We start from the raw sequence: 60,948 nt of genomic DNA, 5'->3' as shown, positions 1-60,948 counted from the left end.
TTCATATCCCACTTTTACAATGTTTAAGATTCTATGCTTCTATTTGCCACAAGATGGCAGCATTTACTGTGTTCAAGGAAAGAAAAGTTTTCAGGCATCAGGCCAGAAGGTGATGCATTTACCTTTTCAGGAAGCAAGAGGAAGAACTTAACCTTGTCTGGGGTAAAGTTGGAGACATAAATATTGAGTTTTGACTAAATATATGAAGTGAAGGTCCACTGACAAGCTTTTCCTATTTAATAAGTGACCCTTAACCATGTATCTTTGTCTGGCCAAGGTAAATAGTGGAGATACAAGACTAAGCTCAGGCTGGGGCATGCATAAAACAAAACACACATTCCTGTTACGCTGCATACCACCAACACGCAGAAGACCAACACATAACAATGTGTGCAGATGTCAACATGTCAGTATGCACTGCAGCTCTTTACTACTACTCTTTTGTTACGACTTCACTTGCATTACCAGGTCAAAAACAGTCCCAACGTCCTAATTTGTTAATGTTCTCATGAAGATGTTATTAAATCACACATATTTGATTCTCCATTTATAAAATTTGAGAATTAATTTAATCAGCAACAAGTAATTTTGCAAATTATCCAGTATTGTGTAAAAACCATTTAATTGACAGGCATCCTGAAAAGCAAAAGCCATATAGTGTTTTAACATAACACACATTTCTGCAAGGATAGAAAAAAAAAACCAGGAAGAGTTTTGTGTTATTAGTTGTGCCACATGCCTGGACTGAATCTGAGACATTGTCTCAAAGGTTCCACTGGCCACGCAGACCAGATATCTCCACCTGCTCCCGTTTCCATGTGGTTTGTCTTGTTCACTCAATGTTGTTTAAAGTGTTGCTATAGGGACCACTGGCTTGGTTGCAGTGTGCCATGTTACTCCTGGGAGAAAGCCCACTTACTGAGTATATATGGCTTTTTAGGCCCACAGTTGCTAGGAGATGATCCAGCGAGCTGGAAGTGGTAAACACCCGGACACATGCAACCCTTATTATGCACACACAGCAGGATTTCAGGTGCAGTTGGAGAGATTTTGTTAATGCTGGCATGTAAGAAGACATGAACTCTATTCAGTTATAAGACACTAAATGTGCTCATGGTCAAACTTCTTTACAGGTATATTTCTGTTCTCTTGTCACATGATCATTTTGAGATCATTTTGTTTTGTGAGGCATGAGTCTTACTTTTAAGAGCCAAGTTTAAATTCCACAGTCAAAATAAATGCTGTTAAAAAACAGTGCTCTCCTTGACAGACACTATTAAAAAATGTTTGACTCCCAGTCTGAGAACTGAGAAAAATAAATAGAGTAATGACGACAAAGTCATAATGTAAAGGGTAAGCAAACAAGAACTTCCATAAATTATGCACATTTGAGTGCTTATAAGAAGCCATATAAAACTTCATATATCAGATAACCAGATCTCTGATGGAATGTGAGGTCAGATAACTCAAGAGGAAATGCCAGAGGACTGGACTTTTTCCAGAGACGTGTTTGAATGTTTTAAAACACTAATTTATAATGTTGATATGACAGGGTATAGTAGCCCACAAATGCAATGAAATTACCTTAAAATGTAATTTTATGAGACGGGTAATCGAGGAGAAAAGGGTGTCCCCTCTAACACAAAAGACTAAGAAATGCAGGTTCAATATTTCATGTTTTGTACAATTAAAAATTGAAATGGGATTACACTTTAGGCAACTTACAAAAATGCCTGATAAATAGATCACCATCTGCTTAAGCCACTTGCTACAGTCTGGTTCATATGTATCAATTATTACTACCCACTTTGCATTTGTTACATAATGCTGCTCATATTTAGTTGCATATAATCATTGTTACATAATTAAAATGTATTAACATAATGATCACACATAACAACACACATTTACAGTAGACCAAAACATGTCCAAATACAAAACCTTTAATACCATGACCCAATAAACATGCAAACTTGGATTTAAAGCAATGCATAAGAATCATACTGTATAAATGTTGAAATGTTGAGTGGATGTCCGCACAGGTGGAATTTAAAGTATATCTTCTCTCACTTGAGCTGGCTTCTGTTTCCTAGGTCAGTTTGATTGGATGGTATTTTTGCAATGTAGGTTTTCAGCCACCAAGGAAATCTCATTCAGTATCTTTGCAGCTGATCTCAATGAAATCAGCATCTCTTTATTTTCTGAATCAAAGCAGCAGCAGGCACACAATGTAATGTAGTAAATATAAACTTTGGAGCAGAGAAGTTCAATTGCACTGAGGTACATCTACATCCAGTTCAGTGAACAAGTCTGTTTAATAGTTCTATTTGTTTAACCTCAGCTCTGTAATATTAAATATGAGCAAAACTGTCCTGCCGTCTTTTAATTTGACAGCTTAAATCAGCATAATACATGAGAAACTAAGTAGTTTGTTGAAAATAAGACAATGCACTACACACAGGAAAAGCAAATGTATGTAGAATATAGGATTCCTGCATGCTGACCTATTTTTATTCAGGCCATGCATACTCGTCTCTTAGTAGATAAACTTTACCCACTGTGTTATGTGAAGCAAATATTGAGCCGCAGTCACTGCCAGGACACATGTGACACATCTGCTGTGATTTCAGAAGCAATTGTGGAATAACTCCCAGTATAGGAAAACTGTCTTATTAAATACATAGAAGTGGAATAACCTTCCAATAGACTGGATGTAAAGAAAAAAATCTACCGTCTGAACTCTGAATGTTTTCTGCGATCTTTACTTTTATTGTGTTAAATGCTGACATGTCTTTGTGAATATGTGTTAAAAAACAAACTTGGTTGCTGGTTTCATCTTTCCAGCAACTGCGTGTATTTAAGAATTATGGGTCATTTGAGACACATATGGGTGCAGACCTATGACCATGGACCACAGAATTATTTTTCATTTATAGTGTATCGTTAATCAGTCCATCTCTTTGCCTGCAGTGAACCTGAGGTTGGTTCCTGGGGCCCAGGTACAGTTTCCCACTTTTTCTAACTGAGCCTGGGGCAATTCTCCTGCCTATTGTTACATCTTTTAAAGGGAAATGCTTGTTTAAGCAAAATATAAATGGGAACCCAGCAATTTAGTATTGGACTTCCATGAAATTGGGAGATTTTGAACAAGCATGGTTAAAATCAAAGCAATGCCAACATATAAAGTTTAAAGCTAATGCAATCCAAATAGCAACTTTTATTAGAGCCCTTTTGCCCCCTCACTGTCAATGTCTTTCAAACCGTACACTTTCAGTCCCAAGTCAAAGCCAAATAGACATCAACACGTCTCCATTCAGAGCCAAAACATTATACAACCTCTTAATTTTTTACAGGCTGAGCAGTAGGCCTACTTTCCCTGACAAGCAAACTGAACATGTATAAAATCAGTGTAGCATGCTTTTAGTGCTAAGATACATCAGCTCAGTGAAAACATTGCAAAGGCTTATGGAAATGTGGTAAGGTAAACCCCCTTTTTCCATGTCAACTGGAAACACTTTACAGCAGTGGGTTGTAGGCCTACAGCATTGGAGTAGTAGAAGACTGCTGGGTTGTTTGTGTAGCCTAGGTGTGGTGGACTTTTGCCTGTGCAGAGGTCTAGGTGAGCTCTAATGTACAGTGAGCTCGCTCTTTTCCCACGCCTTTGTCCTACTACAGCTCCTTGTGTCTCAGCAGCAGCAATGTGCAGTGGAGAAAGAAAGGGGAGGAGGGAATGGAGTGGTGGGTTACACTCCTGGAATGTGCGCGCGCTCCCGACTCTCTGTGTTCGCGTCAGTCGGGAGCGCGCCGCACCGAATACTGACTTTGAGTGCGCGCGCAGCCCCGCGACAGGTCTGGAAGTAGAAGGAGGAGGCAGGAAAGCGCTGCTGCTGGAGCGGGGGGAATGATGGCGGTGAGCTAGAAGAAGGGACTGTACTGTAAAAACCGGGACGTTGTTGTGGGCGAGGGGGGCGAGCTTTCGGCGCCTACACACGATGAAGCAAGTACGAGGTGAGTTGTTTACAAAGTTGTTTACCTTTGCCCCGGTGTTGCGTGTTGGACTACTGTTCACATTCCCAACGGCTCGTAACTGAAATGCCACAATGAATTCGGACGGAGGCTCCAACGTTCGGGCTGTTGGCTCGCAGAGTTCAACTTTGTCTGGTCTGTTTAGTCTGGGCTGTAGCGTCAACAACACACTATTCACCCGGTCTAACTCAGTGCAGCAAGTTCATAGCAAGTTAAAGTTAACTTTCCGTGTTAATAGTTTTCTCCCAGCTAAAGGCCAGAAGTCAGATAAGCATCGAAATGCATACAAACGGCTGCACGCGCTAACCTTCCAACTTTTACAGTTAACGTTGACTCAGCATAACTGACGTTTTTATTTGAATTTTGAGAGAGGGATTCAATTATAAACCGGTTTCAAATGACTGTCTTCAGGGGGAATAAGATAATGATGTCCGCTAAGAGTTAATAGTTCTTTGCTGTGTGCTTTCTCTGTGTAGGCGATTTGGCTGTGGCTGCTTAGTTGAGACAACAGCGCTCCACAGAAGCTCCGTCGGACCATGGCACCGCTTGCGTAAAGTGGAGGGATAAAAGTTTCTGTCTCTCACCGAAACCGACTTCTTCTTCTCTAATCGGGCTGCACTCATAATCAAGAAAAATGATCAAAGCGGAGGGCAAAGGAGGCGAGAGGAACCTGAGGAGCGCGTCGCCTCACAGAAACGCATACAAGTCTGACTTCCACGCCATTAAATGCTCCTTTGATGGGCCGAAATCCGAAGGTGCTGCCAGATCATACACAAATGGCTCCAGTGACACCCGGGAAGACTCGAGGGGTAGGCCTTTTGGGACAAGGGTCAACAAGATCAAGAACATATTCCTTCAAATGGATGGTCAACAGCAGGAGTGCCAAGAACCAAAATTGACTGTAAAGGCTGAAGCGCCCCAGGTGTCCCCACCAAAGCCGCAGTTCCCAGTCAACACACACAGAGCTAACTCGAACACGGCCACCAGCCCCGACTCACTCACTTTAGATAAAACACCCAAGGGAGAAGATGTTGAGATTGACAAAGTGGCTTTGGCTGAGAAGTTTTCTGTGACCAGAAAGCTCTTTGAACGGGGCATCAAAGAGCAGCCTGCAGCTGAAAAGCAGTCTCCAAACCGAGTAGTGAACCGTTTGTCTCTAGGAAGTTCTTCTGACGAGGGGAAAAGCACAAGGAGGGTATCTGGATCCTCTGAAACCACTATTAATTCAGAGCAAACTCCTACAGCTAAATGTAGAACAGACGAGAAGCCTGACGGTGAGAAAAAGCATGCGTCTAGAGTTTCACTGAATGCAGGACCCATTTCTAGGAGGTTGGAGAATTACATGGCTGACAATGACTCAGAAGACAACAACACGGCTGCTGCAAAGGGGGATGTGATGTCTGCTAAACATCACAGTGCCACTGACCACCTATTGCCTACCTCTCCAACAAGGGACGTCGTACACAAACCTACTTCTCCTGTCAAAGAAGCCACTAACTCTTCGCCTTTTACAAACACCACTCATAAAAATGCATCCCAGGCAGCTTGTTTAATCAACAAATCGCCATCCTCTGGGTCTAATGTGGGACTCAAACCAACAACCCCGGTTACTAATGCAGCTTGCAAGTCTGTTTCTCCAGCTGATGCCACTCACAAACCCATTTCACCAGAGCAAACAAGCCCAATTAGCCATGACTACAAGCGTTCCTCGTCATCTGGTGATGGATTTAGCAGGACATCTGTTGGCGGGGATGAGGGCAAGCCACATAGTCCCCCCCCAAGGGACGTAAAGCAGCCTTTTCCATCAGCTGGCACCTCTCAGAACACCAACAGGGCCAAATACCCTGAAAAAGCCAAGAGTAATGACAACAATGTGGTTCACAGTCCTACCAGGGATAAGCCACCCAGCCAGACCTCATCAGTGGACCCCAGAGGGGTGAGCATGGTCCGGGCAGAACTGGTAGTTGTTCAGAATGAATCTTCGGAGAGTGAGGAGAACGAAGATGAAAGTGTCGCTGATGATGTGTTTAAGGAGGAGAAGGTGCAAAGGTCAAAAGACCCAGCAACAGACCTGAAAAGAACTGTTCCAGAAGAGAAGCAAAACTGTAACACTTCTCCGCTCAAAGTTACAGACGGTGCAACAAAAGAGACACAAAAGTTAGTAGAGACAGCAGGCGAAGGTAGGATCCTCGATGACACAGAGCAGTTTAAGTTGAAAGAGCAGAAACGTCAGGACAGTTTAGTTGCGAGTCAAGATGGTGATGAGAATCATGAGGAAGATGAAGAGGTATTAGAGGAGGAGGCCGAAGTGGAGGAACAGTTAGGTCACAACATCCTGGATCGAGCCTCCCCTGTGGTGTATGGTATTGAAAACGCAGCCTTTGTGGATGACAGGGATGTAGACCAGGTCCTTAGGGAAGAGGAGGAAGAAGAAGAAGAAGAGGAGGAGGAGGAGGAGGAGGAGGAGGATCAAATGTATGGGGATTATGATGAGTGTTATGAAGTCGATGGTCTGTCGGATGAGGAGACGCCTCCCCCAAGGAGGAAAATCCAGTTCTCTACGGATCCAATTCTGGTGAGTATTATGTGTTGCGTTGTTTACATCTCAACTACTGGTGCTCACCTTAAAAACACACGTTACAGGCCTGTCATTTCAATCCCTGTGTCATTGACTCAGCAGTGGTGTGTGTGTGTATGTGTGTGTGAGCTAGGTGTTTCCTCGCAGACATGAGACAAATTAGTGTGGGCTGTAACCAGTGCACAGTTTGCACTGTATCATCTGACAAGCTCTGAAACGGTTAAGAAAATCTAATCTGTGGTTTATTTAATCTTTGTGACCAAGGAGGTGGGTAGACAACCTTATTTACTCAGTGTTGCAGAAGATCAGCAGAGATTGGAGAAGATTTTTTGGGGGGATGTAGGTAGCAGAGTCATTTGGGATATTTTTGGAAATATTGTTGACTTGGCATAAAGGCATGTGAGAGCGGGGCGGCTGGGGCCACAGCTGAACGAGGGCAGGAGGGAGACGGAGACATGTGAAACATAAGACTGTAGAGTTAGAAGTAAGAAATCGTGGTCACCCTTGAGTCATTGCACTGCATTGGTATTTTTACTTGTTCAGAGTGGTTCCTCTCTGTTCATGAATCATGTCTTGCACCAATGGGGGACTTTTTCTTTATGTCTATAACGTGGGTATGAGGAATTCAGGGGTTTTATCCATCCATATGATTTCTTATGCAGACCGTGGAGAAGTTATCTCATTAACACCGTAGGAGTTCCTGACTTTTATTATCCATTAATTTATGAAGAGTATAAATCTTAAATGAAAAACAGAGAGGCACATTCTGTATTTTTCCTTTTCTCTGAATTTCCTCATGCTGGTCATTGAGTGGTTTAGTATGTCTTTACACAGAATAGATATTGTGTTTGTAGAGGTAAGTGAAACAAAATATTACAATAGTTTTGATTTATCATAACCAGCAATATACCAATATGATGATTAATTTTACCTTCCCAGAATAATTGGCTGAGTTTGAAGAAATATGCAACAGTTAAGTCTGTGGAAGATGGCGTTACACTGCAGATTTTACAGCTGCTGTATCTCTTTTGGTATTGCCACACATCCTACGCAGTAAACATTGCCAGTGGGTATTTATGGGGTGTGTTGGAAGTGCCGGTAGTATCTTCCACCATGTACTCCACAATCACCATATCTAATCAACATAGCAGGGGAAAACAAATCACTCCAGTGCATTCCACAATGCTTGTGAACAGCTCAGTGTTTATCCAGGCATTAAAATGTGCTGTTATCTCAGGGTGTGGATCCCCCTCCCCATCCCAGTCATCCTGGCAGGGGGTCCTGGGAGAGGGGACCAGAAGCTGACCTGTAGTGGAGGGGCCACAAACAACAGTGTGCTTCCTCCACCCTAAATGGAGCTGTGACAGAGATAGCCACAGTTGTTTAGTTCACAACAATATGCTAGACTGCTCTCTGTATCAGCTCACACATGCTTTATAATGCACATGCAAAGAAATTAGTGAAGCAAAGGTGTTGATATTTATGCATGTGTTGGTGTACGTCCTCACAATTGATCGCTGGGAGCCTTAGTGATTGACTGACCTAGTGTTTTGATCATAGATGCCCCATGGGTCAGGTTTTTATGTGTTAATCTGATTGACGTCCAAATGTCACAAAACCCTTATCTTACCTTTTATAACCAGCTGGCCTGGTCAGTATTTTATTTACAGTATTTATTTTTTTTGGAGAGGTGATGAATGTAATCTACGGTACGTAAAATTCAAATCAATAGTGAATTGTCTGAACTAAAAGTACCGTATGTAGTATTGAGTAAATTTGTAACATTTTTTTTTTTTTTTTCTAAGTATGTACAATGTTAAAAAGAATTTAGACACAGTTTTAGGTCCTTATCTCTGTGCTTTATGATCCTCCGCAGAGAAATGGTGATAGATGTGAAAAGGGAGCGAAAAACAAGTCCAAAATGCACACTCATTCTTTTCAGTTCGCTGTTATATGATGTGCTATGATTAGGCCATGTGGTCAAAGTTACGCTGAATTGTGTATTAGCCAATTAAGCCACACAAATGTCCCTCAGCCCCACATTTCTACCTGTGGCCTGGCTGATAAAAGCCTCCCGCTAGCACCGGAGGATTCTTCAGTCTGCCAGTCTGAGCTGGCATTGTGATCGAGCGCACTTGAGTCATGGCTAACTAGACGAGAGAGGAAGTGCTTTGTGTTTCTGGCTCACTGCGGGATTAGGTCCCCAGTCCCCTACGTAACCTGAGTCTTCAGAACAGAGGAGCTGTCCTGTGTGGAAGAAAGGTCCTTTTTATGAAGGAGATGAGATGTCCAGCTTCAGCACACATCACCCTTATCATGGTTGAAAGAGAAACTTGGATGAAGGAGGGCTTCTTAGGCCGTCAGGACTGAAGCACACTGCTGCTCACTGATTTAATAATTTCTAAAAGTTAAGAATTTGTCTCAAGCCAGATCTGGGACAATATTTGCTGATTGACTGCTGTTGAATACTTATTGTAGCATGATGTATGCACTGTTGGGAGTAAAATGTAACTGCATAGATTAATGGGGAGAAAAAACATTGATTGTTCTATACCTTGTGTTTTGAGAAAATATTCCTCTGCATAAGAGAGTCACACTTTAGTAGGATATTGAAATGCTGCATTCCCATTGCTGCTGCATTGGTTAGTTGTTACACTCTCTGGCTGTATGAACAGTATGAATATTTCACCACCGCTTTACATAATATATTTCATCCTTTACAATGGAGGTGGTTTCCTCTGTAACGGCAAATAAAAACTGGGCCTGTAACATTTGATTTGTGACTCGAGGCATGAGAAAATGTTCAACCTTAGATCATTTATGGTTAACAGTATACAGATCTGTTGCAATTCAAATGCACTCTGAAGTAAAGCAAATGGCAGAGTTATTGAGTGAATAATGATCTCAGCTGGAGGTGTGTTGTGTGTTATCTTAAAGTCTCAGGGTAGTTATCTGGGATCTTTTCTTTGTTTTGCGTGTCATGTACGAACGTTCAGTCAGACAGGTAACCAAACTGAAAACAATGTGTGAAAGCATGACCTGCACCTGTTGCTTTGCCCCACCCCCACTGAGCCACAGGAAGTAACACTGGCAGTTACTGGTCAAGTGAACAACACTTTGTCCCTTCTTGTACACAGGGTGTGGTGAAGATTTTACAAGTCATTGTAAGTGACAGAATCCAACATTTCTTTCTTTCTTTGCATTATGGATAGTGTACTGTCCACACAAGTCCTTAGGTCACTATCCAAGCATGCACACTCTTATCACTTTGGTGATAGCCTGCAGTAACACTCGTGGTCTTTGTCCAGTATCTGTAGACTTTTCACCAGGTGTCAGAGAGGCAGTGTCGTACACATGAATGGGAACCAAATAAGCATGTCATGTCATGTGTTCCTACTTCCTAGTGGTGTTGTGGTGTTGTGGTGTTGAGAAATTCAGAAAGTTCAGTGTTTCCCACAGAATTGGATTCTATTTCTGGAGGCAGCTGACTGTGAGAGGAGAGGGAGGGGTGGGGGGGCAGTGAAGAGACAAAGAGTGACAGTTTTGTTTCTTCATATTCACCAGTCATTGATGTGGTGGGATTTTTCCAGGTGTTCTTGATGCCCAGTCTGTGTATGACTGTGGGTTCATAGACGATGTGAAAATGGAGGGACAAGGTCAATCAACATGCTGTCCACTGTAGACGGTGGACTACATTTGAAAGAGACCAGACAATAGAAAATAAATATGTGAATAATATGTGGGAGCGAGTGTTGATTTTGTGGCAGGCTACCACAAATAAATAAAGGTATTAGTTTGGCAACTGGATATTTAATCTGTGTTTTATGTGATTAGCGAAAAGTGAAATGGGCATACTCCATGTTTGGACTGAGGCCTATTTGGCCAGCCCATCCCATAGTGTTATGCTTTCCACTTCCTATCTGAAATGTGTCTTCTGCTCGCCAGAGGAATGTGTCTGGCAAGACTCCACCCTCATCCAACCAGCAGAGAGGGCCTCCCCTTGTCGGGATCCCAGTTCCCTCCAGCCACCTGGGCTGGCGGGTGACTAGATGGGTCTGAATACTAATGCTGTCCGCTCAATGCTGTTCATTAAACAGCTTGGCTTGGGATGAGTCTTGGGCTGATTGTGATTGCCTTTAAAAAGGTTCATTATGTGATTACAGACAGACACATTTGCGAGTGCTGTGTGTTTTTCATTGAAAGTTGACAGTAATTGTGTGTCAAACTTTTCAGCAGCTCTTGCAGGACAAACGTAGCTTTTGTGAGCGATTTATAAACAAACCTGTTCAACCTGTTTATATTTGCTCCTTTTGGATATCTGATTCCATTATCGCGCTCTGCTGCTCTCAGGTCCCACCTCCTCCTGCTGTCAGTCGCACATAAACACTTTGAAGATCTAAACTAAGCTAAACATAAACATAGTTGTTTCAGTTTGAGTCAATCAATGATCACTCTACAAAGTGTTAATAAGTCAGAGGGCATGCTTACAGGAAGTACTAGGTGTATATTTTATTCTTTTTCCTGGTGTGTTTACACAGGATCTAAAAACCGGGCCCCATGCCTTCTTTCCTAATTACTCTATGATGTGCGCCAGGCCAACACCCCTGCCCCAACTCACTCTCACAGCATGTTTTGATTTGTTGTCTTTTTGTAGGCCTGCTTACATGAAGAGCCCCCCAATTCAGTGGTCAGCCCTCATTTTGCACTGGCAAGAGATTTCTCTGGTTTGCTTTTCCTCACAGCTGCTGACTCATTTCCCACATTGGTATTCTGTTGTGGGGAGGGGAATGTGGGAAAGATGGAAAGGGTTTCAGTTTGGGTGTGGGTGTGTGGGCATGTGTGCATCTGTGTGTGTGCGAGCCGAGCAGCACACATAGGAGAAGGCAGACTAGTGCAGTTGTGGAAGATGGATGAAAAGACCACACATACTGCTGAAGGCTAGTGCTTTGGATCAAAAATTTAAATATGCCATAACAGTCTGATCCACAACACAACCCCACAGACCAAAACAATAATTTAAAGGAAGACATTGGCATAAAAACACACTAAATGCCTTGTTCTGTATTAAAGATAATATTTCCCTTTGGTCTTAATAATAATTGTACGTCTAAAGAATTGTTAGAGTCGGCCTGATCAACAGTTGTTTGTGTGTTTTGGTTTCAGCCAATTGCTGCACCATACATTTACTGAAAAAGTTGTAGCTATGACCTTTAAAGAAAATGTGTGTTTAGTCTGATAACTGGAGACGGTAAGAATTAGGCTTTTTTTGTGAGGGAAAGGTTAATAAAAAGATGGATGTCTGTCTTTCTCGTGAAGAAGACAGTGGTTGAGTGATTAGGTTTCAGCAACCAAACATTGTTTGAAATAGACCCGGGAGTCCATGGCAACAGAGGAGTCAGACATTTGGGATGAGGGGGAGCTGCTGCTGCACTTCTACTGCTCAGCTAATGCCGGGGCTCAGGATGCGATGCAGTGGTGCTCCCTATATTCCATTAACCTACATTTTCATCCCTTAATTACTAAAGTCTCCAAAGTCTAAACTAAGAGGCATCTTTCATCCTTAATGAATTTTCTGCCTGCTCTAGTTCTGTGAATCCATTTTAACTGTCTAAATTAGAAGTTGATAAGCTTTGTCAGTCCTATTTTTAGAAGTGCTTTCAAGCTTGTTGTTGAGAGACATGCAAAATTGGTTTTAAGATGAAAGCAAGACAAAAACCTAGCGTGTTGGATATTTGGAATTTTTAATCACCTCTGTGATGGAGTTAAAATCCATTAACCATTGGAGGAAAAGTACAATATGAGTCATAGAGTATAAACATATGCCAGCATCAGAAAGAAGGAGGAGGATCCTGACGGTGGATTCACTTGGGTTGATGGAGATGTGAGGCTCCATCATGAATAGCTTTCATGCCTATACTACAGTTCCTCAGCAGTGTGAACAATCGGCCAGTTTCTATCTTTCATTTGGTTTGAGAGGCACAGAAGGAGGATACCTGCAGGGGTATCAGATCAGTACACTGTTGTCCATGTGCTGATTTGATACAATTTGCACATAGGGATAACATTATGACTGTTGGTATGATGTTGTGAAACAAGACTACATAATTCACAAAATAAATTGAAAGAGTTTACTTTAGCCAGCATAGTGAGTCTGTAGTGGAAACCTGCCATTACACTGTTTTGGACTTCATCCAAAGGTAGTGAGGAGACAGAAAGAGAGGGGGATAGGGAGATTACCTTGTGGTTGACTCCTCCTGTCTTGACATGCTACAGGAACTAGACCTCAGAGTCTGTTGCCTGAAGTGAAAATGTCTATTTGATGACATCATACATCCTCATACCAAATGCCATGATTAGTCAAGTCATTCTATTGTGCAGACTGTCTCAACCCTCACATATGACTTTGTTGAGCCTGGTTTGTTCGCATCAAATCCTGGTTCCTGCTCTTGAAAGAAATGCTTTGTACAAGCTCACTCTCCAAGTTATCTAGATGACTTCATCCACAGAAAATAATGTCTTTGAAATAAATGAAATCGAACCCTAAACTTCTGTTCCCAGAAAAACATTTAAAAAGAATTTTTACTAACAAAATGTGCTCAGAGTGAAAACACTCCTTCAGGCACTAAGTTGTAGTTGACAAAGAGTTCATGCTCTATTTTTTTGCCACTGTGAGCACTTAAAGCAGTCTTATGTATGTATTTCTGTTTAAAGAAAAAAGAAAAGAAAATGAAGCTCAGCAAAAGTTCAATATAAAGACGTGTACACTTTCTCTCTCTTTGTCTATATTCTACCTGCAGCTCATGTACTTCCTCTCTAGTTACTTTCCCCACTTTCCTCTGTTTTATTTCATCTAATCAGCAAGTTTATTCAGTAAAATTACCATCCCCCTCTTATGCACAGTGAAACCACATTATCAGTTTGATCATGATCAATTTAGTCGGCTACAACTTTTGATATTCACTCCACCCAGATTACAAGTCACCAACTCATAATCAGACATTAGACCCTGAAGGAATCTGCTGAATTAATCTTCTTTCTTTTTTTTAAACCAACAATCAATTTTATTCTCAATATTATGGTTCTCACTTTAACTTCACCCTGGAGTGTTCTAAAGGCTGGAAGATGAATACAATCCCTTCTTGATGCTATCAGTGGTATTCAAGGTGACTTGCAGTCTTGCACAGAATGCAGCTCTATGCAGTAACCCTTAAGGCTGGAATTAATCACTTGGTAGTGCTTGTTGACTGAAGGTTAAGGGATTCATTATTTTGTAACATTCTTATTTTTATAACTTTACCGGGCCGAAGACATCACTTGTCTCGTCCAAACATTGATCTTTGCTACATCCACTGCTTAGTTCTTCCCAGCTGTGTCCTACTTTCCACGCTGCTCATGTTCTGCCGTATTGCGTGTGTGCACTTTATAATTCCAACCAGAAAACAGTCTCTGGGACACATCCAGTGCTTTGTGAGGCCTGCTTGCAAAGTTCACAGAGCCTTAAAACTCATAAAGTCTTCTGGAGTGTGTCTTGGAAATACATCTTCTGCTTCGTATCACTGACATTTGATTTTTGCCCCGTTTTCAAAATATGATGTAGTTATTAAATTAATAAGGTATTATTTCGTTAATAAGTTCAAGCATTAGGCTGTAAGGGGTGAGAATTATCAACAAAAAGGCTAAGCTGTCCTTAAGCAGCTTTTGATTTGTACAGTGGTGTAAGCAGAGATTTACAGAGTAGTGTAATTCTCCCTGTTCATGCAATTTCTGCCAACCAAGGAATGTGTCCTTGTTAATTTTGCCTAGATAAAAAAGTGAAAAAGATACAACTGTATCTGTGCAGTTACTGCAAACACCCATGAACATAATTCTGATGCCTTTACCTCTTGCTAAGGATATAGAAAGTTGCAGTGTATTGAAGCCATGCCCTTGATGTTCCAGGTCTTCAGCACCTTCTCCAATGGGGATTATGATCGTCGAAATGATGATGTGGACCCAGTGGCAGCATCTGCAGAGTATGAGCTGGAGAAGAGAGTGGAGAAGATGGATGTGTTCCCTGTGGAGATTGAGAAAGGTGAGTTTAGTTAGGCTGACAATTAATTCCTATTAATTTGTGTTAATAAATGTCTTAAAAACTATGGTGTTTCCACCAAGGTGCCTGAAGGGCAAACAGTAGTGACTTGGTGTATTTTAACAATTTAAGATATGACTGTCAGTCAGTGATATCAAATGATGTGGTCTGTATTCATTAGATTCACATGACGTCACTGTGTTTCTGCGCCGCCATATTTGTGTCCGAATCAGGGCAATCTGGGCACAGATCACAGCATGTTACGTTACCAGAACAAGTGGAGTAGTAGGAGGAAATCAGCAAGAGACCGAAAATTGACGTTATTTGAAAGATGCCAGGATTATATTGTGCTGTTGGCTGTGATAGCAGTCGCCAAAAAAAACCCCGGACTGCAGTTTTATTCCATCCCAAAAGACGTAAATTTATAGGCGGAATAAATAGGAGTTGACTGCAGGCATCTATCAGTGGCAGCGTGGGCTGTGACAAGTCTCACAAAAAGGGGATTCACTTTTTTTAACCTAACTTCTAACCTAACATGGATATATTGAATTCTGCATTTTGATTACTTTCTTATTAATTCTGCATTTAGGGTCTTTTATTTCTGTATAACAGACCGTTGCTAAGTAAAACGGGCCGTTGCTAGGGACGCCGCTCTGATCAGCGGAGCAGGGCAGAAGAACTATCAAGGATTTTTACCTTGTGTTTCATTTTTACCAGCTTCAGACTAATTGTGATGTTAGAAAAATGACTTGTAGCTGGTTAGAGGGAGAGTGGAGGCTCTCTGCCTCCCTCACCTCTGCTGGAACCAAACCTGCGATCAGAGCGGACAGAGGGGACGGGCCAGCGCCATAAATGTCCACATCGTAACATTTACATGATAATTCATCAATCTACTGATTGATTATCAAAAGCTCGTTGAAAACAACTACACACGAGTCGACCGAGAGGAGGGTGAGGAGCAAACAGCGGGGAAGTGACCGGACTAAGGACTTTGATCAACATTACGTCTCAAATTAATTAATTAATTCATAAACTGTGTAATAAGTGGGATAATATAGAGTTTGTCTGTTGTTATAGAGATATAAACCCAGACAGGATGTATGAAACCCTGTCATTTTGTCAAGAAACTGTCATTTCCATCCTGCGGTTTGCATGCTGTCATATGAGGAGACCTGTCAAATCGGACACAAATATGGCGGCGGTCCCTTCGACGTGACGTCACTGCAACCCATGAATTAACATGAAGGTTCTTTCACAGATGGTGATCTTCATCTAGTTATTTTGCAGTTGCTCACAGTATTAAATGTGTGAAATTTAACCAACCCGTTATAATCTCCACAATTTCCCCTTATTTAGGAGACAATGGGCTTGGCATCAGTATCATAGGAATGGGAGTGGGAGCTGACCAGGGTCTGGAAAAGCTTGGTATTTTTGTGAAAACTATCACAGAGCGAGGAGCAGCTGAGAAAGATGGACGGTGAGTTACAGTAAAAGCCCCCCCACCCATCCCTTTTTTTTTTTTTGCTTAACCCTACACTTACATTTTGTTACAAGAGTCACTCTCTAGTCATTTTTGTGTATAACCAGAAACATGACACACTCTCTCTGCACACTGCACCACAACGATTTTTAATGTTACGTGGTATGAATTCCTCCTCCCACAAAAGACAAATAATCACATTTATTTATAACCTCATTAGGAATCTATAGACAATGGTGTCTCTACTGTTTCCCAGGCATCCCAGCTGCATTGAGGCTGCTGTATGTTTAGGGGCCTTTGGGGTCACCTACCTACCTAGGGGTCACCTACTTGAAGATCTATTTCAGCTATACTTTGTTGCTGATGGTGGTGCATAACTCTCAGCTGGAAATGCTTCAGAATATATCATTTTAATCTCTGTCTTCTGTCTTTCTAGCATACAGGTGAACGACCAGATAGTGGAGGTGGATGGCATCAGTCTGGTGGGTGTCACCCAACTGTTTGCTGCTACAGTCCTGAAGAACACAAAAGGCACCGTCAGGTCAGCTCAAATTCCATCTCCTCCATGATCTAGAAAAAAAAAACAGATTTCACTGTTGACGCAAACGATACACTGTTGTGTCACAGTGACTGGTAAACAGTTGAGTCTGTTTGTTTCCTGATAATCCAGAGGCAACAAATGAATAGTCTGTTTTTAGTCTTTCAGGTGAAAGATAATTTAAACAAACCCAAAGTTTGGCGGCATGTTAATGTTTTTTTCATAGGCAAATGAAATGTACACACACGTGACGCGGTCGGGCTTAAACTGCATCCTAAAATTTGCATTATTCAGTGGTGTGAGTAAAACATGACAGAAGCTGCTGTGTGGCATTTCCTGGTAACATGTAAAGTATTCTATTAAACTGGGCACTAACATGTTGCACTCTGTAAAAAAAACAAAAAAACAAAGGTTCCTGATTGGACGAGAGAAGCCAGGGACACAAAGTGAGGTGGCTCGCCTCATTAGCGAAACACTGGAACAGGAAAAGAACCAGCAGGAGCAACAACACATGGACGATCCCTACGAACACTCCACAGAGGAGGTGAGTTCACTGGACAGTTTCTGCTCGGCTCTAACACATACATGTTAAATGGGATGGGTGGAGGAGATGGTTGTGATTTCCTTGTGCATGACTTACAGAGCTGGTTACGACTATTAACCTTTAATCAATTAACTTTTTGTGATGATCAGGCACATCCTGATGATTAAGTCGGACTATCTTTTCAGAGATAATTACCACTACTGCTGGATAATCGAATGCCATTTACGATTATCCAGCAGTAGCCTTTTTGCTGTGCCCAGTCCAATCCCACCTGGGACAATCAGGAAATGAGCAGCAGGATGTGAGTAAGTCATGTGTCACCATGTGCCACCTTTTGCCTTTTTAAAAGGTGCTCACTTAACTGCTGCCTGTGTACCAGAGTTGTGAAATGTTTGCTTTCTGAAGTCCAAGCAGCCACAAGCCTTCATCATTATGATAGAGAGACTGAGCAGAGTGATATACTGTACGTATATGTGAGTCACTGGAGCAAACTAATATGAAAAGTTGAAACCCTTTAGTGAGGAAGTGGACACCGTTTCTGCTGGTAGTGTGGTGCTATTATTAGAAAAATGCCTATGTTTGCACTGCAGGTGTGTTGTACTTGTTAGTGTGTGTCTGTGACTCAGACATGGTACAGACAGGTATTGCCAAATTAGTGCAGAGGCTCACCAGAAGCCAGCCCATGGTTATTTGCTTATGATGTAACTTAAATGTTCCCTCCAGAGGGTGGTGGACTGTGCCACTGGGCTTGTTGTTGGGTGTGTTCATGTTTGCAGTAGGTGATGCCATGTGCGGTATCCTATTTCAGGAGGAGCACTACGAGGACCAGGATGACGAGAGGATTCTGGGCTCCAACTTCTCTCCAGGGCGAAATGTCGAGGTGTTTGAGCTGCCTGACTCGGAGGCCTTCTTCCTGCCTTCCAACATGGACAACTCTCAGATGGCCTTCAAGTTCAAAGAGGTATCAAACGCCCCATGACTTCTTATTTGATTTCAAGTAGAAATCAAAATTTTAGTATTTTGTTCATACAAGTTTTATTTTTTGGTTATACAAGATTCAATAACATACTGGGTGTGACCAAATGTATTTATTTTTCCTGTTTTCAGCTGCAGCTCAAACACGGCATTGCCACATCTGAGATAAATCAACTAAATGAGAAGGTATGATGGAAATTGACTCATTTTTTTCATTGTCAGGATATTCAGTACATGTTAGAAGTGTAGAGTATTTTTCCCCACTGTTTTTTGCTTGAATACATGTGTTTTAATAGCCTTTTGGCAGGTAGTACACTTGATAAGAAGATATGAAATTTTGACACTATTAGCTGTTAAAAAAATATGGACAATGCTCCACAGCCTTGAATAACTGCCTGCAAAAAAATCTGTTTAACATGTTACTGAACATGTGAACCATCTCCTTACAGCTAAAGGCATCAGAGGAGGACAAATCATTATGGGAAGCCAGGGAGTCTGCACTGGAGCAAAAGATTGAAGATAGCAATGATAAAATCCTGAAGTTGGAGAATTACTGGCTGGAGGCCCAGGCTCTGTGCAAGGCTGTGAATGAACAATTAGCTGAGACTCAGGCCCAGTATGAGACCCTGGACAAGAAGTACAACAAGGCCAAGAAGCTGCTCAAGGACTACCAGCAGAAGTGAGTCTGTCCGGAGTTACACAACACTTTCCTGTTGCTATTGAATTTAGTGGTTTTAGCAAATTTGTGATATTGAGAGGGATGGTGGTTATAAATTATGCGCTGGTATTAAATCATCTGGTGCTTTAGAAGCATTGAGAAGTAGGCAAAAGGAAAGTTAGTGCAACATTTTTTCATATGTTCATTTATGTGTAATTATTCATGTCTATGGGGAATTTGGGGAAATAAATGAAAAATATATTTTGCTCTCCCTGTTTTCACACTTTACCAGTATACCATGTGTTTTCATCTATAGTTCCTTTCAAAGCACAAATGTATATTAAACCGATGTTAAACTCTGGTAATTTAGTTAGGAGGATATGTGCCAGTGGGATTGTGTACTATGAAATAGTTTGGTGATTATCACATTAAATGGAGCATGTTTACAAGTTACAGTACTGATGGGAAACCACATTTCCTTGTTTCCTCCCCAGAGAGATAGACTTTGTGAAGAAAGAGGAGGAGCTGAAGAAAACTTTAGATGAAAAAGACAAGTGGTACAAGGAGCAGCTGGACAGCCTACAGAACAGGGTAAGACTCCGGCTAAGGGGGAAAAAGTGCTTATACTGTGCACAGCAGACTTACTAGAGACACTGAAATGAGCCTTGGTGTTTGTTTATCCACAGATAGCTGTTCTGGAGTCCAGAGGAGACTCCGGTGCTCAACACCAGAGCACTCAAGACTCTGCTGCAGAGGAGAGACTGAGCAGCCCTGGCCCAGCCACCAACACACAGTCTGATGACTCACTGCTGGATACAAAGGGTTATTTGTTTTAAATTAACTTCACACTGGAAGTACACGTCACATTTTTATTGTGTGATCTGTAAAACATTCACAAATGCACATGATTAACTCCATTGAGTCCAGCCAGGTGAATGATTGAAGCTGTAATAATGTAACTTTCTACTTGGTGGGGATTTGTTTTCTCTTTTTTTTCTCTGCTGTAGACCAAACCTGGATCGAGTTAGTCCCTGAGACTGAGCGATTGGACACCAGTGCTCATAAAGAGAAAGGCTTGCTGGCACAGAAAGCCAAACGTCAACCTCCATCTCGGACTAAACTCAAGGAGAGCCTCACTGTAGCTTCGAGTCACTCTCAGGTCAGCCAAGAGCAGCTGATTCTGTTACATTACTTAATCTACATACACAAGCTGATACCCACAGCTGTTCTAACTTACAACAGGGAACATCCTTGAATGCCTTTTAGTGTTGCAGAACAACAACGTACCTTTGAAATGAAACAAAATTATATGATATATTAAATGTATTTATATGGTAATAATATAATGTTGTTCTTTCATTTCCAGCCTAATTTTGGTGTTCAATGTAGTATGTGAATATATAGCTCAGCTAATTAGAATTGAACAGCAGGGCTTTCTGTTATATAAATATCTTTTATCCCTTCTTCCGTGCATTGTCCTTGTAAATAATTAGCTTTGTCTCCACAGGAAACTGAAGACGAGGATGAGCAGGAGGAGCAAGAATCTCCCAGAAGGAGGAGGTCCATTCAGGAGAGCCTGGCCCTCCCAGTGTCTGTCTGCTATCCTGGGAATGGGCAGAAAGATAATCCAGGTGAAGCCAGAGACGTATCCAGGAGTAGGCAGGAGCTCTGCAGCAGCCCGTCTCTGTCACCGTCTCAGGGAGACAGCGTCGAAAGCATCGGAAGTCCTTCTCTGTCTCCTCTCAGAGACAGTTCCTCACCGCAGTCCCCCTCGGGATTGATGCGCAATGTCAAGAAGAGAGAGTCCAAAGGCAAGAACAAAGAGCTCAAAGGTACGCAACACTCACATTTAATGGTTGCAATAGCAAGGTTTTCCCTTACGTTGCTACTGAGACTGATAATTATGGTTTCATTCCAGAGGAGTTAAATGAGTCTTCATCAGGAGGAAAAACTAAAAGACGATTTCCAGACTTTGGGTAGGTCTCTACAGAATGAAGTATGTAGTAGTTTGTCTGGAGGTTCTCGCCAACTGATACTAACTGAACAAATGTTACCAATGATCAAAACAGTGGCCTCCGGAAGTCAGGTGGCAAAGGGAAAAAACATGACAAGGAGGCAATGAGAGCATCTTTGGACAGCAGGTACAGTATTACTAATATCAGATATAACTATTATTTATAAATATATACATTTGGTGATTTGTATTTGAAAGATTTTTTGGCTTTGTTGTGGACATTTTTCCAACTTAAAAAAAAAAAAAGACTTGTTGGATTTGATATTACGTTTTCACATATGTCAGATGTGCTTCTGTATCTTCTGTATCTTTTTTTCCGTAATTGCAGGGGGTCGGCAGAGTTACTGGAGGAGTCTGGAGGGAACCTGTCTCCCGCAGACTCAATGACCTCCATCCCTACCTGTATGCCCTTCACCTGGTTTGGAGACAAGGAGAGGGACAGGGACAGAGACAGGGAGCCCTCCTCCTCCAGCAGCAGCCTGCCGTACGCTACGACTGAGACCAGCAGTGAGCAAAGTCACGAACGCAAGAATAAGGTACGTAACCTTCTCTTAATTTAGTGTGAAAGTAAGTGTCCGGCACAGAGTTCAAGTGTTAACTACGTAGTGTTTTGCTCTTTATGAGTGAGATGTAACATCAGTCGGGTAATGAGCTTGATGCCTCTATTGCCTATCCTTCATAATCGCAGTGTATTTTTGGCTACACTGAAAGGGTAAAACTGGTTGACACATAACGGGAGGCAGTTTACAGATGTCTGTCGTCAAAAATAAGCAACGCCATGCAGAGGCTAAAATAACCGGATCCATATGTTCGCCATCAGACAGAGCGAGCAGGGGAAGGATCCAGTGGCTTTTCAATAAGTTTGCAAATAGTGACACATCAAATGCATCTACTGAAATGCTTGGCGAACTGTCATGCAGGCTGCGGTCGGGCCGATGTTCCCATGAATCTGCTTTAATGAGTTCAAGACATGAGGTGAACCAAAGAGAAATTATGACCAAGAGAATGGCTTTGGTTCTTTTGCTGTTTACATTATGGCTATTTTGTCAGTGCTCTGCTGCCCTGGACGTTTATCTCACTGAACCGTGTTTCCTTTAAACAGACAAATCTCTCCTGGTCTTCTTTATTCAGTCGCTCATTAGATTTGGTACAGTATACACACTTTTGTTTTTACCTTTTGATCCTAGATGACACATTAGAGCATCACTAACAAATGCAGAGCTGTGATTTATAATTTCTCACCTCGCTGCATCCAATCAATCACTCACTGTTGCTTTTGTAGTGGGTATGTGGTAGTGTCACAGGAAACTGATATGGTCTAATTTTCCCTTTATTTACATTAAGAAAGCCTTGTGGCTTGTATTAGAGGAAGCTTACAAAGCCAAAAATAAGTGGTTTCTAGGCCTTGTTGCATCAGCTAATCGATGTTTGAACCGAGGTTTGTGTCTCTAACTGCTCTGGTGTAACTAACTTTTTTTTTTCTTTGTGCAGTCTCTGTTTTTATAGTCTGATTCTCACAATGTGTTGAAATTAAACTGCACATAGCTGGTGCAACAGCCTGTAGATCTTACTCCAAATTAAACCCACATTGGTCTGGAAAAACAAGCCATGATTTAACTCTAAGACTCTTGTTACATTTAAAACATTTCACTCACCAAATCAATCAATCAATCTATTACAATCGACTTACTTGACTAAATTAAAAACATTACCCCATACCTGAAGTGTGTATTATGTGTGTGTTCTTTTTATTAGAAGTAGTGTTAGTTGTAGTAGTTTTTAGAAGATGACGGGGCAGTTGGTGGTGGATTGGCTTGAGTTTTATTCACCTTCATAGTAGATACTCGATCTTCTCCCTTCCTTCCACATGTCGAAGATCCACGGTCACAGATTGCACTAAATCAGTGACCTGGATTACTGCCACTGTAATCAGTTTAATTCATTTATCATAGTGTGAGTCCCTATTAAGAAACACAACTCCCCCTCCCCACAGCTGAAGTGTGATATCTGTTTGCCTCTCTTAGCAAAGAACTGTTGTTTGGTCTTGTGTGACTTTAGTAAATGCGTTCCTTGTTTCCACTTGTTCCAGAGTTTTTCAGTCATAGATGATTCTAACGCTGCCAGTCCCAGTTCAGACATCTCTGGGTTAGTTGCTGAACCCAATCTGTCTGGGCGCTCACACACTTTAATCTTCTCTTCCAGCGAGGTGAGTGCTCTCGTTGTTGCACAGTCACAAAAGCTGTGTGGGACGCCTTGATGCAGCTGAAAGGGGACATTCTCAAGCATGCTCTTTGAGCCTCCCCCCCTTTCATAGCTGAGATTAAACCGTGAATGGAGAGCGACTAGAAGAGAGCTGCATGTGTTAGAGCTGTTTTGTTTTGTCTCACAAGTCTTGTGGCTTAGCTTCTCTTAAGTCAGCTGTGATGTTAATAGTTTGTACTTTTGCCTCTGTTAGAGCTGTCAACCAGCGCTTCATGTTCTTTACAAGCTTTGACAGACCACAGAACAATGTCGACTGCTCTGCTGCCTGCTCAGTGGTGTTTTTGTTCATTTATTGATTTACTTTCTATATTAAGTCATTTCTTTTCAGTCTCTCAGTGAAACATTTGAAGACATAGATTGACATATATTTGGGAATGTTGATGTTTTTGCTGTTATTGCACGTTTGTTTTCTCAGCACTAGCTTGGTGAATTTGTGCACTGCACGCAGGTTTGCTCATCAGCTCTATACATCTTTTTTGTTTTGTTAGAGAGATACACTATGTTTTATTTTTGCCTTCCAGCTTCCATTTTTTTGACTGAACTGGAAAACATGTGTTGTAACATGTTAGTTATTGGTTATAGGTAACCACCATATTTATTTTGCCTTTGTAGTCTTTATGATGTATTTTTCATGCACTAGACAGCAGTAGTGCTCTTTGTCTTTTACTGTACAACATACAACACACAATAAAAACCACAAGGTGGGTTTCAGAGTCTTGAACATACTTTTAACAAAATCCTCTCCCTAAAGCAACGGTGTACTCACTTTTATACTGTTGTGTTGTGTGTTTGTATTATCTCTGTCCTGTGTAGACGTTGGACGATGAGCCAGTGGCCACAGGGAAAGAGTATCAGTGGCAGAACCGCCCTGTCTCTGAATGGACCAATCAACAGGTGTGTCACTGGTTGATGGGCATGAACATGGACCAATACACACCTGAATTCACGGCTAAAGGAGTCGACGGCCAGCAGCTCTTGCACCTGGATAGTGACAAACTGAAGGTAAGTTGTAATGTAGTCAGGCGTTGTTGGACTGTGACTGCCCCCTAATGGCCAGAAGCAGACATATCATAGTTATCATCATAGTCATTGTTATTTAATGCTTCACACTTTTGATCAACTGTATTTGCTCCAACCTATAACCTATGTGAATATTCCCCACTGACAAGAAAACTGAAAATACAGAAAAATAAGTCATGAAAAACATTAGCCTCAGCCTTACTTTACCTCCTACTTACCTACTTTTCCTAAATGTGTGCACTTCCTTCAGGCACTTGGTGTGTCGAGTCAGAGCGACCGTTCAACGATCAAGAAAAAGCTGAAGGACATGCGCAAGGCCCAGGAGAAACTGGAGAAGCAGAGAGAGAAGAAGGAGAAGGAGGTCCGACGCAGTGGGAAGCTGCCACTCAACAGCGACTCGGTGTGCTGAGGTCGCAGCTCTGTACGCTGAAACTATGTAGCATAAAGTTCATCATCATCACAGAACTCTGAAACCTTTTTTATACTGACAGTGCAACGCTCTTCATGTCACATGGTGTTAACGCCAACAACCACTGAATGTGACCTCGAGGGAATCGATGCTGACTGAGGTGCCAATCATGATCTATTTTCAAACTGTACATCCCATTTCTTTTTCTTTTTTTTGTTCCTCACTAATTTCTCCCAAACATGTTAACAAACTTCAGCTTAAACCTTTTTAACTGAATGATGAGGAATGTCAAACAAACCAACCACAAGCTGGGTATGTGACCAAAAAGGTTTCCTAACATTTTCTACCACTAAAAAGCAAGAAGCTATAATTATATAAATATAAAAAAAAAAAAGAAGTCTGATATCAAATGATTTGTAGCTGGTTAGTTGTTGCAGACCATGCACATATTTACCTAAGTCAAATGTATAGTGCTTTTTCAGCATTTTATATTTTTACTAGTATAACTTGCCTGTTTCCATGTACAACTATTTTGCAGGAATGATTATTGTACAGTTCAGATAAAAGCACTATATTTGTCTTTTAAGCTTCAGTGGGCGACAAGGTTTTAAATGTATAAATAAGTTTTATACATGTGCCTATTAACTGCATATCTTTTTTTTTTTTTTTTTACTTAAAACGTTTGTTCATTTTATACTATCAAAATTTTCTACTAAGTAGAATAGCCAGGCAGTCGTCTTTTTGTTGTTGTTGAATGGAAAGCAACAAAAAATCAAGTAGGGACAAAGGTGAATGCTGCTTCTGCTGCTCCTGACTCTGACTGTGTGTTGCTGGTACCAGGATGCTCCATGTAAATACACACAGGCTGCAGGTCTGCTACACACACACACACACAAACACACACACACCTCTGCTCCATCGGATGGTTTAAGAGGAGCCTATGACAAGGACTTGTGTGAGTCGGGACCACAGCGTCTTGTATGAATGTGAGGCTGAACGACGAGTGTTGGCAGCCGAGCTGAAGTGCTTCCTCTCTTCTTAAGCATGACTCCATGTTCTGTAGGATACAACATGATGAACTGCAAGAAAATTATATTTTCCACCTACTTCTGAATCAGAGAAACGTTTCTTGGTACATAAAGCATCAATAAACTAATTTTCACTTCACGTCATGTGTTTTTCTTGGCGTCCTGGCAGCTTCTTCATGACGTGAGTTGTTTTGGTTTTACGGGGAGTAACAGGTAACCACAGGGTGTGTTTGTTGCAGGATTACCCTGTAATACATTGTTTACATTGCACAGGTGGCTGTTCTCAGGTTGCTCAATGTAATCTACACTGGATCAGACCAGGCTGCTGTCAGCTGCAGTTCCACAAAATACATTTTCCATCAGATAAGAACCAACATTTTTTTTCCTTAGCCCTGGAGTCATTCTGCGCAAATGTCCACTTCTGGAAAAGCAACATGTCTTAAATATTTTTCCTTAAGATTTAAACTAGGAATACACATAAATAACAAGTTAAATTCTTTTCTATTTTTCATGTATTGTACTTTTACTGTCACTGGTGTTCCTTTACTCCTTTGGCAAGAAATATTTCTACTACAGCAAGTGGTCAGAAGAACGAATATGTTTCAAAGATAATGTCTTTTTCTTATATTTATTTTAATCTGTGTGTATGTATCATAACACAGTAACACAACTCCGGGAACCAATAACTTCATCATATTCTCTCTATGTGGATAGTTTAAATGTCATTTATAGCATTGTAACAAATGTTGCAAAAATGTTGGCCGAAGGAGAATGATGTTTTATTTTATTAGTGACGTCTTTACATGAGCTGCCCTCCAACTATTCGACACAAATGCTCTCAGCATCAGTGACCTGATGTAAACTGTAACACTAACTTTGTGGTGTTAAGTCTTGTATCAATAGAAGACTCTCAATCATTTGCAGTAATTTATTCAAACACTTTAAAAACACAATAGTTTCCACAAAAATCAATGTTTTTGTTTTAATGCCCTCAAACCTCCAAATGATGTTAGGGCATTTTTACCAACACTGTCATTGAACCGCTCCCTTTAGTCAAGTAGGAAAGAATAATCCACTGTCCAGATGGATACTAAGAAAATAATAATTTAGTAGCACATGCACATCAGATTAGCTTCTTCTCTTTCATTCACCTCTAGCAAAAATAAGAATTTATCGTATTTCTTTGTTACTGAGCCATATAAATGGTGCAACTGACCTCATACTGTAATACAACCACAGAAAGCCAAATACTTTATTTTGTAACACTGAGTGATACAACTTTGAGAGGAAAAATAAGACTCATCTAGCTCAAGCATTGCTGCAGCTTATTTGCAAATTGATAAAAAAGAAAGGTGATTCCAAAAAATATTTTGCCACTCATTCCCACCAGTCATTGTTCTCCTCTGTTGGCCTCAAATTATCTTTTTCCATTTGCAGTAAAAACAGGTGCAAAATTGATCCTTTTCGCTTTAACAAAAAACATCAAACTGAAGAGGAAATACCCTAAATGAAAACATTTAGACAAAACAAGACTTATCTGCAGAAATCTCCAGCACAAAAAATAAAACAAGCAGCAATCCATTGTGTAACATGTTTTCCTTTCCTTTCAAAGTATCAAACGCCACACAGAGGAAAATGGATGGACAGACGGTTCACCTTTCACCACAATAAGAAGCAGCAAAGAAAACAAGGAGAAGCCGTAACTAGTAAACTCTATAAATTAAATGTAAAGTTTTACAGCTCAAACTTTAAAAGATGAGCTGAACCAAATGACAGAAATATACTGTTTCAGGAAGTGGGGTGTTCTGCTGATTCTTCTGCCATCACTGCAGCCCAAGACAGATGAATTTATTTTGTTTTTGATCAGGTTTCATCTTTAAAGTCATATTTAAAAACGACCACTACATTGACAAGATGTACGTAGCTTATCAAAGGTATATTATTATTGTTCATAAGAAAAATTAGAGTGTGTTGCAGTTCCATAGTTTGTCCACCAGAGGGAACTGTTGAGTTTCACACTGAAATGTCCTGTTCAGTTCTCCTCAGGGAGGATTTAAGGGATCTAAGTATGTTTCTTTTGTATGTTCCATACTTTTCTAAAAAGGTATTGTTCAAGCATCAATATTTTTAAGACTCAAATACTGCTGGACGTTTGAATTTCCCCTAGGGGATAAATAAAGTATCTATCTAATAGCAATAAAAAAGTATTGACCTCAGAAATGTAGCATTGGTTGGGCTTTACTTTAAACAGCTGTGTGTGTCTGTCTAGGAAGCTGGTCCTGGTAACTCCCTGTAGTAGGTAGGATTTGTTTTTATTGACAGTTGCTGAACTCCATAATCTCCCAAGCAAAACCTACTGTTCTATATCAAATATACAATATGGCACTAAAACTTTGTTCTAGGACTTTTTCTATGCATTTTCTGGACAAGGAGGTTTTAACTGATGGACTAGCATCTCACACACACACGCAGACAGACACACAACCGAGCCATTCAGTCACAACTACTTGCACTTTTCCCTACAGGACCATTTGATGTTTGAATCTAGAAACTACGAAACTTTGTCATGTCCTTGGGCTCTTTGCTCGGGACGCACCAGTCGTCGGCCTCGTGGATCGTCTTGTAGTGTTTCCACGCCGACTTGTTGTAGACGGGGAGCCTCTCGATGGACTCTGTGGAGAGCGCCTGGGAGACAATGGAGAATGAAATGGAAGATGAAAACATGTTCATTCATCCTTCTTTTCTTTGAGAGAGAAGCAAAAACAAACTCATATTACCCGAATGTAGATCACAGCATCGGTTCCATAACCCTCCAGAGAATACAACTTCAGGTCCCCTTGAAAGTAGCGTGCATACAGTCGAGAAATGGGCAGGCCATACCCATAACCAGCCTGGACAAAACACAACTCAACATGTAAGACCCGCAATTTACAACGACATCAGTCAGCTGCTTATAGCAAAGATTCAGTGGATGTTTATGGTACATTCAGTGAACAGGAGGCAGAATGACAGATGCTTCTTTGTTATTCTATCTGCTTTTGTAAAGCAATGTCCGTGTGATCGGTGTGATATGATTAAAGGCTCATGAGTTTTCTACTCTGACCTGCTGTGTTGGTTCTGCTTAGCACAGTCGTTTCAGTACAGGGACACACAAATAGGATTTTTTTCCCGCGTCGGACGCCCCTATCCTGCATGTCATTCCCCCCATCTCTGCCTCCCATTTCCTGTCACACTCTCAACTGTCCTATCGAATAAAGGCATGAAAAGCCAAAAAATATACTTAAAAAAAAAATATATATATATATGGGTTACAGTTTTTCTCTGTTGGTTTGGCTCATTTCTTGAAACAGAAATTACATTCTTAAAACTATAAGACCATTTGGCCAAACAGTCTTACAGTTCTGCACAACATGACAGCTCACTAGCAAAAGCGCATATCTCTCCCAAAACTGTTCACACATGCTTCAAAACTAGATTCCTTTACCATGTAAAGTGTCAGTACCATCAAAATGGCAAAGATCTTTCTCAATTGCTTTTGGCTCATTTGTATTCACTTAGTGCTTTTACCAAAAATAAACTGGATGGTTCAGCATAACACCATGGATGAGCTGCAGAACCTCATATCTCTCCCAAAACAGTTTACTTATGTGTCAAAACCAAACTTCTCATGTAAGTAGTCAGTGCCCCCAGAATGCATCATCCCTGTGGCATTCTGTGAGCACTGCAAGTCAAAATGCTTAGATGTTTTGTCACTATGGCAGAGACGTATAAAACCTAAGAAAAGGACTTTACAGTAAGAGCAGCCTCCAAAGTTTGACATCACACACACTGCACTCATATTGCCAAGGAAATTGTAACCATTTTTATTCACATATAGCCTACATAAAGTAACTCAAGATTATGTACTGTAAAAACAAAATGTATAGGCCTACAGTTCTCTGTACATGTATGAAATATGAACACAAAAAATATACCAAGCCTATAGTGCAGTAAACAAAGTTTCACGAGTAGAGACATTTTCACTGGTCATGATAATTTTCTTGGCCAGGTACCTCCATGTTTATACTGCAAAAGGTACAGGCCCTAGCCAAGCTCTATATATACGTGTTTGGCAGCATTCACAATCATAGACAGCACCAGTCAGGTAGCTAAACAGCTGATTGATTGGTCACCTGAGATGTAGGAGGAACTCCTCCTTCGTTAGTCAAGTTCTAATTTCACCTGACTGTCAATTACTGTCATGAATTTATGAAATGCTGCAAGAAATTCATATGGTTTTCATGGTATTAGCCTACAGTATGTTGACTAATTTTGACAGTTGAACAGACTATTGTGCATATGATGATTTACACAGTGAAATCATGCTGACATGTTTTGGAGAGAGCAACCATTAGACTGAGAATCAACTAATCAGCTTAGATCAGCAAGATCTATTCATTTGGAAAATGTGCTAAATGTATGCTCATTGTGCTAACTCTAGGGTACTTGTACATAACCATTTGCAAAGATGCACTAAGACACTTGAGAAATGTACTAAGACATTTGCAATTTGATGAGATCAATGAGAAATGCCATTCTGTTGTGAACATTTGCAAGGTGGTTTGGAGATTTGTCCATGTTATTTTGAGAATGTAATTTCTGTTTCAAGAATTGAGCCAAACCAATAGAGAAAAACTGTAATAATAAGATCATGACGTTACATACGATTTTACATTTTGTGTCACTTCATTATGTCAGCTCGATGTTGATGGAGAGATTCTCCCACAATTCAACGGGCAAAAAAACCCTTAATTTTCTGTACTCCCACCTGTTGACTGGGCTTGTTAAAGTAAACTCTACAATGACCAAAATGAAACACAGAACCGAGAACAAGCTACACTTGACAGCTTAAAGACCTTTACTACGCTCATTGTGTGACTGATTCCGCATCTGCAGCTACAGAGGAGGAAAGTGTTTCACTGCTCACATCTGTCCACATCAGGAATACTGACCAGAGGAGCTGCATGCGAGCCACCGATGCTGGGCCGCGGAGCTGTGGAGTACGTGTAGGTGAACAGCCTGTCAATCTTTCGCAGGGGCACGCCTCCTCCGCGATCGCACACCTGAGGAAGAACATACAATATGAACACAACAGAGGGAGAGAGTTTCATCTACAGATCTGTGGCTTGAATAAGAGAAGGTTTAATCTGGAAGCACAATAACCTGAGCCAACCAGTCAGGTATCAGTTTACATCCGTCTGTACAACTCATAATTAATGAGGTGAAGAGTTTGAAGGAATTGAATAAAAGGGTACAAAATGCATGACATTTTAAATTATATTTATAGTATCAAATTAAGTTAAAAACAGTCTAAAAAATCATTTAAATTGATTTTTTTTAGTCAGTTGAACAAAACTAATTTAGGAAATGATGTAAAATAGAACAACTGTTGGTCACAGCTGTCACCAAACGCATGAGGGAAAGACAGAAAGTAAATCAGAGGTGGATGTTGTTCACCTTGACTGTCATATCTTCCGTTCCCAGAGCAATCTGTGCATGGACAGGAGGATAATCCATGGCATCACCATACAACTCCATGGTGGCACGCATGGCATTCTGCAATAAAGAAAAACACCAGGAAGTTTTCAATCTTTGTAGTGAGGAAGTCATTATGTCTATAAATACAGAAAAGTCCAGAAGGCTAATCTTACCTTAAAAAGTTCAAACACCATATGATACAGATGAGACGGAACGTAGACCATATTGATGGGCTTTTCCTTCTCTTTGGCTGTCAGGATAAACGCATCAATTCATTTTCATCAGACGTTTATCAGTATGAATCAAGCAATTCATACTTATCTATATTTATTTGTCTATTCCTTCACAATGCAATTTGAAGCACTTGAAGTCACAAGCAAAACAGAAAGTGTGACATGGAAACAAACGTGTTCACTTGTAAAGTTTACAATTAAATGTGCCTGTGTGACTGTGTGTATTGTTTATGTCTAATAACCAAACAGTTACCGTTGAATTCCTCCAGGATCAGCTCAGGAGAGTTCATGTAATACCGGTCACAAAGATTTCGTGCATTTTCGTAGGCGTCTACAAGAAAGACACTTGGTTCAGGGATGAACGAAGAAGACACTTTGATACTTGAACAGTGACATATTTGAACCGGGTCATGGTTTGTGTTCTTAAGAAAATATATTACATCACCTCTGATCACATCACTGACACGACAGTGTGGATCAATACTGCCGATCTGTTTAGGATGTGCTGGGTTCACCTTCACCTTCCCACCAAACAGGAGCGCTAGGAGGAAACGCAGGGATGTCAACATGCAGAACAGTATAACGTGATCTTTACAACACAGACTTTACACTTACTTTATACATATTTTTTGAGACTTTTCCAGTTCTGCTGTAATAAAGATGTATTTATTATCCTTTCCTGCATATTGTGCATTAATCTTCTAATAGTTTTATGTCACATTGTGAGAGATGGTTCTCATAAAATCTTAGACGTAATCTATACAACGTCAGTTTAATGGCACGTCAGACTTTATATACCAGAAAGACTAATACAACACAATGTAATATGATAGCAGTATGTAATAACAACTCTTTCAGTCTTGTTTCCGTATGGATAATTTCCCAGTCATACTATTTGTTGCATTTTTTTAAATTCACTTATATATTTTATAATGGCCCTGAAATAATAATAGTTATTATTAATATAAATTATTTAGAACAGACAGTAAAAATATACAAACAAAATATCTGAGCTACAGTCTTTTCTGTCTTGTAGGTTCATGCTGGTACATTGGTCTTTGTTTTTTGTCACTGGCTTGTATCAACCTGTTGCTTCATTCAACAGAACAACAACAACCCAGAGTTGTGTGTTGATTCCTAATTGAACAGTAAAATACAGACATTCAACCTAATGCAAAATCAGGATGGCTACCAGGGCTGTGAAAAACAAAGCTTTGATCTGGTGCTAATGGAGCCACCTGGCTCTCTGACACACTGATGATGACAGTTTCATGACAAAGAAGAGAATATACTCACTGTGCTGGTTGAGCAACATCCTGATAGATATTCTACTCATGTAGAAACGATCCAGGAAATACTGAACGTTCTGGCTGACGACTGGGTCTGTGCCGTACGCCTCTTTGTACTCCACCACTCCCTGAGCCATGGTGGGAATGACATCATTGTGTCGATTCCTGATATTTATCACAGCGTCTGTGAAACTAAAGAAAGATATAAGAGTTATATGAAGACACAGATCAACTCCTAGCACTGAATAAAACATTGTAAGAAGGAAAACACATCTGCATAGTCGGTGCTTTTATTTACTTACTCATATGTGACTTTTTCATCATCTGCATTTTTGTCCTTGAACTCAAGAATCTCCTCCAGACTTTGCATGTACCTGTGTAGGGAAATAAATCCCATTTAAATGAAAACCATGGAATCAGTGTCATTTGAGAGATGACTGAGAAAAAGCAGAGCCTACACATACCAGCTCTGCACCAGCCGGACGGATGGAGTCCTCAGCAAGTTGTCTGGTAGTAAGTTGATCTCTTTCATGATGTTTGCCAACCTCACAGGGAGCTCGTGTCTGAGGAAGGCGAAGGATGTTTTCTCACATGCATTTTCTGAGCCTGGAGAGAGGAAATAAAAAGAGAAACTCTCCTGTTGCAATCACAAATATTAATGTAGGAGGCAAACTTGTCACAAAATGACCAACTACACATTTAAAAAATAATACATGCAGCATTGTGCACCACTTCTTACCAAAATCCAAGAACTGCTTCATTGAAAGAGGGGAGGGTGAAAATTTAGAGTAGTAGTCTATGTCCTTTCCTATGGACGCGCTGCTCCTCAGGAACCGTAAAATCCTCATGGTGCCGGGTGCTGTGTCCGTCTGTCACCAACTGAAATAGTACCGATCCAAGTTAATGACAGCAGCTGGCAGGTACAATTGGATATCCGTGTTGTCATTAGCTTGGCCGCTAACTTAAGCAGCTATAACACACACTTGTTAAAACCATACGGCCTGTTTACTAAATGGTTCTGATTAAACGTGTGCATCCATATTCACCTCTTCCGTGTAATGTCTCTAAATGGTTCCTTACTTCAGTTTGCTTGTTGTTGCCAAATATTTGGAGGTAGGAGCGTCAACATGTCAAGACGGTTATAGGGCAACTCTGTGGGCAGCTAGCTAACCCAAAGACTCACAACGATGTCGAGATGACTCCCTGCCTGGCGACCCCGTGGATACAATAAAATAAAAAAGAAGAATGTTCAGTAGAAAACGGAGGTTAGTCAAAGCCTATCGTCAGTATCTTGTTTTAACAGTTAATTTCGTTTTGTTTTGTTTTTTACTTGCCAGTGGGGTTTTTTTTCACTTCCTTAGGACACACTAGAAAATTGGAAATTACAAACCAGATCGGGGGGAAAAAAAAAACGTTCAAATGCACGAACAAACAAGTCGAAATTCTCTCGGAAACAGTTTCATTCATGACTTCCAGTGTGACTGCTTATGACATCACAAGCAATATTGGAATTACTGGAACAAACGATGTAACGTTAACAATTTGAATTTCGACCGTTCTGAAATAACGTTACCAGTATTAACGTACATTTTTACCAAAACGTTTGTCGTGATATGCTCACATCTTCAAGCTTAATTTATGTACGCTTCCATGTTGTTTTCTGAAACGATAACGTAAATATTATGAAGGTTTTTTTTCCCGAGTTTACCTTAGTTTTGAATGGAGCAAAGTAGTCCGCTTTTGCGTCTAGGGATAGTTTGTTTTGTCCACTGTTCACTCTTTGGTAACGGCGCTAGTTGGTTTTCCATCCCTGAGACTTGTTTGTCAGGTTTCAGGCCCAGCCAATTAAATGTGTGGTTGGCTCCATGCGGGGTTGTGATAGGACATTATATCTGTCAGTCTTATGAAGAGAGGCGGGACTCGGGCCGTGACAGACCGCACTCTGGGCAAAACTGTGACCCACTTCTCCCCGGTCCCGGTAAACGTCACTTCCTGTAGTCGGCCACAGAAATGGCTGCATGACGAAGCGATGCGACTACTAGCCACGTTTTTGTCAACGACGTGTTGCTAGTGTGTGACCCCCGTCTCGGTCGAGGTAACGCCATCAAACATCTGATCTATTTAATTAACGTCCGACGTCCGGAAAGTGTCGGTAGGAAGAAGCGTTTCCTCGGTAACGGCCGTTGGAGCGGCTCGTGTTGTTGTGACCCGCCAAAAGCCACAGGTCCAGACCGGAAGTGCCCATTTTGTGCTGCTCAACTTCCCTGGATAGCGTTGTTGCACTTGTGACAGAGAGAAATGAGTGGTGGGTTTAACTTCGGGCAGCCCTCTGGGGGCGGCTTCACCTTCGGGACCCAGAAGCCCACCGCCGCAGCCCCCGCCACGGGCTTCGGGATGCCGGGCTCCACGCCGGCGGCGCCCGGAGCAGGAGCAGGAGGCGGCGGCTTCAGCTTCGGTAACGTGACCGCCGCCGCTCAGCCACCGGGCAACGCCGCCAACTCCACCGGTGGTTTCAGCTTCGGTACCCCGGGGAAAAGCGCCGCACCCGGCGGAGGAGGAGGAGGATTCTCCTTCGGGACCCCCACCGCCACCTTCGGTATGGGCGCCGCTCCTCAGCCGGCGGCCGCAGCGGGGCTGACGCTCGGCACCGCTCAGGCTCCAGCTCCAGCTGCGGGGACAGGGTTCACCCTGGGCGGCGGGCTGTCCGCACAGACCACCGCAGCCGCCCCTCCAGGAGGAGGAGGGGGCTTCACCTTTGGGACCGCTGCTCAGATTCAACCCCAACTTCACGCAGCATCAGCAGCCCCCACACCACAAGCGGCAGCGGCGGCGGCAGCAGCAACATCAGCAGCAGCAGCGGCGGCAGCAGCAGCAGGTGGCCTCGGGTTTGGAGGCTTCAGCTTTGGGGCTACAAAGGTCCAGGTGACCTCAGCTGCAGCCCCCACCGCTGCTCCCACCGGAGGCTTCAGCTTTGGCAACAGTGCAGCTCCACCCAGCCTCACCCTGGGCGCCCAGCCGCAGCCAGTCTCCATCGCTGCAGCCACAGCAGCTCCAGCAGCTGGTGGAGGATTTGCCTTTGGGATTAAACCTTCATCCACCCCTGCTCCTCCTGTATCCATCCAGCCAGCCCAACCTACAGGCCCCACTCTCTTTGCAACTCCCATCACTACAGCTACAGCTGCAGCTGCTGCCCCTGCCACAGGTACGGGCTTTACTCTGGGTGTAGCTCCAACCGCAGCAGCGAGCATTGCCCCCGCTGCAACAACCGCAGCAGGCCTGGCTTTTATGCTCAAACCTCTGGGGGCAGCTACTGCCACCACGGCCATCTCTGCTCCTGCCTCTACTGCCGCAGCCGCTGCTGCAGCCGCAGCCGCAGCGGCCACAACAGGTGCTGCCACAGGCTTCACACTGGGACTCAAACCTGTGTCCGGCATCGGTATCACAACAGCGGCCACAGCCACATCGGTCACTACAACCACTGCTCCTCCAGTGATGACCTACGCCCAGCTAGAGGGTCTCATCAACAAGTGGAGTCTGGAGCTTGAAGACCAAGAGAGACATTTCCTGCAGCAGGCCACTCAGGTGAACGCCTGGGACCGCATGCTGGTGGAGAACGGAGAGAAGATCACATCCCTGCACAAAGAGATGGAGAAGGTGAAGCTGGACCAGAGGAGGCTGAACCAGGAGCTGGACTTCATCCTGTCGCAACAGAAGGAGCTGGAGGACTTACTGTGTCCTCTGGAGGACTCTGTGAAGGAGCAGAGCGGAACCATCTACATGCAGAACGCCGACGAGGAGCGTGAGAGAACGTACAAGCTGGCGGAGAACGTGGATGCGCAGCTGAAGAGGATGTCACAAGACCTGAAGGAGATCATTGAGCACCTCAACACATCCAGCGGCCCAGCAGACACCAGTGACCCAGTAAGATGATGATTAGATGTATTTAAACTGGGTTTGGTCAGTTTTGATGCATTTATTGTTGCAAATGAATTAACATTTACTCTTTTTTTTCTCTCTCTCAGCTTCAGCAGATCTGTAAAATCCTCAACGCCCACATGGATTCTCTCCAGTGGATCGATCAGAATTCAGTTCTTCTGCAGAGACGGGTGGAGGAGGTGTCCAAAGTGTGCGACAACCAGCGCAAGGAGCAAGAGAAAACCTTTCGTTTAACATTTGACTGATCTGAAATCAACATATTTGGCCTGTATATTGACATTGTTCTAATTTGACAGTAGTCATGAATGGGGGATGCTTTTCTCAGCATCGAAATGTGTCGGATTTGCTTTGATCACAAGTCCTTTTCAACTGCTTTCTCCTCAACTGTTTGGAGTCGTTTGTGTTGCATACAGATTGATATTTTCAATGCAATAGTTTTTATATAGATCAGTGAAAATGAACATTTCCTCCCATGTAAATGTTTTGCTTGTTTGAAAGAGTATCATTAAATAAACCTTTGGATTAAGACTCTGTGTTATTGGGTAGTAAAGATAAAATACAAACGCTGCTGCATTCATTATAGTGGCTTATGTATGACAATATCTCATTTGTAAGAGCCACAGGCTAATAGGATTAGTTTTAGTTTTTACATGAGCAAATTTACAGAAGATGAGATAGCAATATTTTTCCTTTTTACAAACAAAACTAGATTAATTGATTGTGTCATCATCCTGCTCAGGATTGTGGATGTAACAATCAGTAAATTAATAAATTGCAGCCCTGCATTTACAGTATATCATGTATGTAAATGTAAAGGGATTCAAAAACAGGTGGAATTGGTTTTAAAACATTTAATCATATTTACCATCAATAAGTGAGACACTGATCTTGAATTAAATCTATAAAAGATACTTTTCAGTTGCTTTTTTCCATCTTCCCTTTGGATTCCTCACATGACATGAAAACCTCAGTGATGACCTACAGTAATACAGTGGATGCTACCTGAACGTCACAACAGTGAGAAGATGTGTGAAAAACAACCTGCACTTGTATTTAGAGTCAGCCGTGGTCGTTTGTACAGTGACACGATAATGTACCTAAACGTCTTTCTAAGGAGGACTGAAGTATTTCATTTAGAAAATATTGAAGCTAGAAGCATAAAAATGTAAAATACTCCTGTACATTCATATTACACCGAGAAAGCTGTACCTTCCTTGCATACAGTTTAAAGACAGTACAACTTCACAACAGTAGTAAACTTTGCCCTTCACTCTCCAACTCCAGGGCAGACTTATGACTAAAAAAACTCTTTGGCTCCATGACATTATCAAAAAAATAAATATACAGTGTGCATTAAGTATTTAAATATATACAAAACTTACAAAACAAGGTCATCGACTGTACAGAGTAAAAATTCAAAGGTGTGAACTCAGCTGGTTCAGAGTCAAATCACTAAGCATCATGTTCACAACAAGGAACAACAAACAAAGTTCAGTGTATTTCTGCCTCGACGCTTGAAGGAAAAACATCTAACACATCATGAGTAGCTCTCATTGTCGATCCAAGTCGTCATCCACTGCTTTTTTTCAAAAGGATCAAGCTTGACTTTTCCATCTTTGTACTCGGGAGTTTCCTTTCTTATCCGCACTGCGTGGTAGCGAGGGACGCTGCTGTCCTGTTTGGAGCGTTTGAAGAAGCCACACTGAGAAGAATAAAAAATAAAAAAATATAAAAAATACAATGTTTAAAAAAGAACTGATAAATGTCAGGAACATTTATGCACATTGTAAACAATAGGGGGAGGGAGAGAGCTGTGCAGGATTTTTTTAAGCATGCTTTGCAGTTTTTAAGAAGATGCTTCATAACAGCCAAGCAGTAAAAGTCATCAAAAGTGCAAAAGCACCTGCAAAGCACAATTCAAAAAGAAAAAAGAAAAAAACGAAACATTCAGCCTGCTCATAAGAAAATGCATTAATATTATATATGCAAAATTCAGAGACACATATTGTAACAAACACCTGAAGACTTATGACCAAGTGTACTTTTCTACTCATACTGTATCTATTCCATATTTATTCAATGTTAAACTTTTAAAAGTGTGTGATGTAAATTTTCCCAAATAACATGCAAAGTCATCAGCTTCGCACAATATGTGTCTGATTGAATTTTTCCGCCTCAAATCAGCTGATTTGGTTGCAAAGTGAGTTCATTAGTGACTGCAGTAATCACACTCCATGCTGACAGCTCATTTTTACCCCTGTTCAGAGTATAAATCAGGCCTCAGCAGAGAGTTTGTCTTTGTCAGAGGGCTGAACATGGATCTCTGCCTTGTGATATGCAGCATCATATTCGTCTTTGGTTGCTCTCTTGAAGAAACCACACTGAGGGGGGAGTAAGGGTGATGAATGGTTAAGAGTGACAAACTGAAGAAGTGGATCACATGATTTCTTCCAGAAAAACACCAGAGAAATACACTTTGTTAAGGAAACAGCTTTATCTGGATTCATCTTTCACCAGATAACAACCAGATGTTTCTTAAATTCAAACAAAACCTGGACCTATTTGTTCTCAAAGATTAACACACCTGATAATTTCTCATACATTGTATAATACTCGTTAAATCTAACCACTACTGAATACTTTTACTACTGTGTGTTGCAATTTTAAGGACTATAGTTTGATATTTTTTGGAATTACATGTTTTCAATTAGAGTTAGACAGTGAGATTGATGCCACTTTTAAACAAGAGCCAGGAAGTAGGTTAAACAAAGTTGAGTTAAACAAACAAGATATAATGACTTCATGTTCCTCCTGTTTCCAGTCAGTAACTTGAGTTGTAGCCTCATCAATCTCTCATCTAACTCTCAACATGAAAAGCAAATTAACTAAAAAATGTCAAACTATTCCTTTAAATGCAACTGACTGAAGCAAAAACAACATTTTATTCTGATAATAACCATTATTTTAAACTGATAATGCTGTTTTTTTTGTTTTTGTTTTTTTACTTTTAAGATCTGAATATCTATTTTCAGTCATAGTAAAACTGCAATTGATTACCTGCATTGTTGTTTAATGTCTTTTTCTTAATTATTTACGATGAATCAAACAAGTATTTAGTCTAAAAAATGTCCCAATAATAGTTATCACAGCCCAAATGAGATCTTCTGCCACTACTTGTTACAACTTCTTAAATCTTCAAATGATCCCAGAATAAACCATCACTGACCTACAGTAATCTCTTGACAAGTTTGTGCTGTATCTCACTTTTTTATTCTCTGTTGTTTCAAATTTTAACTTTGATGGCATGACGATGTAGCGTCCATGAACTTACCTTCCAGAGCAGAAACACCAACAAGGCCAGAATCAGGATTCCTGCCAGAACAGCCACCAGTATGATCCACCAGGGAACTCCTCCATACTGTGCCACTGCGCTCTCTGGGGACACTGCCACTGTCACCTGCAATACAACAAAGTGTGGGAAAACCAAGTGACAGTGAGAGTCAGGATGACGGTTGATGATGTGTTGTGGTTGTCGAGCCACTTACTTCCGTGTCAGGAGTTGTCAGGATCATGTTTGCAGCCTGATCATGAAGCACGAGCGAGGCCTTCGTAACAATGTGCAAAATGGGAACCGAGGCAAAATCCTGTGTAAAAAAAACAGAAACATCCACACAGGTGAGACGGTCGTACCTCATCAGGTGGATCGGTGTGATGAGAAAAATTCAATATGTCACCTCAATAAAGGTGGAGTTCCACAGACGAGACCTCAGCTCGATCGTTGTACCGTCCAGCCCCTGCAGGGGGCACTTGAGCTCCACACATTTAATCCCATTCTCACACGACTGGAAGAAAGAAAGGTCCTGTTACACTCAAATCTACACCTTTGTTTAAAAAAACAATAATGTGAATACATCCACAACAAAGACTCACCAGAACTTTATTTTTGTCTGACAGAGACGACATTTTTCTCACTGGCTTTCTTTCTTTTCTCTCAATTTCCCGTTTTGTACGGGACACAGTGGACTCCTGGAAGAACGTTCATCCTCATTAAGACAAAGCAGTGACGGGAAGTTTCACCATGAGCACATGAAAACAAACATCTTCTTCATGTATCCTACTGTACCTTGAGAGAGAGAGAGTCGATCTCAGACTCTGGAGAGCACTGGATCTTCTCACGTCCTGTAGCTGTGACCTTCACCAGGTACAAAAGCCATTTCCCATTTCTGTTGAATTTAGGCCACTGAATGTGAAGCGAGGCTGTAACAGGGGGCTCCAAAGACTTCCACACGTTGTGTATCTGCGGGAATAATCAACGCAGGACTCCTAAGTTATGTCATAAACTATCATTTTTTAGTAGTAATACTTGAGTTCATAATATAGAGAGGTAGGCAAGATGAATATATACTCTGAATGTGTAGGTAATCAAGCTTCCTATCTCTTCTTCTGTCTCCATGGCACTTTCTCCTTTCACAACTCCTCCAAAAGAAACCTGGTTAGTGCTGGCCTCCCTGAGGAACACAAGCCAAGCAAATATTTTCATTTCACATGCTGTTGTAGAGCCTGAACATTTACTGTGTGTGTGTACAGGCAGCAGCATCACACAGCAAGGAAACACACTCACCCACTGACTGTCAGTGGCAATTCAATGATCACGTGAACCTTTACTTTCACATGGGCAATGTTTTCTTGCATGCTGGTCCTGAAAAAACAAAAAACAAAACATATATTAGTATAGTGAAATGCGGTATCACAGTAATTCCTGAGATGTGCAGAACATACTACAAAGTTCAGCTCAGCATCCGCAGCAGCAGTACTTACGTTTGGAGCTGCAGGTCCATGTCAATCTCTGTCGTGCGGGGAGTCATACCCGCGGTGCTCAGGATGACGTTAAACGTAGTCTTGTCGGAAAAAAGGAGGAATAAAAAAGTGTCTCACAATTGAACAACTACATGTCAAAGTTAACGTGAACATGACAGGCTTGTACCTTCGAGTCTCTCTTAAAGGGATTTCCTAGCTCGCACTTTGCTTGAGAGCCGTTCTGGTTGGCACTGCAGATCACCTGCTTTTCCAACTGGGAGGAGCACATTTAAGATATAATAAGATTTAATCACTTAAAAAAAAATAAAAAACTGTAAATCAGAAAGTCAGAAAGTAATTAGAGTATCGTTTCTGCAAAATTATAAACTTCAATAATGTCGCTTTTCACCAGATATGACTAGGACTGATCTATGGTCACAGCTACTGGGTGGATTCCTGTAAAGTGTTGTACAAACACGGAAGATGAATCCCAATGACTGTGACACCATAATATTTCATCTAGGGCCACAATTAGGTCAAACTCTTGTTTTGTCCCTGCCCGTTACAACCTACTAATTTTTCTGGCGTGTGAGGACTATGCTTGTATGAGGGAGTGTAGACTTACCACTGTTTGATGTGAGCGGACTCCAGAATATGACAGCGCATCTGAAAAATTCCCGACCAGCTTCGCTTCATAAGCATCGTCTCCATTCATGTTGCTCACTGTCACCTGCAGAACCAGGTTCTTCCTCTCATAGTTCAGATGAAACACAGGAACGTTGTTCTTGCTGCAGAAACACAAAGATGTCCATTCCAACTTCCTGCTTGTAGTGCGTTTTCATAATAAAATTGACTGAGCTGTTAAAGTAAGCGTTTTGAACTACTGCCTATTGTCACATTCATAGCGGCTACATAGGGCAACATGTAGATAAAGCAGCACTGGAGTCATTGTTTCTGCTGAGTCTAAGTAAATTATTCCACCTGATTTGTATAATCAGGTTCTCTGACGTTATGTGTTGGTCACTGGAGCTTATGTGCAGACTCAAATTACAGCACAAGGACCTACACTAGTAGATGTGGGTGTGGACTTTCACTGGGAAGTAAAAGCAATGTGTAAAAATATTGTTGACTATTATTTTATTAATAACTTTAACTTTTCTTACAACAATTTTAAAATCATAATGTAACCCACTGCTCAAAGGAGTAGAAACAGAAGAGCTTACATGGGCAGTGGGGATTGCGCATTGTTTTGTTTGTAATATAATTTGTACTCCATCTTCAGTTTGCTCCGACAAACATGGTCACTTCCACATCCCTCTTTTACAAAGTTGACCTGCAACGACAACAAAGCCAAAACTAAACACCAGGAGAAACATTTTTGCATCAACATAATGATGAATACTAAATGCAGTTGACATGTTTACCTCCATGACTTCTTTGCTGGGTTGAGAGGAGTCTAATATTGGCATAAGCTGAGGGAGGCCGTTCCTTGTCCTCTGACGCTTTGTACCCGAAATTTCAGCAGACACCACGATGGGAATGCTGCGCATCTTGTCCTTAATATTGTCCTGTGGAAATCAGAAACATAATAACTAATTTCTACCTGCCTTAAGCCAAAACAAAGAAAACATTACATTTGTTTACCACTAAACACATTTTTAAAATTGATGTAACCATCTTTAACTGCAGGCTGTATCACACCTGGTTTTGGTGCTGACTGGCTTTGCTCTGTGCTGCTGGAGGAGCTCAGCATTAAAAGATCCAGGCAGTCAGAACTACTATCATCATGAGACAGTGAAGATTTGTGAAAAATATGTTTTAGCTTTTACTGTCACTGAACAAATGCAGAAACTGCATGTAATCTCATCTATAGCTTCACATTTTTTGACATACTGTATGTAAAGACACATTTACTGAAGCAATTGTAGCAAATAAATGTATGTGTGGTTTGTGATACAAGACATTTTACTAACTGTTTATTATTTTCTTGATTAATTGATTATTAACTTGGACAATAAACGTCTGAAAATATCTTTATAATAATCTTAATAATGTTTTATCAACAATTCATACCTCAAATATATTTCGTTTCTTATGTTATAAAGAAAAGAAGCAAATGCTGCCATGTCAGAAGCAGAAAGAAATCATTCATAAACATACAGGCCGAGTATTTAACAGTTGAATAACAAATTGGTTAAGAAATAAATCGTTTCAGCTTTAAAATGCTTGTAGGATAGGATTTTAAAGGGCATCAAATTCATTGATATCTTAGTGCTTGAATGTGATGATACCAAATATATCAACTTCTCAGTTTTACAGTATTGGCTGAGCCTCATTACATCTTTCAGTATATTTACTCGATTTGTCCACTGTGAGGATTATTATATCCTGTCATTGATATGTTTTACCTTAAGTCTGGCTTTTATCGTGACGCATGTTTCTTGCTTTTGGCCACGGAGCTCTAATGTGCTGTTATACTGGTAGTCTGCGTCGTTGCGGGACGAGTTCAGAAACCTCACTCTGGAGGGCAGCCCCTGTTTCCTGAGCTCTCCGTCTGCCTCGACAGAGTAGCTGATAGCTGCAGGGTAGAGGAGAAGCATGTGTAAGAAGAACTGGCTCAGAAATCTTGTATCACAGATCCTAAATCTTGTTATACTTACTTAGTTTAGGGCTGTAAGACGTCGGATTTGCTGTGTAGGTGAAGCATGCTTCCACAGTGAAGCTATGGATGAGAAAACGTTTTTTTTTTTAATAACTCAAACAGTGAATGTTTTGACTAAGTTCTGTTTAAATATAAGAATATTAGAGCACCTACCAAATGCTGTTACCGCAGGTTTTGATTGTAAGGTCAATTTCCTGTGGAGATATTTTGACATTCCTCCTGATTCTAATGACGGGCCGTGCCCTGAGAGAAAGGTTGTTAAATGATGCTGTGATTGAAATCAGTAGGGTTTAATTTCACTTACAATGTATGAGGGAATAATTACCTGTAAATTAGAGCTGTGTCTGACAGAGAGCCTACAGCCAGGTCTGGATAAGAGTTAATGTCCAGGTCCATGCCTCCTGCCAGGGAATAACCAAAGAATTGGAGGTTGTGCTTCTTCCCCGAAAGGATCTGTGAAAAAAGAGAAAATTTTTTACAAGGAAGTTTAAAAAGCCAGAACATGGCCAGAAAGTTAATAAAATAATATATTACTGATATTTGGTTCTTTAGTATCAGGAGCGAGAATGATTTGCAGACAAGCTAGCACTTAAACTTCACAGTCTGGAGTCCAGACCATGACACACTTTACTTATCATCAAAGGTAAAAGCTTGCACAGGAGACTGTCTGGAGAAAAATTCCTATAACCCTAAAAAGGCTGACCTGTGCAGGACTGGTGTTGATCCCTTTTACAGATCCATGATAAATGTAGACTTTTCCTGCCCCGCTGTCATCATAAGGAGCTCCGATGGCAATGTCTGAATGGAAAAATAAATAATTGAGTATAATGTGACAGCAACCGATAGAGAGAGCATAAACAAGATACAAAAAGACAGCTAAATTACCTTTATAGTGGTCTTGATTGACGTCTCCAATGTTCTCCACTGCTAGTCCAAACATCGAGTCCTTGGTCCCGTTCAGACGGATCGGAGTGATCTTTTCCCACCGTCCTGCCTTGTTGATGTAGACATAAACAGCTCCTCCTATGTCTCTGTCCTTCATGTAGAACTGCGGGGCTCCTACAACTATGTCCTGCCAGCTAGATTAAAGAAAGGAGGCGAATGTTTATCAGTACCAGATAGAATGAAGCCTAGAAGATAAATAAACCTTGAAAATGTACATCAGTAACAGGGTGGACAGATTGTAATAAAGAAGGTACTTTGAATTACACGTCTGATTAATTAAAACATGATTAAATTATATGTATATAGAATAGGTGAGAAATACTACCCACCCATCATCATTCAGGTCAACCACAGCCACATCGTATCCAAAGGAGGATCCCAGTCCCGGTCCGTACAGGATGTGCTCCACAGAGAGTCTGGACGAGGAGTCCCTCTGTTTACTCAACAGGACCACGGCTCCACTGTGATTGGCTCTCGGTGCTCCAGCCACCACTGTCAGGCCCCGACCTCTGGTGATGTTGTGCCCCGAATCAAGGGAGAATCCTAAATTGTGGGACATTAACAGGAGAGGAGGTTTCTAATTATCTGTTTTTTTCCCTGATTTTGGAATATCACCCTCCCCGTCTTGGCTCATTTCAGTTGTCAGGCTGGGGATTGTTTTGATAGATATTTCTTTTTATCCATAAGTTCTGGGTTTCAGTGAGACAGCACAACACGTACATGACTCATAATATCATCCTATCTTGTCATACAGGTGACAGTTCACAGTCACTAGTGCAGCAACAAGAGCACAGTCTATACAGCAAATCTGTTCATTGCATCAGTTCCCAGCCCAAAATATTCACGCCCTTCCAGCTCAGAAACTAATTACATTTCTGTTGACTGCTTAAAACACTGAGGAGACTAATAACAAAGCCTGATTAGCATCTGAGTACCACTTCCTGCCAAACGAATCAGCTCCAAAGACTCTTTTCCCTGCAGACACAACAGGAAAAACAACTGGTGCAACTTTTAACACTGATCACTCTGTTCCAGCAGTAGTTATGTTAATCACGTTATTACAGTAGTTACACCTGTGTCTTAAAAGTCAAAATGTCTAAAGTTGAATTTCTAACATTGATTCAACTTTTGTTCAACTCCATTAAAGGGATAGTTCAACATTTTTGAAAATTGGCCCATCGCCATGATCCCCCTAGTAATAGCAGTAGGTTCGTTACCTTTAATTGTTGGTCCAAGCTGCTTTTAGATCGGGGGAGAAGAATACCGAGCGGCGCAGCTACACTACGGAGGCTAATGGAATTTCTTGGTTTTGCTCATCAAACTCAGCAAATACACAACCAAAAAACTCAAAAACGCTGTGGTGGACAAGTTGTGACCTGCACATTCACCACGCTATGAGATAATAGCAGAAAGTTGCGAGATGGAGTTGTTTTAGAGGCAAAGTCGGACTTTACACTCTAGACGGCTGCTCGGCGGAGTGATTTCAAAAGCGCCTGTTTACTGCAGATACGTCCGTATACTACGGCACTGGCTGAGGTGCGCACACTGTGTCCCTCCGACCAGTGGTTCACTGAAGAAAGTAGTTCCGAGTATTTGCTTCACTTCTCTTAACTTTCCGCTATTATCTCATAGCGTGGTAAATGTGCAGGTCACAACTTGTCCACCACAGCGTTTTTGAGTTTTTTGGTTGTGTATTTGCTGAGTTTGATGAGCAAAACCAAGAAATTCCATTAGCCTCCGTAGTGTAGCTGCGCCGCTCGGTATTCTTCTCCCCCGATCTAAAAGCAGCTTGGACCAACAATTAAAGGTAACGAACCTACTGCTATTACTAGGGGGATCATGGCGATGGGCCAATTTTCAAAAATGTTGAACTATCCCTTTAACAATTACTGTAACAGCTACAAAGTGTGACTACGAACTTTGACTTGTGACCATGATAGTGTGGTCAGGTCATCCTCAAGTACGAGTGGACACGGGTGGAAACATTTGAAGGGGTTCCTCTGAGGAGTTCTGGAGAATTCAAAAGAGCTCAATGTGACCTTGACGTTTGACCTCTGAGCCCTTCTGAAGTTCCTTCAAGGCGTTATTGTGATATCCTGTTCACAACAATGGGATTGACCAAAAGACACTACGACAATGTGAACAACGCAAAACAACGTGCTGTGTGTCACAGGTGTGGAGGCATAAAAACCATCAAAATATAAGTTGCAAACAAAAATAGCTACTGGACATTTTTGTGTTTTGCGGGTAGATATACTGACCGAGGTAGCTGTTGGCAGGAACAGGCACCAGCTCAGGGTTCAAGAGGTGCTCATCTCCAACTTCATATGGGCCGTCATCATACACTCCCATCTCCAACAAAGTGTTGTTCTTTTGCTCCAGGCGCACAATGCCTGCACAGGATGTCGATGTTAACCGGTGTAAACAACAAATCTTTATGTGTGTGTGTGTGTTTGTGGTTTCGTTAGTGACCTTTCCAGTTGTAAGCTCCTGGTGCTCCAAACACCACATAATGGTAGTCCTTGGTGAAGGTGGCGGCCAAGCCCTGCTGACACGACCCGAACATCTCATGACCTCTGGGTCTGCCCTCACAGAAGTTCCAGTTCCCTCCGTCCTCATCGGAGGACGAGTCGATGGTCAGGTCCTGACTCAGCACATAGCAGCGGCCGGTGATGTCGCGGGACTCCTGAGCGGTGTTCAGAAACAAGCGCCTCTGATAGCGGTGAGCACATGTCTGGAATTACAAAACAGGGGCAGTGTTATATAGTTTGTGCTTTGATAACAGATAAGACCTCAGCACAACTCAAGGTTACTGGGGACGACAGAGCAGGCGCTCAGTTTTACTCACCACAATCTTCCCCCCAGGACCCTGGCTCTGCACCGTCACCCCCATCCACTGATTCTCCTTGTTCTCAATACGTACGTCCTCTTTCAAAATGTAGCAACACAAGACAAGGATATGAGCAATGATAGTCATTCTTCACTTCTTGATTTTATTCTATTGTCCATTTTTGGATATGCGTTTGAGACCAAAATGGAAATGAGTCTTAGACTTTGTTTCTGTCTCCAAGTCAAATAAACTAAAATCGACTCTTTGAAACATTATTTCAGAGGTAGAGCTATTTTCTCACCGTCATTATCAAACTCGATGCGATCACAACCACTGGACTGAGAGATTTCACATTTATAAAGCCCTCCTGTGACGCTGGCTTTCTGATTTCCGAGGGCTTTGGCTTTGGGAGCACCGATCAGCAGCCTGAAAGAAAGAAAAAAAATGAACAACGTTATTTTAAAGTACTATTTTTGAAGGCATTACAGGATTAGGTGCTAAATACTAAAATTAGCTTTTTTTGGGCTGTAAACTAGTCACCTGTCATCACTCTGAGCTGCTACAGTTTCTACATTTTAAAGAGACCTTTCAACAAGCACCAGGGCAGCAGCTTGTTGAATTTAGTACATGTATGTGAAAAGAGTGACAGTGATGAACAGCAAGAACGCAGAAGTTTTCCTGTCAAGAAAAAGAACGAACCATTGCTTCGAGCTGCTTTCATACAAAAATATTGTTTCTACTGTTGGCAGACATAATTCATTTCACTTTACTCTTGTTTTTTTGTTTAACCAGAGAAAGTACAACACTCTGAAAGACTCATATAAAATTCAAATGAAGCAAATTATTATTTGAGAACAAATGAGGCAGAATTTAAACCACATACCACATAACCTTTGTGGTTGTAACCCCCCCCCTATGTTTCCTGTATCTACACTGCCATTATAAAATAGAGGACAAAGGTTTCTGTCACTTCATATGGTTTCTTCATCATCTGCCCTCTGAGCAGCTCTATGACTCGTAAGTTAACAGCTGTTGGTAATGCTAACACTGGGTAAGTAGCAATGCCAAAAATGTACAGCAGCTCCTTATATAAGTCACATCAGGTTCAATGGTGTAAAAAGCCATGAGACCATTTCACTAGAATTTGATCCAGGAATATCAACAAAAGATGTAATGGAGAAACAGCTACACAAGGGACTCTTTCTAAAAGCTAATGCCAGTGTGTCAAAGCCGTCATGTTCATATTTAGCAGGTTAATGTTTAGCAGGTAAACTAACTTAAAGAAAGTTAAGTTGCACACTCATAGCTGATGTGCGCTCCCTCTCTGTGTTACCAGGTAAACTAATTCATTTCAGTAGGCATATGTTAAAATTTCTTAGCAAGCACAAAAATCTAAAGTAAAGCTACAGGGGAAAGGACAGGACAAACAAACCCTTTGACCTGATGGTTGCGCGAGATGAAAGTTTAAGGCATCACCAAAGTTATTACAGTTCACTCTGTGGGAGACATGAATCAATATGTGCAACAAATTTCCTGAGCAAAACATTTCCTGGCAATCCAAGTAACAGTTGTCAAGACCTTTCATTGAAAACCACAAACGTCCACCTCATAGTGAGCATATCAAAATAGTTTGAATACTTCGCCCCAATGTCACAAACCACATGAATGGCTGACTGCCATCGACACCTCGTTGTCAATTTAACTAAATTTAAATAAATTAGGATAATCTCCTTGATGAGTATGTTACAGGCTACATGTCTTTAAATGGGTGATGGACCACCGTGTACACATTATGAATGTCATAGGGAGAATGGTTTACTTTTAGTCTGTGAAAAGCTGGCAGTGTTCAATCAGTTCGTCAAAGAGCTTCTGTATTTTGAGACAGAAAATAATCTATGTGTACGTGACAGTAGTCTACTGTCCTGACATTCTTCAGAGGGCAAAGGAGAGCTCAAGCAGACAATCTAATTTGGAGCTTGTTCAATAATGTGGTTGTTCTGCCCAACTTTCGCTCGCTGACCAAAGCCTCTCTCTCTCTCCAAAACCCACATTCTCACAGGCATGAGGAGAGGATGTGTTTCAAGGGCCACTCATGTCAGCAGCAGCTGGGACGAGACAATCAGCAACACTTACTGTGAAGAGTTCATCAGCCTTTCTTTTACACATTAATTTGAAGGACTGAAGTGTACTAGAAACAGACCAAAAAAGTCAAAGAAATCTATTGGGTTATGTGATTTCCTGTCGGAAAATTTGTAAAATTGGACTTTGAAGTGAAATATTTGCAACTTGACTTAGATCTGCGGGTTATGAGGAGAAAGAAAAAATAGTAATGTAATTTTATGAACAACTATTTCTGTCTACAGTCAGTATTAATAGATTGGAATGGACAACAAGCATCTTGTTTGTATCAATGTAGTTTTGTTTTAAAAGCCATGATTATGTTTTCAGTATGATTTCAATTTATACTTTGTGTAACTTGAAACAAACATACATTATGTGGGGGGATCTGAGGTCTGCACCACCAACTTCCTTTTCGTTTATATTTGTGTACTGTGCAAGATAACTCCATGACAACAGCTCACTGCATTTGTAACTTAACACAATGAAACTCGTGCAAGCTACATAGGCCAGTATACTGCAAGACTTCAGAGTCAAAAAGGGAGAAACGAAAACTTGTCATTTCCTGTTAGTGTCGGTTACGACCTCTGTTCATCCTTTGTGAAAAAGGAAAAAGGAAAAAGAAAAAAAGAAAAAAAGAAAATAATTTTTAGAAGGACAATAGTTTGTTGATGACATGGTTTCCATCTGAGTTTTTAAGACTTGTTGTAAATAAAGTGATAGACAAGTCAAGGTCAAGGTAAACTTTATTGTCCCACCAGGTTGGAAATTTGTATTTATATGATTCTGCTGCTCAAAAAAAGGAGTTTAGGGGCTCGGTGACATAACTGTTTATAAATAACTCAATGCTAAATAAGATTACTCAGCTGTATCGCAGATGTTATCACAACATGTTGGAATGTGTGAGTGAGGAGAGGAGACCTTAAAGGTAGATCACAGTTGATCTTCTGAGTTTCTACTATAGGATCAGATTACTGGATGTGTTAGCAGTGAATCCATCCCTCAGGCCATTAAAGCAATTAGGCAACATGAGATTGAATAATCCAGGTTAACATCTGTCCATCTGTTTTTCACACTAAAGTAAAAAACAGATTACAAATAAAACACTCCACAAAGTGAGTCACTCTACCGTTTGTGATATGGTGACCAGCCCACTTGCATTGTAGGAATTTTCTCAAAGGATTTAGAGGAAATCCTCCCCACCCCTTTCTCCTCAACATGACTCTGCAGTTCCTTCTGTTCCTCAACTATTGATCTATGGGATAGCTCCCGTGGCTCGTCATTTGCAAAGCAAGGACTCCCCAGAGGAGGTGCAATGTATGACTGAAGACCAAACTGTAAAACCTCTCCTCAAACAAAGCCCAATGAAATGCAAATAAAAACAAGAGTCTTTACAGTGTGAGCTTCAATTTAACATTCAACCTCCAGCTGGCTCAGCCTAATATGCTTAGACTGATGCTGAATGCCTCAAGAAAGGCCCAAAATCTGTCTTCTCTGACACCAGACTGGCAACAAGAACGAAGATTACTGCATATTGTAGATACACAATACTAATATAATGCAAACAATCCCAGAACACCATGATGTATAGTCACAGAATTGAAACAGCACATGGACATGGGCTGCACCCGGTTCAAACTATGAGAGACAACAAAGAATTTGTGAAATATATTGACAGAAAGAATGTAATAATGCAATTAGAGGCTACATTAGGACCCAAATCTTGAGCATTTGTGTATTTAAAGACTAAGATATGAAGCTAATGCTCCGAAATGTGTCTTGTGTCAGTGTTGAGATACATCCTCTGCTGTTGAGTCTGTCAGCTCAAGAGAAGCCAAATCAATGGGGGAGACACGCAGGAAAACACGGCATTTATGGAAAACGTGTTGCACCACCCCCTCAACAGAAGAGCTGCTCAGGAAAGTGACAGTTGTAGAATTTAGCGAGTAGCTGAAATGCAGCACACCTAGTGGAGCAGACACGTGAACTTGTTTTTCAAACAGGAGAAAAAGGAAATATTTTGTGTCTTTAGAATTTGAACTGTTAAAAACGCTAATAGACATAGTGCAACTCATGCAAATACCGCATTCAAGTTAAAAACGGGAATTTAACGCAGACTTGATAGACTTTGGTTACGTTCAGTCACCACCACAGATGTGTCGGTGTTGTGACATATATCTCAGTAAATGCTGAGAAATTGACAAAAACCTTTTTATTGTAGAGCTCATTTCTGACCACAGCCCTAACTCTGACTGCACAATATACACTGACCAGGCATAACATTATGAGCCCTGACGGGTGAAGTGAATAACACTGAATAACACTTCATCATGGCACCTGTGAGTTGGTGGGATATGTTAGGCAGCAAGTAAAGTCCTCAAAATGTATGCTAGATGCAGGAAAAACGGGAAGCGAAAGGATTCGAGCCAGTTTGACAACGACGGCTGGGTCAGAGTGTCTCAAAGACTGCAGCTCTTGTGGGGTGTGCAGTGGAAGTTAATGCTGGTTCTGATAGAAAGGTGTCCATAAGCAGTGCATCACATTTTGTTGCATATTTGGCAGCAAAAGGGATCAACACAATATTAGGCAGGTGGTCATAATGTTAGTGTAAGGTCTACCTACTAGATTTTAGGAAGTAAACTGTAAAATCAACAACTCAGCACGTATACTGTATTCACATACTACTGTATAAGTGACCCAATGAAAAATATTTTCAAATCTACATTTAATCTGCGTTCATATATTCTTGTCGGACATTTCTCACTTCTCAAATATCAGTATCATAACCTACAACATCTTGTGAAACCATGTCCCATCATGCAACATGTCTTTCACTGCAGTGTAAAGGGGAATACTTGGTGACTGCCTGGTGTGGGTTTACACAGTGATCTCACTGATCTTTGTTAACAGATGTGGTCCAGCGCTCCACAGCTGTGCACTCAAACACACAAGAAGTGCTGCAGCTGTTCTAACTGTTTCAGTTTACACACACACACACACACACACACACACACACAAAGAGAGAGAGAGAGAGATTGGTGCTGACCTGTGATTAGATACACATCACAGAGGAAACTTTAAGTAAAGAATAAAGTTGAAAACACAAGTTTTTAACTCTATTTCATACTTTCCAGACTTGAGTATAAAGTTGGACTGAAATGTCTCAACCGTTGATTCACTTATGCTCTATCAGGTTACATGTGCACAGATGGCTGTGCATGTCCTGTCCAATGGCCTTTTCCTCTGGTTTCATTTCGAGGATGTTATATCCACATCATTAACCCAACACATTATTCATGTGAGAGGCATCCAGTTGCCTCTTTGCAAGATGCCACATTATGACCAGTGTCACGCTGAACCCAGGACCTCCACTTAACAGAAGTATAAACAGTAAGAGGCATAAACACAGTGAGAGTCCAAGTTGTGCTTTCAATGAACCCATTATTGAAATACTGTGGATAGAGTTGCATAAAGGGTTTCATGCATCATAAAGAAAACAACCTTTTCATCACATGATTTGTTTTTTTCGATTGCAGCAAAGAGACAAAGATTTTTCAGCCGTGAATCACAGAGGGGATGGACGGCTAATTAAGATTCATTCAATTTGTCTTGTTAGCTACACATGTGTTTCACCGACTGGATTTAGAAAGGAGCCTGTAGAGGGTCAAGGGCTCCTCTCTTCACACATGATTTATAATAATCAGATTAATGTAAGCAGTGATGGTCAGTGGAGTTTCACAGCTGCCTGTGACTGTGATCATCATCAAACATGTGTTCAAATAAGAGCAGAAGAGACAGATGCAGGGTGTGTGACTGTGACACACCACTGACTTGTGGTTTCTTGGGCTCATAGTGTCAGACTTGTCAGTGTGTGTGTGTGTATGTGTCTGAGCTTTAAGTCATGCAGAGCTGTTCATTACCTACTTGTGTGTGTGCTCTACTGAGCTTTCACTTGACTCGTCTGGCTCCTGATTATCTCTGCGTCACATGAGCATGTAGAGCAGAGATCTGGCTGAGCTGAGAAAGCTGCTGTTTACTCCATACTTTCTTTAAAATCTATTTTCTGGATCTAATTTATTGAGAAAATGATTCTGACATTGACAAATAAAAATAACAGTTGTACTATAGCTATGATTGGTTGGTTAAATATACATATATCATGTTTGCTGACAAGAAAGAGCAGGATATTTTCCTATTTTAGACACTGCAAACAGCTATTTTTTGTATGTCTGTTAAAAAACAATAGTTGATTATCGTAATTGTTTGCAGATGGATTTTCTGTCCATCCACTAATTAACGATGACTCAGATCACTGCTGAATTTTAAGACAGATTATGCAAACATTCAAAACAACATATGACTGAAATATTGTTCATAAGAAGCAGCTTTTGCACACATTAACTGAAGCTGCTGTAGAGTGGTTGCATAAAGTGGGTCAGCTTCCACAGAGATCATGCTTGTTAACGGGGCAGATCTTCACTCTCCTCTCACTTTTATTGGCTGAAAAACAAACTCTCAGCCCAGCGTCACATTTCGAACCTCTGTTTGCACAACAAAGTGACTTTCACTGAATCTACACAGTCTTTGGTTTGTTTGGGAACGAAGCAATCCAAATGTGTTTCAAACACACAGTTTCAAACACATTTCTGTAGCTGCCTGGTGTGTCTGTCTGGTGTATCATGAGCCGCCTTCACACAGGAGCCAAAACAGCAGTCAGATAAAATTCCACAACTTCAGTCTAATCTGTGGGATCTTTGGGAAATCTGCCCCCCACCCCCACTCCACCCCCGTTATCAGGGCCCTCCATCCCTGCACCGTGCTTCTCAACATGCTGCTGCAGGATCCTATGGCCCATAACCAGCGTACAATGCAGTGGCTTCAGCAGCATACAGCCTCACCCTGTTCGCAGGCTATGACATGCCACCCTCTCCCCTCACTTAACCCCCCCCCCCCCCCAATCACTCTTTGTGTGGCAGGATGCTCAGGATCACCACACAGACATTTTTCTGCACCCTCAGGGCTAGCCACAGGCAGTGGTTTACTGTCGTGTGTGTGTGCACATGGTGCCGTTCATGAAATGTTGTTGCACTGAGGAAATGTTAAATTGAACTGCTGTTTACTTTTATTCTGGGAGAAGCTGAACCTCTCTTTGACATGGATCATTTGACCGAATGTGAATGAATGAATGAAATGCCTGAAATATGTGACAGATGAGGTCAGGATGACATCAGTCAACTGGACATTAACGTTCATACACTGTTCACTAGTCTCAGTGCTGATTATAGACCTATATCAAAGTGAGTGAAAAAGCACCTGCCAAGTCATTAAAAGAACAATATCCTGTTTAAAATGTTATAAAACAGCAACAAAGCTTTGATCCGTGTATTTTGACAATATTCCTGGGTAATTGTTTAAATGGCTGATTATCAGTATCCTTGAAAACTAACAGATCAATCGACTCTAGCAGCTTCAGCTTTACCCCTCAGTCTGACTTTACAGCCACATTTGCATAACAGTTATAACCATTGTTTATTGACTTGTTGTCCTCAGGCCCGCTACTCATTTCACATTCAAAGCATCACAGGGAGGGAGTAGAAATGTTGAATTAGGACAAAGACTCACATCAACTGACCAGAAACACTGTGGGCATTAAAGATTGTAAAGAGAACTGAAACTCTTATAATGGTATAATGTTGGACATCACCACATACAGCTAAATGAGTAGATTCGTCTTGCGCAAGCAGAATCCTTCACTTCAGATCACTAAGTTTTACTGTGTTGTACGAGGTCATCATATGTTTTTAGGCTTTTATGACCCAGTAACCATGTTATCCTTTTGCCATGTTTCATGACTCCATCTGTGTTTTATGCTTTTGCCTGCCTGAAGCACTTTGTGACCCCTGCTCTTAAAGATGCTATGTAAATTAAGTTACTTCCTTATAATTAAGAAATCCCATCAAGTTTTTACTTAAGGTGCCAGTAATTCTAATGAACCTGCGCTATCAGGTGTCTCATACAGGGGCTGCACTCTAAGTCCACAACGACAATGAAAACAAACAGCAGTGTGTATAAGCAACTGAAGGCATCACTTACAATCTCTTGTCGGGGTTTAGTTGCCGGTGCACGGCGAGAGAAAACCCGAACAGGGAGCCCGGCTCTCCGCTCTTCTTGATGACATGAGCTGTGTCCAGGTTGAAGGCGAGCACCAGCGCCGGCTCCAGGAGACAGAGGAGAGGTAAAAGTGCAGCGCACACGGCGCAGTTTGATCCCTGCAGCAGCAGCAGCATCGCAGCTCTGGAGCTCCGGAGCTTTTTCAGTAGTCCACAAGTTGAGAGCCCGCTGACCCCGGTGCTGCTCACCGCTCAGCCCGGTGCAGAGTGACTGAAGGCTGCCGCCCGCTCAGTCCTGGCCCGGATCCCCGCTGCTGCTCCACAGCGCCGCCTCTGGTCACCGCTGCAGGACGCCACCTGCTCCAGTGGGCGGTCACAGGATTTTTTGGACCACATAAATCTGAATAAGACAATCTATATTTAATAAGTCTTCCATCTGATTTTAATTCAAATGTGACTCCAATGTAAAAGTCTATTGAGAAATAATCATATTATAGCCTACCTTGTATTCAGGAAGTCTTTAGTCATTTTGGGTGTTCAAACTAGTTCATCTTGCAATGAGATTTTTGATAGTTGGATTTTTTTTTCTTTTGCTGTGGATGGGACAACAGGACTGTGAATTAAACAACATGCATCAGTGTTTATTTTAAACATGGAAAAAATACAGAAAACTGTAACCTTATGTTGATGTCTGATGCTCCTGTGATAAATATAGCCTTAATATAATCAAATCAATGCTAGGACAAATTAGAAGAATGCCATCTGATCATCACATCCAAGCTAGATAACCTAACCAACATTCTTCCATGATGGAAATACCATTAACAGGTGTGTGCACTATCAAAACAAACCATTACAACCTTACTGTACATCACCTGGTCGACCCCTTTGTTTTGGATCATTGACTCCTCATTGATGTTCACTCACAGGTGAACTGAGCACAGAAACAAACAATGATGCCCGAGTTTAATAGAACAACGATGGGCTGAGGTCGTATTCTGTTGGATAAACACTGAATTCCCATTTTTCTGTTGGTTAATTAACAGATAGCCTACTAATTTTATGAGTAGGCTAAGCATGAAAAACAAATGGAGCACCCAAGTCAATACTAGACAAAGTTAGTTTTGCTATTTTAGTTGGGTGGAAGCAGATAAACATCAAGTCAGACGTCAGTCAGCTGGACAAATACTGTAAACCTCCTAAATTTAGACGGACAAGAGGACAAACTGCTGCAAGTCACTGACAGGCTGCAGGAGCTTTAAAATACTCGCAATTTCAGAATCTATTGTTTAATCTGATTTGAAATCAAACAAAACAATCATCCATTTGTTCAGGGTTAACATATTCCAGCTTTGGGGTTGACTGTCCTTCCATAAAGAAAATTAATTAAATATTCATGTGTGCTGTCATTAATAACACCTGCTCAGGACTGGGCTCATCAATAAGTAATCAGTATAGAAACACATGAGAGATACGCAGTCACATCAGGATGGCCCAGCATTTATTTCATATCGGAAGCTTGGTTATCTTGCCACTTTTATTGTCCATATTTTAAACAGCTGCAGCATCACACTCTCTGGAGAAATTAACAAGTGTTAATGATTTTCCATGTCTAGAAAAGTTTGTCGCTGAACAGCTGAACAAACTGCTCAAAGCTTGTCTTTTTCAGCTTCTGGAAATCTGGTATTTAAGAGTCTTTCATCCACCAGCAGCATGATATGAGTCATTGTGTGTCATGTTCCAAACCTGCAAAAAAACATTAAACAGCCTCATTGTGTCGCCCTCTCACTTGTTGCAGCGTTATCTACTGGTGTTTGATGGTAGTGTGAAGTTTGAGCCAGCCTGAACCACAATCACACAACAGAACGTGACAACAATGTGGGCTCTGTTGAAGTTAGAGAGCCCTCTGTGAGTCCGTGTGTGTGTGTGTGTGTGTGTGTGTGTGTGTGTGTGTGTGTGTGTGTGTGTGTGTGTGTGTGTGTGTGTGTGTGTGTGTGTGTGTGTGTGTGTGTGTGTGTGTGTGCGTCTGTACTCGTGTGTGTCAGCAAGGGTCTTAACCACATTCCTAATTGCAGCAAATGATTTGGGAGGTTCTGGTGTGAGATATGTGAATGGCATCTCTGTTGTGGTGGGTTTAGTGACAGATGCATCCAAAGCCTCCTTGCTGTTGTCACCCAGATTCCCCATTAAAAGACGGCGTAAGATCCCCAACATCCACTGTCTGCTGACAGAAACATGACTGGCTGTTGGTCATCATACATCAAGTTTGGCCTCTCAATCACTGACTCTGTCTTTCATCCTTATTATACTCCACCTTCATGTTCTTTGCATTTCCCCAGATCCTTCAGTCCTGAGCTCTGTGGTTTAATCTACTCTGTCCTAATTTACTTGATGCAGCCAGAAGTACACTTAATCTTCTGGGTGTATATATAGATTGTATATACACCATATTCACCTGTACAATACAGAAATACATTTTTCAAATCAAATTTCTCAATCTTACATATTAATTTGACACTGATTATCACTGCATTATTACTCTTAAACAATCTGGAGTGCTGTGGCACAATTATTAGGAGTGTGTCTACATTCATTTGTATAGGATCAAATGTGATACCCATATTGGTTCAGTGATGATGATTCACTGATAAGTAAGTTATGTGATTAAGTTTTTATAAATCCTGCCCTGCCAATTAAAGAAAAAGGGTGGATTGGTCTCCAGTCGCTTGCTTGGTATAGATTGTGTGTGTCCTTGTGAGTTAAAAGGTGCGTAACTGCTTTTACCTGAGTTCAGCCAACCACATAAACAGCACTTTCATGTCCACTCCTTGCCCTGGGTGGCTGTGTAACGTGATCTCTGAGAGGAGGCGAACCTGCCCGGCTTCGTATTGTCTCAGGTCAGTGGGAAGAGGGGAAACTGGAGAGATGGTGCAGGTCAAACAGGTGGACCCCTGCAGCTGACGCAGGCTTTCTTCACAGATTAGCTGCACCTTTGTACAAACAAAATGAACACTGGCTTGAGAATGGTCTGTTTGGCCCTCTGGGCAAATCAGTGGAGAAGATATTAAGTTTCAGTTGTGGGTAAAGAATTGGAGCTCTTTTCTAGTATATATATATATTGCACTAGTTCAATTGTTGGAATAAATGAGAGATAGATGAGCAAAAGATTAAACTATTGTTTATTTTATCTTTCTCTTAATCAAATAAACAAAAATGTGGAATATTCAACATTATTCTGACTTTCAAAAAAGGTATAATAACTCTTTTAATACATAATGATTGAATTTGTTGTTGCTCTCTAGAAATAAAACATAAAACAAAAATGTAGCTGTTACACTCTCCAATCTTTCCATTTTAAATCTTGCCAATCAGTTTGCTCAGAGAGGCCTGTGTCCAGTAATTGTTAAATGTCAGATTACTCAGATTTACCACCGTCGTGATGACATTGTTTGGTTGTAGAGGCTCCGGGAGTCAAATCCTGTTCCTGTCCCAGAAGGGCCAGCTCCTTAAGTTTCACAGGCACAAGAGACGTAACAGAGACTGGTAGTGGAGGAAACCAAACCCAAAAGTTATCAGAGAGGCAAGGAAGCATGCTCAAAATGCACAGTTGGCATAGGCAATCTGCCGGTGTGCCAAGGCATAAATCCATAGTAATGACTATAATGCAGCACAAACAGATGGATGTTGTTTACTTTCACTTCAAGACTTCTGTCATAACTAAATCAGGGTCGAGTGTGAATGAGTGGGTTTCACTGATTTGCCACCTTCACGCTGACTTTAGGTGTTAGAGGTTTACACAGACTGTAGTGAAACAGAAGGCTCAGTGCCTTCAGTTTCAGAGTAATTAAATCAACATTACCAGCACTGGTGGAGGAAACCAAGCCTTCAAGTTATCAGGGAGGCAAGAAACATACCTAAAATACAGTTGGCATTGGCAGTTTTCCTGCTGGCGTGCCCAGGAATTAATGTCTTATCTAAGAATACAAACACAGCAAAGTGCAGACCATAATCTCCACTCCTATTCATCAAAATTAAAACAATTTTGGTGGCCAGGAAATAGGCCTGAGATAGAACTAATGTCTGTGTTGAAATGTGGAAAACCAGCTATTCTCGAAAGAAATATTGAGAGTTGTAACTGTGAAAAGAGCTAAATGTAAATAAAACCATCTTAGTGGAGATGGTATTCAGTCATAGATAGATAGAGCTCTCACTGTTTCACCACGGAGTTGCATGGATGCTGAGCGCAGAGGCTGTGTCTACATCAGTGGGTGCATGAAGCTCGGCATTAAATCATACTGTGTGAAAAGGGAGCAGCTGATCCTGGTCCTGTTGTGATAGTGGCATGGTCCTTTGTAGAAGCACCATCCACAATAAATCTGCTCCACTCCCCTCGCACAAAGGGTCGCTTCCATTTATGGCTCCTGGGTGGGGGTATGCTGCTGAATCAACAATGTGGGGAGCAGGACCTCTCAGACCTCTCTGAATTCTTTCACAGGGAATTATGGGAATGCCGTCATTAGGCCTGCAAAGTGCAAAATCATTTCTGTGTAAAAGACTGGGCTCTGTGATGTCATGACAATCATGTTATAGCCTACAGTAGACAGGCATTTTAGCTGAATTGGGACTTTCTTATTTTGTGAAAATCACATCTTTCATTGGATCCAATCTAAAGAAGCTTTAAAAATGTTCCTGCTAAAAAAAAACATGAAACACTCTCTGGTCTAATCTTAAAAAGCATTGAAATAAGTTAAATGGGACAGATCAATTCTATTTTTAAAGATTATTGTCTAAAAAATATTTCATTGGTGGACTGTTGTTAAAATAAAGCCTACCAGTGACTGCCCCATTGTGGAACATCAAACATGACAAACATTACCTTACATCTGCTACAAGTGCCAAACTGAAAACTTC

The 60,948-nt window shown here is 41.3% G+C and overlaps 4 protein-coding genes across 7 annotated transcripts; 2 read left to right on the top strand and 2 right to left on the bottom strand.

Moving 5' to 3' along the window:
* Positions 1–3,827: 3,827 nt before the first annotated feature.
* On the top strand, positions 3,828–25,709 carry ppp1r9ala (protein phosphatase 1 regulatory subunit 9A-like A). 4 transcript variants are annotated; one of them, XM_083996818.1, is made up of 20 exons: positions 3,828–4,008; positions 4,503–6,601; positions 14,543–14,675; positions 16,029–16,149; positions 16,589–16,693; positions 17,102–17,234; positions 18,043–18,195; positions 18,342–18,395; positions 18,659–18,888; positions 19,362–19,458; positions 19,554–19,689; positions 19,875–20,026; positions 20,375–20,699; positions 20,786–20,843; positions 20,937–21,008; positions 21,210–21,417; positions 21,984–22,028; positions 22,971–23,087; positions 23,957–24,145; positions 24,414–25,709. In XM_083996818.1, exons 2-20 carry the CDS (start codon positions 4,661–4,663, stop codon positions 24,570–24,572), a joined length of 4,428 nt encoding a protein of 1,475 aa, XP_083852944.1. In that variant the 5' UTR covers positions 3,828–4,008; positions 4,503–4,660; the 3' UTR covers positions 24,573–25,709. The 4 variants fall into 4 exon arrangements, with proteins under 4 accessions (XP_083852944.1, XP_083852945.1, XP_083852946.1 ...); XM_083996819.1 differs by lacking the exon at positions 21,984–22,028; XM_083996820.1 differs by lacking the exon at positions 22,971–23,087.
* An 805-nt stretch (positions 25,710–26,514) lies between these two features.
* pdk1 (pyruvate dehydrogenase kinase, isozyme 1) lies at positions 26,515–33,814 on the bottom strand. The gene is made up of 12 exons (XM_083996778.1): positions 33,686–33,814; positions 33,379–33,518; positions 33,104–33,245; positions 32,942–33,013; positions 32,647–32,831; positions 31,796–31,891; positions 31,604–31,681; positions 31,291–31,367; positions 31,097–31,195; positions 30,592–30,702; positions 28,378–28,491; positions 26,515–28,285 (listed from the first exon to the last, which is right to left on the bottom strand). Exons 2-12 carry the CDS (start codon positions 33,485–33,487, stop codon positions 28,145–28,147), a joined length of 1,224 nt encoding a protein of 407 aa, XP_083852904.1. The 5' UTR covers positions 33,488–33,518; positions 33,686–33,814; the 3' UTR covers positions 26,515–28,144.
* A 792-nt stretch (positions 33,815–34,606) lies between these two features.
* nup62l (nucleoporin 62 like) lies at positions 34,607–37,101 on the top strand. The gene is made up of 2 exons (XM_083996496.1): positions 34,607–36,560; positions 36,662–37,101. The coding sequence occupies exons 1-2, from the start codon at positions 34,938–34,940 to the stop codon at positions 36,818–36,820; spliced, it is 1,782 nt and encodes a 593-aa protein (XP_083852622.1). The 5' UTR covers positions 34,607–34,937; the 3' UTR covers positions 36,821–37,101.
* A 1,095-nt stretch (positions 37,102–38,196) lies between these two features.
* itga6a (integrin, alpha 6a) lies at positions 38,197–47,887 on the bottom strand. Its single transcript, XM_083996532.1, has 24 exons — positions 47,828–47,887; positions 47,452–47,713; positions 47,241–47,372; positions 45,309–45,522; positions 44,920–45,113; positions 44,738–44,832; positions 44,360–44,487; positions 44,188–44,277; positions 44,033–44,094; positions 43,781–43,950; positions 42,797–42,940; positions 42,596–42,705; positions 41,998–42,160; positions 41,560–41,646; positions 41,394–41,473; positions 41,197–41,274; positions 40,981–41,083; positions 40,699–40,872; positions 40,506–40,601; positions 40,310–40,417; positions 40,121–40,219; positions 39,907–40,032; positions 38,831–38,956; positions 38,197–38,277 (listed from the first exon to the last, which is right to left on the bottom strand). The coding sequence occupies exons 1-23, from the start codon at positions 47,870–47,872 to the stop codon at positions 38,849–38,851; spliced, it is 2,868 nt and encodes a 955-aa protein (XP_083852658.1). The 5' UTR covers positions 47,873–47,887; the 3' UTR covers positions 38,197–38,277; positions 38,831–38,848.
* Positions 47,888–60,948: the final 13,061 nt, after the last annotated feature.

The sequence above is a fragment of the Trachurus trachurus genome, assembly GCF_905171665.1.
Source record: "Trachurus trachurus genome assembly, chromosome: 21".
In the NCBI taxonomy this organism is placed as follows: domain Eukaryota; kingdom Metazoa; phylum Chordata; class Actinopteri; order Carangiformes; family Carangidae; genus Trachurus; species Trachurus trachurus.
The sequence above is the reverse complement of the archived record's forward strand: the minus strand, read 5'-3'. Positions and strand labels throughout refer to the sequence as shown.

Coding starts and splice junctions, on each gene's coding strand:
- ppp1r9ala (XM_083996818.1), top strand. CDS start 4,661: ATGATCAAAGCGGAGGGCAAAGGAGGCGAGAGGAACCTGAGGAGCGCG. Junction 20,844..20,936: donor AGACGATTTCCAGACTTTGG/GTAGGTCTCTAC, acceptor TGATCAAAACAG/TGGCCTCCGGAAGTCAGGTG. Junction 22,029..22,970: donor TCAGTCGCTCATTAGATTTG/GTACAGTATACA, acceptor CACTTGTTCCAG/AGTTTTTCAGTCATAGATGA.
- pdk1 (XM_083996778.1), bottom strand. CDS start 33,487: ATGAGGATTTTACGGTTCCTGAGGAGCAGCGCGTCCATAGGAAAGGAC. Junction 31,196..31,290: donor TGGTGTTTGAACTTTTTAAG/GTAAGATTAGCC, acceptor TCTTTATTGCAG/AATGCCATGCGTGCCACCAT. Junction 30,703..31,096: donor CGGAAGATATGACAGTCAAG/GTGAACAACATC, acceptor GTTCTTCCTCAG/GTGTGCGATCGCGGAGGAGG.
- nup62l (XM_083996496.1), top strand. CDS start 34,938: ATGAGTGGTGGGTTTAACTTCGGGCAGCCCTCTGGGGGCGGCTTCACC. Junction 36,561..36,661: donor CAGCAGACACCAGTGACCCA/GTAAGATGATGA, acceptor TCTCTCTCTCAG/CTTCAGCAGATCTGTAAAAT.
- itga6a (XM_083996532.1), bottom strand. CDS start 47,872: ATGGGGGTGACGGTGCAGAGCCAGGGTCCTGGGGGGAAGATTGTG. Junction 47,714..47,827: donor GTCCTGGGGGGAAGATTGTG/GTGAGTAAAACT, acceptor TTGTAATTCCAG/ACATGTGCTCACCGCTATCA. Junction 45,114..45,308: donor GTTGACCTGAATGATGATGG/GTGGGTAGTATT, acceptor TCTTTAATCTAG/CTGGCAGGACATAGTTGTAG.